The sequence below is a fragment of the Macrosteles quadrilineatus genome, unplaced genomic scaffold, assembly GCF_028750875.1.
Source record: "Macrosteles quadrilineatus isolate MER2022 unplaced genomic scaffold, UCM_ALF_1.0 Scaffold_4__1_contigs__length_99947679, whole genome shotgun sequence".
NCBI lineage: Eukaryota > Metazoa > Arthropoda > Insecta > Hemiptera > Cicadellidae > Macrosteles > Macrosteles quadrilineatus.
In genome coordinates, this window is record NW_026542597.1 from 14999661 (window position 1) to 15071749 (window position 72089).

A 72089-nucleotide genomic window follows, 5' to 3' on the forward strand; every position below is an offset into this window, starting at 1 on the left:
TGTGGTTTAAGACGTTTTTTAAATAACACTTTCTTCAATGCTTGTTTTGTAAATTAAAATCACTAGTGTTTCTAGAATGCTAGAGAACACCTCAGGTTTTCAGCCAAATTATTTAGTATCACAACCAACTATAGATACATTATATACCCAATTGTAGATAGATTTCCGTCATGTAGGATCATTGGACCAGTCACATTCTGCACTTCTTGTTGCTACTTCAAAATTTATAATACCTGAGACCAAGCGACAGAGAGTTGGGGTCAGGCATTATTCAGTAAGTAAATTGGCAATGTTTAACCTGTGAAGTTTTTCTGAATCAAAGATGGTTTTCTAGTGAACCTACATTGCAATAATGGTGTGTAACTTCAAAGGGACATTTTTTGTGGAATTAATTGTCACAGCTACTCATGGTTTCTCAAACAATTATTTTGGTTGCCTTTGAAGGTTTATATCTTTTCAATTATCTCTATTATTCCTGTCCTCGGCTATGCCTCGTACGTGAAATTTGGTTTTCCTGTATTAGGTTTTGCCTCATACATGAAACTTGAGCGGGCACGCTGGAAAATGCCGCTTTCGGTCCTAGTAATGAAATATTTTAGTTACCATTCGTAGGTGTGCTAGAACATAAATTTAAAATGACACATCAATCGTAAAAATCAGTTAAGTGGGGCGGGTGGAAAAGTGATGTAACAGGGAAAACCCCATGTTGATAGGTAAGGGAAGTAAATAAATATTTCTTCTCTCTTTCCCAACTCATTTGTTGGATTTATAAAACATTTTAAATCTTGCCTACTTTCTCATTACTGTTCAAACGATTAATTAAACATGACTGCACTTCAAAAACACTCTGCTTACAAATCCTAGTCTGAAAGGTCTATGAAAGAAAATAATTTTTACTTACACTTTGCTTCTATAATTTACTTGCTTTGAATCCAAATTTTGACAGGAGGTAAATCTGGAGAAAGAGGTAAATCAATCAATAGACGTGAGATGTTCAAGGGATATTTTATTTGTATCGTCTTTTATAACAAGAAATTTAGTTTGATTACGATTATTGAAGAGTTAACAAGTTAAACTCAATTCAAAATTCGTTATCGGTTAAAGTGCGGAAGTTGTTTTTGATGTAATATCACAAAAGGTTATTACAAACCACAATTAATTGACATATTCGTTGTACGGAAACTTAAATAAAAAAATACTTACCACAAACCTCATATGTTTGTTATGTCTTCCTTTAGACTTTGTTAGGATTTTTAAGATAGTATGTCATTGAAACTTTTCTCCTGACTACCGGCTTGTCTAGTTGACTGGCTTAACTAGTCTGTCCTTAGTAAGCTCAGTTAAGGTAATTCCTAAAACTCCTTAAATCCAGTTAGAGGAAAAGGAAAGTCGATGAAGAAGACACATGTTCATACACTGTTTGCTTATTTTGGCCCAAAAAATCACTTTGTAAATTATGTCCCCACCTTTTTTGAACACCCTGTATATGCTGTTTCATGTAATATATCACAGCCTGAGATGTAAATACACCCAATTGACACATTCCCAGATTATTCCATTTAATAAATTAATTAAATTCCATGTTTTAAATTATAGATAAATTAAGATGTAAGATTCCAGTAACACAAAAAATCCATCATTTAAATGGTATGACAGATCTGTTTATAGCACCGGCATGTTGTCTAGGGGTCATGGGTTCCAATCCAGCCAATCTTGCATAATAACAAGTTATAGGTCCTCCAGTAAAGTACAAATTGTCTATGTGTCGCATCCCCCTACATAAAAACTATAATATTTTAATCATACCTAACTTGGATGTTGACGCCAAAATTAAGATTTGTTCCATCACACAAAATTTCAAGATTTAGTTGTTATTGTATTTGCTGTGCAACATTATCCCGATTCTTAAGACTACATTTTATATTACCATTTATTATCTTAATAAAAATGAACAGATTGTAAATAAAATTGTGATAAAAAAATTTGAGATCTTTGTCATTAAGTAATACAAATTACAATTTGAACCTTTAAGAAATTTTCTTCAAGAAAACGAATAACTGGGAGGTTTATAATATCAATTTGGTTTGTGCAAGTAAACTAAATTCCAAACACTCATGACCGAAAACAAACGATGAATTGAGTTACTTTTAAATACGAGTTTGTATATAGAATAAGAAAATATCACAGATATTATAACAAATAAAATAATACAATCATAAAATACAAGAAAAGCACCATAAATTTAAACAGGCTGTTGAAGAAGACACCAAAATGATTCACTGTAGATTCTCCTAATAGGGTTATAAGTATAATCAAATGAAAGTACCATACCTCTTATTACAAAGCTTTCAAAATAAAACAACTCGGTATAAATTAAATTGCTTGAAAACCTTGCCAAATAGAGGATGAAATCATGGATAGGAATTCAATAGTTATTCATTATCACTTTCTTTGGGTGAATAAATTCAAGAAGTCATTTATATTGTATTATTCAAAAACAAAAAATAAAATAAAACTTAAATATCTTAAAAGTTGTTATGGGAGCATAAAGGACTACACACTCAAAATAAATAACATCAGGCCAATGCGTAACTAGGTTTGCTGCAAGGGGTACAAAATTTGATGGTCAAATACAAATGTGCCAGATTTGATCGTTTGCCATTCTCCTATTATTTTTTAGATCCCAATAACTAAAATCAAATATACAATTCCCTCTATCTTAATGAACACTCAATACGTACATTACTGTTTTATTCAAATCAAATATGTTTAAGAAATCTATTCACACATTTTGTAATGTCTTCTCCAAAAGCAAACATGATTACAGTTAAGAAAATACAGTATAATGAATCAGGTAAAACTGAAATAGTTCTTGTGCATTTTAAAAATCACCGAAACACACAACGATATTGCAGTGAAATAATTTACTCTACGATTAGTATTAATATCTGTAATGAATATCAAATAGTTGTGATGCATATGAATTACTGTTCAAACAAAATATGGACAGAATAAACGAGAATATCAGCAGGTATCAGATGCTGCTGTTTTAATTGAAAACTACTTTGGAAGATTTAGTCAAATAGTTATTCAAACAAAATATAGTTCCGGTTACAATGGGACGACCTACGAACATCTAACAGGAACAAATGACATTTTGAAAACGCAAGTCAAACAATTCTTTGATGGTCCCATTTATGAGAACATGTTTCAGAATTCAAAGTGCAGTTTAGTAAAATTACATTATAAAATTTATTCTTACATGGATTACATAATGATAAATTTAAAGACAAATGAAAAAATCCAAGTGGAAGCATTAGCTTGATAAATATAATAAAAAGTGTACTTTCATCTGGTACGGTAATGTGAATTGCAATAGTTTTGTTAGAGAGTTAAAGCACAAACATGAATGATTTTGTTAAGTTTGATCGATCAAGTCCTTTCTAGATACCATCGAATCCGAATCCAACCATTCAGTTCATAAATGTGGTACTGTATTCTCAGATTTCTTGCAAATGTGAAAGTGTCTTGTCCTAAACTAAAAGGGGACGGGACACACATTTGCAAGAAATCTGAGAATACAGTAACAAATATATCAATACCCAAACCCCCTAAAAAATCAACCCCAGCCCAATTATTGTCTCAAGAAGTTTAAAGCCCATTCAGTTGTTTAGGATAACTGATTGACAGCATTATTTTAATACTTTTTTGTTAAGTTTGAGGTAGTGCATTTTTTCAATTACTAGTATTTTATACTTTAGTAACACTAAATATGACACATATTCATTTTCAAAGTTCATACTATTATAAATATGTGGCCTGTCTTCATCATACAAAAATTACAGGATCAAATTAGCGAACATTTTTAACAATGATAGCAACTGTATGGATCAAAAATCAAAGCAACTCAATAAAACACAAAGATAGCTTATTAATTGATCCATTAATGTAAGGCAACAAAAAGAAATCCCGCCATACATTAAATTTGCTCTATTTACAATTTTGAATTTTATATGGTTAATTTATTCTATGCAGCTAAGTCAAAGTAAGTCAGAGATTAGTATGAGCTTCTATAGTCAATGTTAGGGCAATGTTCACACTGGTTAAAAATAAATCAAGGTCAACTTTGGTCACATTCGTATGAAAAAAAATATGCTAAGAAACATATCTGCACCACTACGATGATTCTTTAGGTTAAACTGAATGATTCCCATCATACCTTACCAGATGAAAGTGAACTCGGTTGTTAAATAACAGATTAATGCTAAATGATGTTACACTGACAGAAACATTAGGTAATAAGAATTGATAACAGCGCCTTAGGCAGAACAAGATTGTCATTACCCACACGCTAATGTAATACTAACAAGAATACTCGGTAATAAGCGTAACCAGCCAACAACAATGTGACAACATATCATATACTCGGTTACACTGACTCGGTTTTGTGTATATGACTCGGTTACATATACTCGGTTTTCGGATGGTTTGTATAGTAAAACCATAGATAAAACATACTCCCTTAGTGGATTTCTCACCCTTATGGAACAGCTGAAGCCAATTTTATTGTTAGTTCTGTCCAGTTCACTGTAGAGGCCATGTTTTGTTTACAATTCGTTTCTTGTTATTTCGGTAATTTAAAACCTCATTTAACCAAATAAAACAATCTAATCATCAACAATAACTTGTCCAGTTATGTAACCAAACAGTAAAGCAAAAATCATGAAATTTACTCTAAAATAATAGAAACAACATTTTGTTGACACTAGCGCCCAGTGTCACCGGACATGAACTAGACATGAAAAATGAGCTTCAAAATTTACAATGGGATGAGAAGTCTAGTTTTGTTGGTTAGTCTATGGTAAAACCCGATTATCTGGCATCCAATAGTCTCTCGCACATTTAAAAATGTTTTTTTTTTACTCAGAATAAATTTTTGAACAAATGGGCGGATTTGTGCAGAGTTTTGTGCAATTGGCAATGAGGTTGGGGGTATTTGAGGGAGATGTAATAGGCCGGAATTTGTTAACTCTTAACTCAACTGTTTACTCCGTTAACCTTTTGGCTCTCAGTTTTAGCAGTATCAACAGCTTTTAAGAATGAGGGAAACTGCCAAACTCGTGTCACTTAGTGGTCAACTTGTAACCCCTATTATAAAAAAAAGTTTTGCCATTTTCCCTAGGAATTTTGTCAGATTTGGTCCTTACACACCTCAATAAGTAATACAGCCAGAACATTTAGAATCATAGAATAAATAAAAAAAACATGCACTTTTATAAAGTCTCTAAAAAAATTACTTAAACCCCAAAGGTTTTTGAAATTTGGTAGCATCAGCATCCAATATCAAAGTTCTGTGTTTGATGTTTTTATGTTGTCACAAAACTCAAGCTGGCTGTCTTCCCTATCTACATATAGATTACGTCCCTAGTTATGTTATTGATAACTTACCTTACAGACTAGTTAACGTTAACAAGAAGTAGAAAAAGCAACCACCTCAGTAGGATATGAAAGTCGAGACAGAATAGGTGTTCTGTCGTTTTGATGAATCATATACACAGTAATGAAGACGTTACGAGAACTAGAAAATAAGCAGAGTAAAAGTTAATGAACGAAAGCATCTCTTATGCCTACCATTAAGGTTGAGAAAGATAGATAACCAAGTCTTAATGTAAAACTAGCTAAAGTAATGAAAACAATTGATGCACATGTTGAAGTACATACAAAACACTATCTAATCATTAAATTTAAGAAATAAAAAATAAAACAGAAGCCTAATATCCAAACAATGACTTACAGTAACAAAATTCACAAACATTTTGCTCCAGGCATTAAAAATGTACTTAATTTTAAAAGTTACAGTATTTTCTCTTACATAGTCAACTTTATACACTACGATAGTTTTACAATCTTTTCTCTGAAAAATATCTTAACTGTACACTCGATTAACACTCAAGTTGAAAAAACCACAAGACTAAATAAACAAAATCAAACTTGGGTGGATGCCACATGTAATATTTGTGTAGTAAAATATTTTATCCGAACAGAACCAATACTGATTTATTTTACATTTAAAACTATTTACCCTATTTACATTCAAGTTCCAGTGATTATTTTAAGCTAGTATTAGAATTGCAAAGAGTTCCAAAAAAGTGATCCCGTCATCAAAACCCTTGGCGCGACTAGCGCACCATTGCTTTCGGTTTAGAATATTAATCAACTCTTACAAGTACCAACCTTCCTTTCTTTGGTAGAAAACGCAAAAGTATTTGAATAGTTATTGTAGAGTAGTTCGATGAGAAATAATCAATGAGGAGCGATAAGAAGCAAACTATGCGGATTGTATCTAGCGAGTATTGAGAAGGCGATAACTACTAACAAGATTAGGTAAAAAATAGTTAACAGAGACAAAACTGAGCAAACGTGAATGCGTTGTTCAGTAGAAGAGGCCACAAGGTTACAGCACCATGGGAAAACAAACAATCCTATACAACTAGTAGTCAGTAAATGTTGTGTATAAAGCAAAACATTCGAAAGCCTGAGAAACCTACATCAGATCTTGATGAATATCATGATTGACAAATCGATTGAAGTGAACAAATAATGATACATCTAGTTCGATACAAATATATGTATAAAAAATGTAATTGAAATACGTTGAAACAGCTCGGACCTTTGATTTGGACCCGGGATAAACAAACAGTCAACAGTTCGATACATTTCATACAAAACTAAAATGGACACGAATACACTGAATGTAAAAATGAGATCAAAACAGTCTAGTTGCTAAGTTTAAATTGAAATAGTTGTTGAAGTTTGTACAATTCACAGTAATAACTAAAGAAGTAATGATAAAAAGAGATACTATTTTAACTGTTGTTTTTCAGCTCTTGATTTAATACAGTGTAATTAAAATGTGTAAGATTTACTAGCATTATTAGAAAAATAAAACCAATAGATAAGTTATGAGATCATAAAAAACAAATTACAATACACACAAACTATTACTTATTTTTTAAAACACTAGTTAAATAAAGTCTCACAAAATAAAGCAAATATTACTTCAAGTTAATTTGTAATACATTGTTTCTTTTAATACTTATTTGCTTTTGATGAGGATATAGTAAATTCTTAGGGGGTTGTCCCTATAAAAAAAAGACAAGAAATAGTGAACTAAATTTAAATTTCAGTTCTATTACTCTATGTAACCAAATTATAAAAACAATCTTTGTCTTTTTGTGTAGTTATACTATTGTGATACAGATGAAAGACTCATAATATGTGTCCATTTCCATTGTAAAGGCATAAATAAATTAACCTAAAAAATGAATATAAAAAAAACTAAACATTTTCTGTTGAATTTCATAGAAGCATAATTTAGCAATTTATTACATACATTACCAACTACAAGAGAATTTATATTTACACAAATATTGCTATACATTATTTTTTGAACTTTAACAAACCATGTGACTATCACCATTCCATGAACTTAAATACCTTTCCTTTTTGTCATACTGCAGCAAAATCAGGCGTTTTTAATGCATGCGTTGCAGGTCTAAAGTAGCATTTTTACTCTCATTTTTAGTCCCTAGTGAGTAAAAATCAGCTGTTGTAAACAGTTGTAAATTTCGATTGTGGAAATTGTATCCATCGAAATAATTTATCGATTGATTTATAAGGTAAGGTATAAAGCCTATTGTTGTCGATTGCTCGACTTAATAACAATCGTAACAGACGAAATAATTGAATCACTTACTAAACAGCTGCTTATTTGCATTAGCAGGATTGGAAGTAAGCAGGAAGTCGTTTTGAGAGGTAAATTATTTCATTTTCTAGCTTTATTTTTGGTAATTAATGATGCAATATAACAAAAAATATAGTCCACCACACGGGCAAAAAGTGATTTTTAACCCTCGCTCATTTTCCAACCTCGGCTTCGCATAGATTGTAAAACTTGACCTCCGGTCAAAAAGAGTCAATTTAGGCCCTAGTGATGAAATATACTATTCTTCAAACAGTAAACCATCTTCTGCATTTAAAATTATTAAAATGACTCCTTATCATCAACTAAATTTAAATATCCAAAGTATAGTCTATGTTGAAAATAATGAGGATATTTAAACAAGGATAATTCTTTTTTAAAGTTGCAAAAAGTTTTCACCTTAGATTCAAGTTTAGTTATTTATGCCTTTAAGGATAAATATTTCTATAGATAAAAAATATAAACTATAGTAATGTAAACAGACAATATTCTTGTAACACATAAAAAATGTATATAAAACGTAAAAACAAATTTAACATTGAAATTTAGCACCTCTTATTGCACAGGTTTAAAACATAAATTAACGTTGTTTGTTCACAAAACAAACAAATTATATACAGCAAACATAACTGAGGTTCTTAAGCGTACCTAAAATACAAACTAAACAGTCTAATAAAGTATTTTTCAAACAAATGTGATTTGTTTTAAACTAAGCCAACAAAATAGAGAGATTGTCGGTCGGTGTTAAGAATCTGCAAAGCAGGTCGTTGTCAACCTAGAACATAAATATTTATTTTGTTTCTAAATAATATAAATATATCATTAAGTGCTTGTATTGGTCCAAGTTTGTTTCAAATACACATTTTATACAATGGGGGTCTTGCACGAATCACCTTCTTGTGTTATGGCAACCCTCTATTTGTATTGATTGCTGTTTTCTTTAAGGATTTTAAAATCTACTACTCTACAGTTCTCTGTGTCGTTTTTCTATTGTGTTTTTCCTGCTTTGGCTGGGTTTATGTACTAATATTGTTAAATTTAGCTACTTTCTCTTCTATGAAAACAAGAGTCAGATTCCAAATCCCAGAAAAGTTGTGCTTGCTTGAAAAAAATCTCTATGGATAATGTTTGACTCTAATAATTCATGTACAGAGAATGACTACTATAATTGACTATTGGATACGGAAGTAGACATCCCATCTTTATGGATCAGCTGTTGCCAAGTTTTTATTAAAAAGATTGTAGATGTGTGAGCCTGTCACAGAATGCGCTAGTGTCTAAAATTCTATTTTATACCTTAATTTTTGTTGCGGACCAGGTTGATGGGTCATAACAGTTGCTATAGCTCACCATAAGTCTTTCCCTAAGTTTGACTTGGTTAAAAAGTTTGTGAATTTGACAGAATTTAGCAATTTAGATCAGCGCAATCGCAATTTAGATCAATCGCAATCTGTCGGTGGCTCACATCAACTACAATAATTTTGATAAAAAATCTGGATACAAAATTAACATGGGGGTGGAATGTCTTGTTTTATTAATACTAGTCAAAGCTACTATACAAGTTCTCAATGTGGGGGTTCCCTTTTGATTTTCTAGCTTTGGCTAATGTTTTTTTTTTTTTTTTATAGTAATCTTGATATTTTTCAAGTACTTTCAGATTTCAGATCCCAAAACGTTCTAATAATTATAGAAAATGTCTGTACAGTTGATCAAATAACAAAATATATTATTATTGATTTTTTTAAAGGGATGGAGTTCAGTTTGCTTATCACAGAAAATTAAGAGTCAATGGGACAATAGATAGACAATAAAAGTTCATAAAACATAGAACTTTTGTATGCTACCTCCTGGAGTCAATTTTTTTAGGTAAGCAAGCAAAACTATCTCTTTTCTTCACTTTTTGACCAAAATATTATTTTCGATTTTAGAAGAAAATGGGTTAGTTTTGTCTTCAGTTGTGATATATGCCTCACCTGCTTACACACTCCGAGATCACATGTTGAGCTCCTTGATGGCCTGTAGGATGCGCTTGACATGTCCGACCTTGGTGACGCCGAGGTCCTTGAGGTCGCGCCGTGTCAACGTCAAAAGCTCTCGGCCGCGTATGTCGTTTGCCTGGAACGTCTCTGCGTACTCGGACAGTTGTAGTGACTCAAGCCAAGTGCATACTTCCGCCACCCCCCACCCTGCCACCTGTCACAAACATTAGATCTGTTACGTACTTGGAAACTGCTTAACGGTTCCGTTACTAGTAATAGTAGGAACAATAATCTTACAAAGCCAAACTAACACATCAAAGTTGTAACAAAATATAATCAATTAAATACCAGAGCTCCGTCGAGATCAGCTACAGTCAATCGAGGTAGTTCAAATCTAGAACTAAAATTGTGTTCTTAACTTGGTCTACTACTATTCTAGCTACAGTTCCTACACTATGGACAATTAATCTCGTCATAGTAGCCAAAAAAGGGAAAGTTTTCTAGTATGAATCGTGTTCTGTGTATTACCTTCCACTGAGAAAGGTTGATAAGTGTTGCTAGTTGGCAGGTGTGTATGCAAAAAACATGTTTTGACTTTGACATAGGAAATGTGCAGTGAGTTAGGGAGTTTGCAGAAGACTGTAAACGTTTACAAAACGGGCCGGCAGCAAGTGTCCATTAGTTTCCATAGAGACAGTGATTGAATTTTAGGAAACTTTGCTTGCTGATCGGCGTGTCCAAGACTTGCAGAGCTTACAGTCCTTGATAGTCTACTAGACACAAGTCCTAGTCACCTAATATTTTCCATTCCACACTGCGATCCACATGCAAAAATTTCCTAACTTTGGTCACTGCTCCAATTACAACTAAGTGATGAACAACAGCTGTTGTACTACATACCATGTAGATGTTCACAATTTAACCTCCACTCTACCCTTTTCATACTTCTAAACACTTTTACTCCTTTTAAGTCCGTCAACTGGGATTGGACTTTTAATCATGATCGATGACTGAGACCTCACAAAGCAAATTGCAGAATGAAACGTAACTTGGCAGATACGGGAAGTAGTACTGAATGAGGGAATTCCGAGACACAGGCCGCAATTTGAACAAGAGAATGAAATAAATTTTAGGCTTACTCAGTATAGTGCTCGCCTAAAATTCTAAAGGTTGCCGAATTGATCCTGAGAAAAGTCAGTGGCTTTTTGACGGTTGAAAACTGAACCCAGATGTCCCTGATTTTTGGGCTTTAAATAAATGATCCTTACAAATGATAAAGCTGAGCAGGGACATTAATTTTCTTTACAACTTTTTCATATATACGACGAGACTAATCGCCCCACAGGGGTGTGAAAGGGAGTTTCAAAATAGGCTAGAATAGAACAGTAGCGTAAAGAATGTTAGGATATTATATTTGAGCTTGCTTGGCTGTGACTGGAGTTCGATGGAGAGCTTAATTTACGGACAGCCCTCTTGTAATAGCATGAGAAATTACAGTCAAAAGAAGGACACAGCCATCCTTTTCATTAAAGAAAAAAAGTTAAAAAAATCTGATTATAACTTACCTCACGACTGGCTCCACCCCTAGACTTCTCTCTTCTCAGCTTCCAAAACAATCCTTTCCCTCCAGCAGACCGTTTCTTCTCCTACAACCAGTAACACTGTGTTTAAAAAAATGTCTACAGCTCAAGTAACTAATTTTTATATTTGAGATAAGCCAATGATGCTTACTCAAAAGTCGTATAGGATAAAAAGAACCTTAATGGGCAATTAAGGATTTCTAGTATACACCAGAGGTTAAGTATATGCAAGAAGATGACTGCTCTGTAAAAAATTTGTCCTATGTAGATTTAAAAAAATTGAATTGAATTGAATTGAATTGAATTATGAATTTATTCCACCACATATATAAAAATTACACAACCAAATGTACAAAAGAAAAAAGTTCTTTATGCAAAACTAAACTAACTAACTATAACTAATTAACTATATACATGCGTAAAAGGTTGTTCCTATCTAATTAGTTCTGGAATTAGCAGACATAGGCTGTGCCTGTGCGTCTGCTAAGTTGCTATAAAGATTATGAAGTTAAAGTGGCGCAATTTAATTTTATTATTTTGTATGAGTGAAAAATAAAATTAAATGAAAAGTAAAATTAAATGAAAAATTAAATGAATTTCAGCAGTTAAGTAATACTGACTGAGTTATGTAATAAGTGACAGTACTCTACACGAAAAGAACATGCAATAGTAAAGAACATGCAATAAATATCAATATAAGCGTCGGAGAGAGAGCGGCTAGGGTGTGCTGTCAATGTCGAGGTCAAAGTCAAGTCAATGATCAAGTGAGTCAAGTCAATGGTCAAGTCAAAGGTCGCGGGCCGATCCCGTCGCGCCGGTAAGATGAAGTAATAATAAGATCAGCTTCGTCCGTATTTAAATTAAGTAGCCATTCTTTAACAAGACGTTTAAAAGAGACAATAGATGTGGCGTCAAATAAATTTAATTCAGAATAGTATTTACAAAAATTTCGAAACACTATGTGAGATATATAAAAAGAATTTGTTGTTGAAAAAGTGTTGTATACCTGAAGTGTAGTAATGTGGACTTGAGATGAGTATCTTGTGTTATGAGAATGTGAGGTTTCATTAAATATTCTAGTGCAATTCTTGAAAATGTTAATTAGTAAACATTTGATATATAGTTTGCGAACTGTAAGAATTGATGTTTCCTTAAATAGGGCGTCAGACGGAAATCGTTTAGATTTACCAAAACCAATCTTTAAAAGTGACCTATGAGCAATATTTAGAGGTTCCAGCAAACTTTTAAAACATCCTCCCCAGGCTATAATCCCAAATGAGAGCAAAGATTGGACGTAAGCAAAGTAGGCAATTTTAATTTCTTTTAAGGTTAGAATTCCATTCATTTGTCTAAAGGCAAACATGTATTTCCTGACCTTACTCCTTACACTTTGAATATGTTCAGCCCACTTCAGCCGACGGTCGAAAATTACTCCCAAGTATTTATATGAAGCTACCTCTTCAATAGCTTCGCAATTACAAGACAAGTTAAGGAAATCACTACAAGAATGAATTGTTAGGTTTTGTAAATTATAATCTGTGGTTTTACTAATAGAAATAGGCATAAATTTTGTTTTTGATATGTTTAGGGAAAGAATATTTTGGTCTAACCATTTTTTTATAACCATTAGATCATGTTGCGCTTTTTCTCGCACCTCGGGCCACGACTTCCCCTCCAGGAAAATTAGTGTATCGTCAGCAAACAAAAATAACTTTCCAAACATATTGATTCTCGATATATTATTAATATATATTAAGAAAAGAATAGGCCCTAAATTACTACCCTGGACCACCCCATAATCGACAGGCATAGGATCACTGTCTGTACCACAAATTGTAACAAATTGAGCTCTGTTTGAAAGATAACTCTTGAACCATTCCAAAGCACTGCCGCAAACTCCAATTGTTTTTAACTTGTTGAGAAGTTTTAAACGATCTACAGAATCAAATGCTTTTTTAAGGTCAAGAAATATTAATATAGAACGTTTTTTGTTGGAAATGGTATCGTACAACTCTTTGTTTACATCAAAAAGAATTTCTGAAATATTTTTGTCGTGACGGAAACCGTACTGATGCTCACTGAGAATGTTATTAGAATGAAGGTAAGCAACCAACTGATCTTTGACAGCCTTTTCAATTATCTTAGTAAAAATACTCAACAATGAGATTGGGCGAAAATTGTTTTTATTAGTGATTTCGTTGGATTTATATAATGGAAAGACTTTAGCCAATTTGTAACAATCAGGAAAAGTTCCTGAAGTTATGCTTAAATTAACAATGTGTAAAAGTGGAAAACAGAGGATATGAAAGTTTGCTTTAAGGACATCGGCCGATATCAAGTATACACATAGAAACAACTAAAAATGGTTTCTCTTGCACTTTGTAAGGGACCTTGCCTTTCCATGGCAGCCGAGGCGTCTTTTTTTGTGGAATGGAAAATACTAGATTTTATTAGTCTGGGAGATTGTTAATTTTTTTTTTCCATACAAACCCAGGAGGTTTTACCTAATGTCAATAAGCAACCCCTTTAGTACTCCTAACTTATTTACCATCCACTCTTCATTCCATAGGAAAACCATCAGTTTCCATCCTTCATTTGCGAATGAAAAACTTTAATAGTGGCAGTCCTATTCTTGAAAAGATCCCAAGGCCCTAAAACTCTAGAATTGTAGATTTTAACACACATGGCTAACAAAGAATTGTACCCCATGCAAGTTATGTAAAACAAATCACAGAGCCTTGGACAGCCCAAGCTCTTTAGGGCATGAAAATTCACAGTTATCAACGAATCAAACTGGAAATTGGAATTAAAATGAATTGGGACTTACAGACTCTTAAACAATATTTTACTTTCCAACCTGATCATCTGCTGTGGGTTGTTGGAAGCACACATACGAATGGCTCGAGTCTTGTGAAGTTGTCACTCTGCAGTGTTGAAACTCTGCTTCCATCCCCGTCAACATCAGATTCAGCTGATTGGCCAAATCCTCTCTCTGTAACAGTAAACAGCTGTTGGATCAAGGAATATTAGGATGGAACCTCTGAACTAGAATTTCAACTGAAGGCAGCACTGACACGACAATTGTGCTAGAAATTTGAGATGCTGTGATTTTGATAGGTTGGTACCAACTAGAAGAATCAGCTCGGCTCATGATTTTCTGTATGTACAATCCCCCAATCTCCAAGTTCAAATGTATTATGATTTTAAACTGAGATAGGGACGCCACCCATGTGCGTATTTCAACCCAAATATGAATGAAGGATGGAGTGAGATGATATGTGTAGCATTTTTACTGACTTAGATCAGCCTTTTTGTAAGGATAATTTATTTAAAGCCCAAAAATCAGGGACAGCTGGGTCCAGTTTTGAACCGTCAAAAAGCCACTGACTTTTCTCAGGATCGATTCGGCAACCTTTTGATTGGTAGGCGAGCACTATACTAAGTAGGCCCACAATGTACTTCATCCCCTTGTTCAAATTGCAGCCTGTGTCTAGCAATTCTCTCGTTCAGTACTACATCCAGTTGCATCTTTAGCTCAGTGAATGGAACAGAACAGTCAGCATTGATCCTGTTGAAATACTGACAGCAATAAACAAAGAAGGGGGAAACTTATTGACTTGCAAAAACACTTGACACTGTAAATATTCTATATGCATGTGTTTCTTGAGCCACGGTAGATTCTTTCTCATCCAATTCTCTGTTCTAATAAAAATTCTAAACCTAGGTCCTTATTCTCTATGTTATATGTTTTTGTAAAATAGGTTCAATTATTTACACTAATGTCCAAAAAATATATTCTTAAGGGCCTATGCCATTTTGTAAAAATCATTAAATGAAAGCAGTTTTCATCAACTTCTCAATTTTTTATGGTCATGCCAGTGAAACCAATACTCTATTACCGAAGTTCGTGGCACCAACCACTTGAACCAACCCATTTCCTTCATACTATATTTAATCTAATCTGGAAATTAATCATAATCATTGGTTTAATTTGGGCAACCTGGATCCTCGATTAGTCTAGATTAATGAGGGTTTACTATGGCTTACCAAGTCCTGACCCTTGTCTCGTAGCAAGATGCAAGTCTCTTCGTGGAGTTCACGGGCACTGGAGACCAGCTCCGTGACCAAAGGCCTCAACTCCACCTGACAACAGGGATATGCAGGAGTTGAAACACGACTTCCATCAAATACAGGGTGGGGCAATGAGAACGCCACAATTTGTTTTAGCTGTCACATGTTAATTGTTGCAACAACAAATGCTCAGCTGTGCTTAAAACATCAATTAAACTATGCCATTTTAGTAGATATTATGCCCGAGGCTATTAACACTGAGATTTTGATGTGCAAACCTATTTTTAAAATGGTGGTTCTTGTACAAAAACCCAGAGATTGTTTGGACCACATTCCATCCTTGGTCAACATGGCACTGTTCCAGATTGGAAAACAATGGTGAACTGGGTAAAATTATTTAGTAATAGGATAAACGCTTAAACCTTAAAAATAATCGGTGGGTGCCGCAAAACTCTTTGTACACCAGCAAATGTAGAAAGAGTGCGAGTCGCCATAACTCAAAGTCTAAAGAGATTTGCCAGGACGCTGTTGTTGTTAAAAGCTTTACGTTGGCTCCTTTTTTTGGAGGGGGGGGGGGTTTCTAATAAGCTACTTGAAGTTCGAGGTTTTTCAAAGTCACCCAACAGATTTTCTTGATCCGAAGCTAAGAATTGTCCAAAAACTAAAGTGAGTCCTGAAGAAATGCTGGAGGAGTATATGATGGAGTTTTCAAGTGCCTAATGTCAAGTAGGACAAGGACGTCACTTGCAGGATTTCGTTCTCAAGAAATGGAAAAATGACTTTATTAAGTTAAAATGGCAAAAGGTAAGCTGTGTTTTGATGTGCTATTTATATCCATAGGGTGAATATTATTGAGTTTGTACTGCTTATAAATTGGGGCGCTTTCATTGCCCCACCCTGTATGCAGTCAAGTCACTTTATACAATGGTATTACACTAGAATCCTGCTAATCCAATCTTTACCTGTTTGTCCTTCCCTCCCTACGAGCGCCAATAAATTATGTGCAATTTGTTGTGGGACAAAATTGTACATTGTGTTGTGAATAACTGAACCTTTTTAGTAAATAAGGCTTTAATAAACTAAAATTCTTACATAGTTGGAAAGGTAAACAAATCTCTAATATAAACAAGTAAATAAAAACATCAGCTGATAGCTATAAACAGTAATTCTTAACACATTGTAGCAGATCTGTACAGCTCTGTCAAAACAACCTCTTTTTGTCACTCCCAACTGTACTCGGAAGACAGCTTGCCTATACTTTCTGATTGTTTTAGGGTGCTGATGGTTATAGGGGGGGGGGGGGGTTAGGGTACTGCATACAAATCACAGTTCGTCCACTCCTCATACCTGCACACCTTTCAAGTCTTTTTTGTGGTGCAATTGGAAAACCTTTTGTAATATGAACCGGTTTTGCTTTATTGGGATATTTAACAGTTTCAGTAATGGTTTTTAACTATTTGCAACATTTTCTTTCACTAATGTTTAACACTTTTACACATTTTGATAAAGGTGTCAATGAGTAAAGGCTGACTATCACTAGCACCAGAATCTCATCTGACATTCACACCTTTTATTTACTTGAACGTTTAATTATTTTGTTTGAGTGAGAAGTTTAGACTAAACTAATTACCCTGTGAAAACCCCCTAATAAAGACAGTGTGAACAAGAACGAGTCCCACACAGGCAGTTGTGCTAGCTGTATCAATACAACCCCGTTCATACATTTATGTTTCTATACATCAGCTGGAAGTATGGCAGTTGTCTAGATAGACTATAGTTACCGTAGTTAAAGCTTTAGATTTTACAGTAAAATGACAAGTTTATGTGCTTTATCAAGTCAGTGATTATACTCACCCCATTGACCAGTTTGCCATCCTGGTAGACTTTCTCCAAGTTTTCGGAACATTTGACCAGAAGTTCTTCAATGTCGGGCTTGACTGATGGATAGCGAGTGATCAAACTCTTGATGAACCTGTCAAGAAAATCGAGTGAAACTTTAAATATTCAAAGTCTGCAAGCGATTGTAAGCTAAAATGTTCCTTCTTGTATGAACTCGGCATTCATAAAGCACCAGCAACATTTTGGTTACTTCAAGATTGTAAAATAATCTATTTTAGCCCTATTTTCTTCTTTTATGACTTCCCGTTCCAAGATGCTATATGCTACAGCCCAGAACCATTTTCACATTACTTCAGGCTAAGCCTAGAGGGTCAAAGAGTTGCAGCATTATCGCTTAGATCAAATCCATTGGTGATTGGTAGGATTTGAACTCATGACCTCTGGGACCAAAGACCTGATTTACCACTAGACCAGCTCGTTACCCTACTGATCCTTTAGTGCATTTGGACAATTTTCTCTTACCATTATTTCCTCTAGATGTGATTAGAAATTTCTCAGAAAAAAAAGAACCAAACAATGGTTAAAAATTAACATTTAGCATGATACAAAACTCATATTTTCAACAGTGAGTCCTGGTTCAAACTAAGGTAACTTAACTACAAATAACTCCATCATTGTATGACAAAATAGAATCACTTGCAACTTAATATTATACACATCCGACTTTCAAAAGAACTTGGAATTTGGAATTAATATTTTTTACATAGTTAAAAGCTACTAACTTGATGAGAGAGGACAACGCTTCCACAAAGGCCAGCAACAGATGACTCTCGTCGTCTGCAAAGCTCAGCTCCTTGATTGTATTACGCCTTGGTTGTAACTGTTGTTGCCGCTGCTTCTGCCACGTACGCAACGACTCTTCCAGCGACTGGAACACAATACTGTGAAAAACAGACTGTGTCTGGTTTAAGAAAAAAGTTAAGCTATCGCAAATTTTGTTTTTCAAAGAGTTCACTTTGATGGCGATAATCACTATAACCAATTATCATACAAAAACACTCCAAGATACTAAAGTATTTGTTTCTTAAGCTCTACAAAATGGTTTAGAGAGAAATTGTGAAATTCTATGTTTTGAAAGTCAAAAATATAAAAAATAAACATTTTTACCCCATAAAACCCCGTTCTTATAGTACGATCATGCTGATTCGCGAACTCGTTAGAATGAACATAGGTTTACTCGTTTGTAAGAATTTGAACAGATAGGTTTTTGGCCTCTGGAGGTATCAAAACAAAAAAGTAAATCGGTCGTGGGTCCAGGTCTTACCATGAGACCTACAGGAATACCGCAGCATATTCCCTTTATATGGGAGATTTGATAAAAGGAACTAGTTCTAACCCAAACAAAACTTTTAATCAACTCTCACAGATGAAACTGAGACCAAACTTTTAAAAATTGTATTTATAAATTGAACAGTCAACAAAAAGTTATTGATTTTATTTTTAATGCATTCTTCCAAAAAGTTAAACCAAACAATAAGGGAAAAGAGACAGATATCAATGACATAAAAGTGTTTACCCTATTTCTACAAAGCATCTTCATGCGGTTTTTATGAATGATTCTGATCATCCCAGGAGGCTGGATCCAAGCTTCGCCATCCACTTGTATGGGAACACCTTCATCACCTGGACAGATTTAAAATTTATTAACAAAACAGTTTTTGGAGCTTTAAACAGATGACATTATTAAAACAATCTTCCTGAGAACATCAGTACAATGAAAGAGTAGACAAGTTCAGAAACACAGGTATTAGACAACAATTCAAAAGCCAATGAACAATGCTCTAGCCTAAAATACAAGGTTAGCTCAGGATTAGCTTGTCAACAACCTTAATCTTGGGTAAGCAGTGGGAGTAACTATGGTATCTTATGGATAAAATGGAAAAATATTTCAGTAACTTTTACCGCATTTGGGGCAATACCATTCCATTTAGAGTTAAAAGTACCTTTGGAAAACCCACCAACAAAAAAGGAATTTAAAAAAATGAAAAGAAATTGTCTGGAGATATCATGGGATAGAAAAAGAACCCACCCGGTCAGCCACATACCGAATTTCTTCAATATTGGACCACAGCTGTAGCTCTGTACAACTCCACAAACACACCAACACACCTACTCTTCAAAACCACTTTTGTTCAGGGGGGCCCAAAACAAACATTTCCGCCCAAAACACAAACTCAAACATTTTGATGGAAAAAATACGTTCTCCTTATACTATGTATAGCGAACGGAAACTAAAAAAATCATAATGGGTTGTTACTAGGGTGTGTTAGTCACATAAATTGGGATGAAGGCATAATAAGTCAAATTTAGTACAGGAAGGTGATCAGTGGAAAGAGAAAGAGATAGTTTGGAAGAGAATCAAAGAAAAGGCAAGATAACCCTAGAGGAAAATACATACAACAATTAATTAGAAAAGGAGAAGTTTAATATAGGGGATAGACGAATAAACAAAACCTATCACACTTGAGAAACTTCAGTTACTGAATTGAGAAGAATGAACAAATCTGTAATGGCTTTCCCTAGTAATGGTTTTCAGATCGTTAGTATATTTTGCACATCTTATCAAATGACTGAACTTAATGAATCTTATAGAAAAAAATTTATGTCTTCCACAACGACAATAATATAAACAAGATACCATCCGAACCCGCAAAAGGCACATCTATAGGATAAGAGCTTTAAATTGATACCCAATATGCGTATGAAAATATATATTTAGGGCTTGATTTACAGCACACAAAAATCCAACGAATTCTTTTAATAATATAGATTAAGAAACTATAACGGTCAAAAACCATTCTTCATTTATGTTTGTGTTAACATGATTTGTCCCTAATGTCTTTTGTGTTAAACAAAACAAGATAATATTAACAACACAAATCTTTTTAACACCACAGCAATGAATATGTAGTCCATGAGAAACTAAGTATAATTCAGGGGAAAAATACAAAAAGTTACGCACATTTTTGTATGTAGAATTTTGTGGTTCAAAAACAAAATATATTTTGCATTAATCTCCTGTATTCTCCCTTGTCTTAGTAGCCTTATCAACTTCGGTCAGTTTTGATCGTTGCCATAGTCTTACCTAGTATGTTGATCTGTACAGTCTGGCACTGTGCGATGCGGTGATGTTGTAGATTGATCAGTCTAGACGCAGCCATCTGCACTGAGCCGAACACTGCCACCACCTCCAGTATCTTGTCATCTACTGACGGAGCCAGAAACACGTCGTCCTCCTTCGTACCACCCCAGAAGTTAGTGCCTCCCATGAAACTGTAATTAAAAATGTAATTAAATTAAATCAAACCGACAAATTCATCCTACTCCTAACATATACTTTTGCTGTGTTTAGATTGTAACATATTAGTGGCTTAGTATATAATGCAGGTCTAGACAAACCCTGAAGCTTTCAGGTAAAGTACGAGATGGAGTAATAATGATAAATGTTGGTATACACTTTGACTAGGCATGTGTATCAGGCAAAGTATAAAATAAAGATATTTGTTAGAAAAACTATTTACTTTACAATTTTCTAATAATTTGTGTCCTAAACTTTTACCATGTTACGATTGTAGGCCTAATTAATTTGACAGTCTTGCTGTTATGTCCTGGCCTTATGTCCTGTTTGCAAGGTGTTTACAGCACCTTCATACCAAAATTAAGGGTTTTTGGGGGAATTTTCTGTAACGTCGACATGCATTTGAGGGTTAGTTGGTGTATAAAATCCAAGTAGACTATGTAAAATTTATGCACCATGTCATGCTAAACTGGGAGTATGAAAATTAAAGGGGAGAAAATTTTCATTATCATTATATAAATATTTGAAAAAGTGTAAATTCATCAATTCAGTGAGTTTACCTTGGAATATTAAGTATGACAATTCCTTGCAGAGAGGGAAGGGGGATCCTTTGTCCATCACACTCCAGTTGTACTCTCTGCTCCAAATTCTTGTATGTTTTCTATAAACAATCAATCAGACAATGAACTAAGTCAATAGTAAAATGAGTAAATATTTAAGATACATTGACTTAGACAGACAGACCAATTTATGTGACTAACCCGCCCTAGTAAAAACCGAATATGTTTTTTTTAGCGAATTTCCCATATAGGGAATAAGCTATTACCGTAGTACTCATGGTAAGACCTGGACCCGGGACCGATTTTTTTTTTCGTTTTGAGGTCCCTAGAGGCCAAAAACACCCCAGGACGTGATTGAGCCATGCGAACGAGATAATCTTGAAAATTAAGAAGTTAAACGGGGCAAAGCCCGTGGGTTACAGCTAGTATATATATATATATGTGTCCGTTAGCGCGATAACTCGAGCAAAAATGATCCGATTTTGATGAAATTTGGGACAAACGTGTAAACCTACGTTTATTTGAACGAGTTCGCGAACCAGCATGATCGGACCATGGGAACGGGGGTTTATGGGGGCTTTTATGGGGTAAAAATGGGTTTTTCCCATTTTTGACCCAAAAAGCATAAAATTTTGCAATTTCTTTCTGAACTATTTTGTAGAGCTTAAAAAAACAAATAATTTAGTATACTGAAGCGTTATAATGCGCCTAATAGTTACGGAGAAAATTCCAAAAAATTGTAAATTTAAAATTTCTATGTTATTCTTATGGAGAATAAGTAAACTGTTGTAGTTTGCTTGTTTATTAACATATTTTGCCCAAATTTGGAAAATGTTTTTATTTCTTACCAACTATTAACATTTTACATAAAAAACACTTTTACCCTCCCTGTTGCAGCAAACCTAAGTATGTTTTAAACTGATTCTTTTTAAATAGGGAATAAATGTGATATTTTTAAGGAGACATTTTAGTGTAAATCCATTCAGGGAAATGGAAATTCGCTTAGTCTGCAGGTTTGCTGCGGCGGGGGTATTTTACTTTCTGTCACTATACATATTTTATGGAGAAAGTATTGTTTTAATTAAGACTATATTTGATTCATTTAGATGACTGCTGTGTAGCACTGTTTCCTATCTGATATACATCAAATTTTTAGACATGTAAAATTGAAAGGTAAACTTATTCCACTAGCATCTTTGATGTCCCCTTTAGCAATCAAAGTTAGGGTGGGGGGAATGTACAGTCCTGTCTAAGGAAAATGTCAGCCTTAGTCACTAACAAGACTACAAGATGGCGCCGCTCATCCTACACTCATCTCTCTTGGCTTGAAATAACTACCTTTGTAGGGTCACCATTTCAGTTAAAAGTATTAAAGTAATCAAAGTCAATGAGAGCAAGTTTCATACCTGTAGCCACTCCTTGCTGCCAAGTACTCCGTACCACATGTAATTGCGAGCTCTTGATCTGCATTTCTCCGGGTGTTCCTCTCGCTTGTGATGGAAGTCAAGAGAAATCTTAGCGTCGATACCGATACCAAAGTAGTTGTTCATCACACACCTCTCGAAAAACCCCTCCCTAGTTGAAATAACAAAAATACTCATTATAACAGAATATTTTGCCCTAGAGTATAAAAAAGTAAAAATGAATATCAAAAATATGTATGGTTCTCCATTGAAATGTATTTTTTTCGAAGGTTCTTGAAAAGTTTTTTGTTTATAGAAAAAAAATCAAATAAATTATAGGAGCCAACTCATAAGGCACGCTATTTAACATTTCTGTTACGTACACTAGTTAGTAGTTTGCTTAACAAATGGTGTAGAAGCATGAAATATATTTGATTCCTAGTACCACAGATAGATGTGTCACGGTTAAAACTTGAGTTTGCGTATTAATCTTGTCAGGCTTTAGGTACTTTTCAGAGAATGGTTCAGATCCCAAACAATTTCAAAAAATTTTGTTTGATAGTGATGCATTAGGACTACTGCGTCCGCAATAATCCTTCAAATAATGTTTTTGTAGTGTTGACTCACATGAGTGTCTCGTCAGGATCCATGAGCGGCACTGCTGCGGCACACAGAGCGTCTGCGTTGGCCAGCAACGCTTGACTGATGAGGCCAGCCCCACCCGACACATCTGAAACACACGAGTGGAGCTTACAGATAAACATAAGATATCAATGATTAATCAATAAACGAATAAGTGATTGATTGATTGGTTGATTTGATTGATATATGAGGTGAAGGTATCCGCCCTAAACCTTTGACTGTCAATAGCGATTCACTAAGTGTATTGGAGACATTTCAATGAAATCTTACCAACTACACCAACATTGCTGAAAATATTACATAAATGTAGTAGTCTCAATTATACAACATAAATCGTCTGCAGCAAACAGAATAATTGGAAAGGTTTGATAATAAAAGTAATAAAAGGAAATAATAAAACCATGCTTTAGGGCTTGCTCTACCTGTCCGCCGCGCGCTAATGCAAGGGTTTAGGATCTCTGTCATTGTGGGCTTGGTTCTTAACTGATTGAAAATATATTTATGTTAATTTATTCATTACTTATTTTTGTAGGCTTGTATCGTTTTATTTTTTTAGTAATAGTAGAATTTTAAATGGGAAGTGACTGGGAAATACATCAAAATAAGCTATTTCTATAGCATAAAACACATACAAATAAATTTTTAGAAGAAAATTAAAACAATAGAGTCATAAATTTGAATCTAAAGAATAAGGAAAATCCTTCAGATGAAAAAAATTGAATGTGAAATGAGTATTTTGAGAGAACTTAAACGTCAGCAAGCGCTTCTCGTGGCGCTGTTCAATGGCGCAACATAGCTACTGAAGCCCGAGCTGAGGTAGAGGGCACTCTTAACGCTTAAAGTCATGAAAAAAGTTATCAATTTTAATACCACTGCATTCAAACTTAAAAGTTTAATATGATGCTGAATCCACTAGATCAAAAAGGAAAACTCGTTTACAAGAGGTTTTAAACTGTATTTGCACAAACATAATCTAGAGACTAAATAATGTAATAAAGAGTATCAGCAAACCGACACATACTTTCTCATATTACCTTGTCAAAAACCTTCGGTAAAATTACAAAAATTACAATAATTTTTGAACCGTAAATTTTACAGCAATGGGGATGTCTACCATTCTGTTTAGAGCGCTTAGGTCCATAACATACTAAATTTTAATCCAAACTGTTTTAGGTGAAAATCTGACTTTTCTGTTTTTTATGCGTTTTTATAGGAAAATACCCATTAGAAATTCAAATTCCAAAAAGTTAAAGGATTACCTTGACATACCAGGTGTAGTCTGTAGCTCTACACATCCATAAAAAAAAACTTTTTAGGGTTTAGGGGGACCCAAAACAAATATTTCAACCCAAAACTTGAACTACAAATTTTTGACAAAAACAATAATTTCTCCATATACTAGGTGGGCTGTAGGGGGAGGTAAAAAAAAAATAGTCACGAAAGATAACCTACTAGGCCACATAGGTAGTCGAACTAGAGGGTTGATGATAGGCAACCTCTTCTCACGAGCCACAGGTTTGCTGGATTCAGACGAAGGTGTCGGTTGATCCGCGGAGTCTGAACGGAGCAACGAGGCGGAGGATATCCTACGAGAGGTCGCCGGTGAACACTGCAGCAATGAACACGACGGTGACGCTGCCGATACTGCAAACAGGAAATGAGTAGTGTCATGCAGAGCAAACATTATGATAATTTATATCAGAAAATCTATTGTATAGGGAGGAGCTGATACCATATAGTTAACAAAGTAGGGTAGGTCTGAGAATGTGAAAATTTATCAAGTTGATGCATTTTTTTGTCAAACTGCAGCAAAAACAGATGTTTTAAAACATAAGTTGCTGGTCTAAAATATTATGTCTATTTCTCCCTAGGACAAAAAATGATCTACAAATAAGGTGGAATAAGAATTAGCTGGAGTCAAGGAAATCAGCTGAAAATTCTGTCTAGTTGTAAACTATGATTGTAAGTAATGAAATAATCAAGAGCAGACTGATATCAAGTGTTTTCATTGATTTGATTAAAAAGCTGACAATAAACTATAGCATATACATTCCTGGAAGTGCAGGAGATAAACTTGACTACTTGTAAAAGTATTTTAAACAAAAAGATAAACTTGTATCATTCTTACATTTCCGACAAAACTCAAAACTGGGTCTCCTCATGTAGTCTCCCTCCTCCTCGGGCACCTCCAGTGTGATGGTGGGGGGAGAGGGGGGGTCAATGACCACCATTGGACCTTCTCCGAACTTGGGCAGACCTCCTTTGGCCATCTCATGGAATCCAGCCAGCTCTTCATCATCAGTCTCCGATGGAGCAAGACTCTTGCGATGTTCCACATCTAGATTGTCCCCTAGGTAAGTCACTGGTGAATCTGCATTCGAACAAAGGTTGCTGCTCGAGCCGTTGATTTGAACTTTAACAATGTCGGATATACTTCTTTGTACTTCATCAGGTTTTTCGTCATCAGGATTGTCGATTTGAATGATAGGTAAACCAGGAAACGTGCCGTCTGTAACTGGCTCTGATTCAGGGTCTAAATTTGCGTCAACATTTCGATGTCTGCATTTTATTGAGCGTCTACCGATGTCGAAGCCTTCGACGAAGTGAGCAATACTCGCCCTTTTAGTTTCTTTTGGTCTTATCCCTAATTCGTCGTTGAATCCGTCGTCATCTTCATCGTCTTCAGGTGAGGTTGATATTAAATTCGTTGCATCGTTCTCGACTAAGTCTTCTTCTCTCCTATCACAGACGGGTAAGCGTGTGTATCGTCTAGTTTTAGCAAAAGCTCGGTCTTCGGACAAGGACCTTTTCCTCTCTGTTTCTTTGTGAGTGGTCATTGGAACTTCTGGGCTGTCGTCGGAAGTTTCTGACGAGTCAATGTGGCCGATATTTGCTATATCTTCAGACATTTTAAAGCCCGATAATATTCCGTCTTTTAGTTTCTCCTCGTCATCCGCTTCAGTCACACACAACTCGATTGTTTCTCCTTCGTCGTTGTCCAAAGACATTTCTGGGGTTGTTATTCGTTTGAAACATTTTGTAGGGTCAGGTACATTGTCTTCAGCAGCCTCCACAGAGGTTCTAACATCTACGGCTAAATCTACTGAGATCTGTCTTGTTAGTGAATGTCTTCTTTCATCACCTTCTTGTGTCCTACAAAAAATTATCTTTTAGTTGTTTTATCTTTACTCGAGTAAACAATTAGTTTCTTTAAAATTACTATCCTATTGTGTTAGTAAATTTATTCATCTCTGATCATTTATAATATTTACAGGTAAAAAAAAAAAAACTGAAAATAAAAGAGATAATCTATAAGAAAAGATTTATTAATTGCAATGAACAATTTTATTTGAAGTATTGTTGTTCTCCCAAAATCAGTGTGTCCTAATTTGACAAAATTTGTAGAGCTATGACAGGATTACGTAAGTAGTTAGTCTTACATTATGTCCAACAGCTCAGGGGCTAAAATCATAAATTTTAATTAAAACACACAAAATAAAAAACACACCGTACCTATAGTGTTTTGTTTCTTCAAGGATTTGTAATACTTAATCCCTGTGGTTACATTACAAATACAAAATTGCTCAAGAAACAAATTAAATTAGTTTATCTGAAAAAATCATACAATTTTACAAAGCTACCTACCCTGACGAGCCATCAGTGCTAGAGTTGCGTCTGGTATCAGCAAACTCGGTAGGTACAGGTAGGGACACCAGGGTGAACTCATCACAGGCAGAGTCCCGGCGGAGGTCGGGCAGAGGTGACGGCAAACGAGAAAACCCCGGCATCTGGTCACCACTAGGAGATTCTAGCACCTGTAATGATCATGTGTGTTTTCACTACTGTAGAACCCCTCATTGCGTCTGTAGTTTGTTAGAATTATGGTCTATTCACAAGATTTAGGCGGTTTAAGGGGAAGGTTTCCTTGGTTCCCCCACCACTCATTTATCTTTAACTATCAATCAGCTGATCAGCTGTAGGCTGTTGTTTTAAAGTTAGGGTGAGGTGGAGGGGATTGAATAAATAATAGTCTAATTCAGTATTAATACATTGCTTGCTACAACAGTCCATAGTATAGCATGTGTGGTGTCAAAACCCATTTACACAAAATAGTTAATGCATAGACACAAACTACTAATGTTGCAATTTGCCATACGTTGTAGTAGTTACAGTTACAGTTATTTTAACTACAGTTCTCGTCCAATTTTCCCATGGTAACTTAGTTCATTTCCAAACTTGGCAAAAGTTAGATAATTCTATTGAAGTTTGAAAACGGACAAAGATCTAAAGCTGTAACTTAGAAAAAAAGTCTATAAATTCATACATAGCTATATGAATTTGAACAGATGGTGGTTTAGCCTCTGGAACGAAAAAGTAAAGCGTCCCTGGGTCTAAGTCTCACTATTAGACCTACAGTTATAGATTATATGGGAAATTCACTAATAAAAAATCTCACTATCGTTAGATAATATATATAAATCTTAAACTCAAGAGGCCATAAAAGTCTTAACACAGAGAAGTAAGGTACAGAGAAAACACGCTTGTGGGAAAATTGTGTGCTTTCAGCTCTGGTAAACTATACCATTTAAATATACTTGTGAAAAGCAAGGAAGAAAGTCAAGAGACAGAGCAGCGAGCACTGTGTGGAAATTTCCATCGCACAGGTCACAAGGTATTCCTTCACCGTGAGATGTACATGAGGAGTAATGTTGGAATTTGCCCTAGACACCAGCACTTGTGCTGGACACCACTTAAGTGTAACACTGAGTGTTTCCTATGTTACTTCTCTGTGGTCTTATTCATACAAACATAGGTCAATGCACTAAATCACCATTGCTTAAAATACCGCCCAGTCCTGTGGTCATATTTCTGAGTTGTTTACTTCAAAAAATAACATCTTGGGTTTGATTCCTTTTCCTTGCTCTCATTCTGGTTGGGAATCATCAAAATAGAAAAAAAGATCTAATTTGATATCAATCACCTTAAGAGTGTCCATTTTTGGTCCCGCGGCCTGATTCTGGTTCTGGTTTGGTTGCTTGTTTTGATCATCAACCATTTTTTCAGTGTGTTCAACCAACTGACGAACCGCTCGCTTTAAACTGTCCGCTCTTCGCACCAGCTGTTCTTTGCATTCCTAGAACATTGCAACACATTGTAAAATATTTTCAATTTATTTTTAGCACCAATGCCATTTTTGAATAATTGGGAGGAATATTGAAAAAAATAATAATGTTAATGTTAAATAGTTTTTCTTTAAGCGGGTACTTTAGTTGAATGGATTTATAAGATTCGTGGATTGATTTTATGTCTCAATTACAGGTTTAATATTTTAGAGGAAAAGTTGTATATATTGGAAAAGTTTTAAAAAATCAGAAAATCAGCTGAAATTTAAAAATATTTTATAAAACTTATTGACTTTATGATTGATATAATATAGGTGTAAAAAATCTTTTGCTTACAAGTAAAAGAAAATTAAATATCTCTATATATTCTACTTACAAAAACACTAGATGAAAAAGTTTAATGAAATTATATGGTAGGAGAATAATTTTTTTCTGTGATATTCAAACAATAATTGGACAGAGTCAGTTATTACAATAGTGTTAAAAGCGAATAAGGTGTGATAAGTTTTAAAAAAGCACAGTGAAAGGTGGAAGAGATATGTGAATTCTGAATTGTGAAGATGAAACGCTCCGAACTACCACTACTGATACTCTCACACTACAAACTAACCAGCTTAACTGGTATTTCATCTTCATCATCTTCTTTCTCTTCATTTTCTTCCGAATCTTTTTCCTCTTCCTATAAAATAACATTTTATTGACAACCACTTAAAGTCTTAAATAAAACATAATTGAATAAGCATAAACAAGTTGCACAAGTACTACAAGTTGTCATCCAGTATTAAAAAACAATTTGTTACGAGAAAATTTACTAAAAAATATCTAAGTTTTCCAAACTGATAAAATTACAATATTTACTTAGATGGACCTTCCAAACTTTTAACTGATAGGGAAAAATGGAAACTATACTTAAACTTAAAGTGAAATATGAATTTTTCTACTTTAAACGCAAACAGAATGTAGAATAATTAATATTCCTGGATGGTAAGCAATCATTGGCTGAAGGCTCAGTAAAAATTTTATTAATTTAGTAGTATTGTGTTTTTAGTTTGTATACAGAAGTTATTAAAATATTTATTTTAAATAATATCATACTTTGAAACCTGAATTCTTAAAGTTTATAGGTGATCTTTCTCATCATTTCTGTTAACATTATAAATATGTTGTATAGGGATTATTTTAATTATTTTCAGAAGAATAATATTTTATTAATTCTATTGTTTTATTTTGTTTCATTTTGTTTTTTTTTAGTTTCATTACACCTCTGGTATTTATTGACTTTGATTAAACAGACAGCAACAATACAACAACTGGAATGAGTCACCTGTTGCAACAAACAACTTCCATGGCAACAGTTTGATCAATAATAACCCCAACTTAGTTGGTTCAACACTGTTGTGTGAACCACTAACAAAATTTTCAGTGAATATCAAACTACCTTTATGACAATTTAAACATATTTAAGGAAGTGAGAGTGAGAGTGAGTAAGGAGGTGAGAGTTTAGAAATTTAATAATGGCTAAGAAAAAGTTGACGAAAAAGGAGAAACAAAGGCTTGCTGAAGCAGAAGCAAAACGGAAAGCGGCAGAGGAAGAGGCAGAACGTCTGAGATTACAGAAAGAGGAGAAAGAAAGGTTGAAAAGAGAAGCTAAAGAAGCCAAAGAGAGGGCCGAAAGAGAAGTTGCTGAACACCACATACGTTTTGAACACCTGGGAAATTCTTGTAGGCTGTTTGAGGAGTACCAACAGACCAAGCTTCTACAAGACATTGCACTTAGAGAGGCAGAGGAATGGAAGCTGTACCTAGAATGTAACGGATTACCCAATCCAGCCAACCTGGCTGAGATGAACACATATCTATTCTTATGGAAACTAGATAAAAAGACAAATTTCATTGATGACAATCTGCCGAAAACGCAAGAAGTTTTAAACTTACTCAGTGTGATTGACACATTGATCGATAACCCTCTTAACAACAAGCAAAAACAAGTTGAAAACTGGAAAGAAGTGCGGAACAACTTTCGAGAGGAGTTACAAGAGAGACTGGACAATTCATCTTTCCACATTCTGAGACAACTAGAGACAAATATGAATCCAGTTGATTTGGAGACAATGACATACCTGAAGGAATGCCCATTCTTGATCCTTTGTATGTGGACAGTGTTAAAAATTCCTCGTGCTTTCAATGATTCTCGACCACCACCTTTCATAGAGTTTCCCCAACTCGGTGTGACCATTCAACTACCACCCAAGTTTACCCATAGTTTCCCAGTGGTGCGAGCACTCTGGCTCAAACATGACCACTTCTCTGACTTGTGTCGTACATGGGAGGCCAAACCTCTTCCAGCGGAATATTCAAAAAACCTCAACGATCTGAAAAATGCAGAGTGGGAAGAAAAGCAACGGATACAAAACGAGCAGGACGCAGAGGAAGCAGCAAGATTGGAGAAGTTGAAGAAGAAAAGTAAGAAGAAACAATATCAACCACCGCCAGAAGTGACTGAAGCAGCTACACAAATAGATAACATGTCTCTTGGTGAGAACAAAATAGCTGAGACTGTTTCTTCAACAGACATGCTACAGGCAAACAGTTCAACTGGGATAGCACCAACCTCCAGTTCCACATCAGCTTCAGGAAAACTGGAAGAATCGGCTGAAATTCCTTTGGAAAAACTTCCTGAACCTCGCAAGAAACCTTCTGAGATAATGGAGGAAAAGGAATTAAGCAAGATCAGCGAACTGAGAAAGTATTTAGAGGTACAATTGGAGCCTGGGGAATTAAACATGCGAAGATACACTGTTTTGGGAGGAGTGTTTCATCTGGATCTCTTAGAGCAGCCTCCCCAGCCGAAAATACTACCTGATAGAACTTTGTTGACGATTTTAGAAGGTGAACACAAACTTCAACACATAGACTATTACGAGGAGTACCACGTCACGCTTCCAGACAAGGAGAACACAGGTGATGAAACCGACGCTGAAACCAAAGCTGCGTTGGAGAGTGCTCAACTGAAACTAGTCGCTATCAATATTTCCCTACCTGAATCTGTCTTGTGGTTTGAGCCGCCCACCGCTGTCCAGTGGAATCGGCACAAGAAGATTTGGTCCACCGCAAACATTCACGATCCCAAGTTTAACGAGGAAAAGCAAATTCTGACGATAAAAACAGGCCTGATGGCTCCGGTGGGACTTGCTACATTTCGTTTTGTAAATCTTCCCTACCAGACCTGGGAACTCCGTCCGGACTGGAAAGGTCCTCCAGGGGGAGTGTTTTTAAGTATCACTGCTGCGACTGTCATCGTAGAGTTCATCATCAGAGCAAACCAAGTGTGTATGAACCAGCTCCAGAACGCCACAAGTACTGCGCTGCAAGACATAGTGGGGATTTTCTACCCTCCTCATCAGCTGATAAGGAAGATGCGCCAGGGAGGGATCGACTTATTCCCTGAACATGACGCGTATTTGTATGTGGAAGGTGTTACTCAGAAACATTACACAGCGGAAAACCATCTCTATCACTGCATGGCTCTTTTCAGCACCACTTATAACTTCTCATGGTCAAGATGGAACCTGCTTGCTGGGCGGAACAATATGGTTATGCAGGCTAGTTTGAATATCACTAACTTTGTGTAGCATTGACTTTTCCAGTTTATATGCTTCAAATACAATAGAGATGATTAAATTGGTTTTTCAACTTATAAAATTTGAGAAAGCACAAAAACATCGGTAAATATTTAGACACTTCAAATGATGAAATTAAGAGCAAAAATATTTACTTATGAAATAGAAATAAACATAGAATATTTAATTTTACAAAAAACTATGTCAACATGTTTTTTTTTTTTCAGGTGCGAGAATTTATTGATCGAAAGCGGTTACCAAACTATCAGATGCTTCAAGTAACCCCACTTCGAGCCTGCATCGTAGACTGTACTGAGGTAATTTGCTTGAATTATTAGAGATTATATATATATGAAATATATACATTAGTCATTTGATTTTTGATTACAGTAAGTTAAAACATCCATCAGAAAAACATAAAAAAGGTCTCATTGTGAAAATAAAAAATGTTCACAGGGTAATGTGAATACTACGGTATTGATTTTCAATAAAATTACAACAGGTCTTGACATTGAACAGGGATTAGGTTGAATTTAATTCAATGGTGTTCAGTATATTCAAGCCTGATTTTTCAAAACAATACTTTCCATCTACTGAGGACAACAATAAATAATCCCTATTTCACTTTACAGATTATTTTTTAACTTGTTTGGTTTTTAGTATCACACACAAATCAGACTTTCAAATGATGTATATACGAGGAGGGTTTTTTAAGGGTCGTTTTCACAATATAGCTCCGTAGTTCCTTTGTACCCCCAACAAGGTGGCTAACCGCGTACTGGCGTCATTGGTAAACAGAATGGCGCTATTTGCAGATGCGTAGCTGTGTGTACGCTTTGCTGTGCGTTTATAAAATTGTTAATTATTTTTTAATCTTCCGCTTCATGCAAGGTTAGGTCAATGATACGTTTATTGACCACAAGAAACACATCTGATGCTGACATTCATCGCCAGATGACTACCGAACATGACTTGTAAAAATAACCGTGAAAACTTTTTTCCTTTTTGGTCTTCTTTGAGAAGTCTGGGTACACACCAAAAACGCAATTCCTTCTAAATTGGACATTTTTCATGGCCACTTTTAAGCTCCCTGAGCCATTTTTACTCTGTACCCTCTATAATTTCATCGGGGCTATAAACTTCAGTCATCTGACGATGAATGTCTGTAGCTTAATATGTTTCTTGCGGTAAAAGGAAAAAAACATATCACTAACCTTAACTTGTACGCAGTGGGAGATTTAATAACAACAAAGCGTAAACAGCTGCAGAGGTGCAAATAGCACGGTTCTGTTCACAAAAATGCCAGTAAGCAGCGAGGAGTCTCGTTGTGGCATACATGTGAATTAAGAAGCTACGCACAAACGTACTTAGAAAACAACCCTCGTAAACAATAAGTGTATAAAGTCGATTTCAGGCAATAATTACATATAACCTTGCAGACTATGAAAGTTTGAGCGTAAATTGTTTTCAGGTTAGTCAGGCGTTCTCCCAATTGGGAGTGGAAGGGATGAAGTTCTACCCTGACTTGTACATGCTGGTCAACGAACACGCGTCTTCAATCTCCCGGGAGAAGATAGATAACATCGACCTGGCATTGGTGGAAACTGTCTACCAAATACTATTCAGCTCAAGAGTACTTAGTTACTCCTAGAGTAATATCACTGGCCAACAAATAAGTTTTCAACAAGTATCCACTTTTGTATTCAACGTTACAACACAGATAAATGGAAATAAAAAATTGTTTTTTTGTTTTTTCCCTCCAGGATTAGTGCAACGACTATTATAAAATAGGTTACGTAGTTGGTAAACACAATAGTAAAATGCTGCATACTACGCATCTTATCATTCACTCCACTACATTTAAACTGTCGATGATTGCCAGAGCTTATGTATGATGTTATAGTAATGATGTGTTATAGTATGATGTATGATGTTATAGTAAAAATAGATGTTGGATACAATGTTAATTATTGTTTGGACTTGCCAGCAACTTTGCTAGTAAGGAAATCGCAACCCTGAATGGTCAATGGGTTGTTATTTATAAAAAATTATTTTCATTATATTATTAGTATTTAATATTTTATTTTGAAAGAGCTTCAACATACAACTACTGTCGGGGAAATAAATATGTGCACTCGAGTTTGAGCCTAAATATCTCTGAGATGAATTATCCGATTTTGTTGAAACAAAAATTAAATGTAAGCTTGTTTAAATACATTTTACGTGGTAACAATTTGAAAATTTTCCGTTTACCAGAAAAATTTATATAGTTGAAAGATCCTAAAAAGTACCGGTTTTTAAGGAACTCTGCACTAACTTTGAAGTTTAAAAATTAATTGTAAACAAACCACTGAGCCAATCTTTCTGAAATTTTTATGGCTTATTGGTAGGTTTATTGTTAACATTTCCATGCATTTTAAAATTTTTACTCACAATAGTTTTTATGCTGCTGTTAATTTTTAAAACCTATGCTAACATCGTTAATAAGACGCTAAAAATTTCGTTCAAAATATCATCGTGTTTGTCGTGACACAAGAAATAACACCAATATGATAGATTTATAATGCAAACAAAGGTGTTTTTTAAACAGATTTATATTTGTAGACAAAAATTTCTCCTGCGACTGGTAGCGGGCCGCCTGGTGTTTGTACGATATTTCCCAGCCGGGCGGGAGCGCGGCGCATCTGCGACGTTGCCGATGTGTATCTGGCCACCACACTGGCGAAAGAAACAAATCGCACTATCATCTGTATTTTACCATCAGAAAAATTCCAGCGAGGAGGCATTTTCGAATAGATGTTACCAGTGTGAAAATCTAAGACGAACTGGTTAGCTTGGTTAGTCATCTCTCATAGCGACCATAGTTCAAGAAAGCGGGGAGCTAATGTTTACATTCCATTACTCATCGGATATTCCAGCTTAACGCAACCCTTCCCGGAAAGGGTGATGACCGCTCCGATTTCTACTCTCAGTTGTATATTTAAAAGTGGCAAATTAAAGAAACCATAAAATAAATACTGGTGGAAAATATTTACTTGGCATTTAGCTGTTATAATTTGTTAACTAGCTCAATCAACACAAAAAAGTTGGCTTGTTGCTTGTAATACAAAATTAATTTTTCATACCACCATAGTTAACATATTATAATGTATTTGTTTCATGACTAGTTAATTAGAATATTTTGTTAGTAAATGTATGTAAATTTCAAACTAAATATTGATATACACAGTTGTTTGCCGTGAGTGAATACCGATGCAATGTCAGTGTGATGGCCAAGTACACATCGGCAACGTCGCAGATTCGCCGCGCTTCCGCCCGGCTGGGAAATATCGTACAAACACCAGGTGGCCCGCTACCAGTCGCGGGAGAAATTTTTGTCTACAAATATAAATCTGTTTAAAAAACACCTTTGTTCGCATTATAAATCTATCATATTGGTGTTATTTCTTGTGTCACGACAAACACGATGGTATTTTGAACAAAATTTTTAGCGTCTTATTAACGATGTTAGCATAGGTTTTAAAAATTAACAGCAGCATAAAAACTATTGTGAGTAAAAATTTTAAAATGCATGGAAATGTTAACAATAAACCTACCAATAAGCCATAAAAATTTCAGAAAGATTGGCTCAGTGGTTTGTTTACAATTAATTTTTAAACTTCAAAGTTAGTGCAGAGTTCCTTAAAAACCGGTACTTTTTAGGATCTTTCAACTATATAAATTTTTCTGGTAAACGGAAAATTTTCAAATTGTTACCACGTAAAATGTATTTAAACAAGCTTGCATTTAATTTTTGTTTCAACAAAATCGGATAATTCATCTCAGAGATATTTAGGCTCAAACTCGAGTGCACATATTTATTTCCCCGACAGTAGTAACGGTACAACAAAGAATTGTATTATTCTGAAAACCTTAACTAACCGAAGCTACTCATGTAGTTTATAATTGTTAATCCCATGCTAATGTTTAATACCTATACTAAAAGGACAATCATCACTTAAAAAGAAATACCGAAAAGCAAGACATTTTCATAGCTACTCACTTATTTCAAAGCTTAGGAAACTAACACTGTATAGAAAATTATACTGTTGGATAGAAGACAACTAAAGTTGATGCATTATCTAGCAAAGGGGTTTCTATAAAACCTAAGGTCTAATTTTAAAACAAGAAAAATAGGGGAATGCAGCCACTACTTAAACTGGTTCAGGCAGTTTTTAAGAACTGACCAACTTTACTGGTTTTTCCTCCTCATCTTGATTCACATCTTCTTTTTCTGGTGGTTCATTTTGGTTTTCCTACAAAATCAATTTGACCAGTTAACCAGTTCTTGAGTAAACTCAGAGAATTATTTTGTTACAATTGCCAATAAAAAACAATATATTTAGGATTTTACAAATATAAGCAAAACTTTAACAAACATCAAAACTCAAAACATCACTATTTTTCTTGAAAAAATAGTAATATTTTTCTTTGTTGAGGAACCTTACTGTATTCAAAAGTTTTAAAGTAATGAAAATTATAGATCCAATTCTATTCTTTATAAAATAAACAAACCAGTTACCAGAGGTAAAAGTATTATACCTTGGACATGGAGAACTTTGGCCAAACTTGGACTAAGAAGAGACTAACAATCCTTCAAACAAGTTGGCAACATCGCTTTTCAACTTCAAGTAAATATTAATTTTAAAGACATACAAATAGAGACTGATGCATTTATATACAACCACTTACTGGGGATTTGAGCGATTGCTCTTGATCGCGGAGCGACTCTAGCAGCAAGTCCAGCTTGTGCCGCAGTACTTGACATTTTTCACTGAACTCTCTGTCTCCCTGCCCCAGACTGAGGTCTGCAGCTCTCAGTGAGAAGTCCTTGACAGTCTCACACAACACCCTGATGACAACATACAAACCTCGTGTAGTCAAACTATCTGCAGAAAAAATAGTAAATACCCTAACTTTGGCCAGAGCCTCAAACAAGACTTATGAACATTGACTGGCTTACACTACACCAAACACTGATAAAATATTTTACCTACGAACGTTTTTTTAAGTAGCCTAGGTGTTTCAGTTCAGTTCATAGAATTGAAAAGTTTCATAAAACAAACAGCATTGTTTACTTTCATAACAGCATTGTTTTATTTAAAAACACGGGTAACGGACCAATGAGGTTCAAGGGTTGAGAGAGACGAAGTAAAATTGTAATGATTCAAACTTCAACTAATCAGCTGTTCAGCCCAATTTAATTGTTGAATGGTGCAATTAGTGGTTGGTACAATGTTTCATTGCATCACTGTCAGTGGCAATGAGATGTTATAAATGAAAACATAACCTCTCTTAGAAGTTATGAGTAGTAAACATGTAGAGTCTACATAACTCGCGTAAATAGACCAGCTTTGACCAGATTTGAGGCACTCACCAAGGCTTGTACCTTAAATTTTCTACCCCTGTTGTTAACACTTACAGGGTGGCTAGTGGAATCACATTGATAAATTCCCTGAAAATTCCATGATTTTTTAAAACTTTCCCTGATTGACAAATTCAAAATTACAATTTTAATACTACCTAACTAATTCTTCAAAAGGACTAATCTTTATCTGAAGAATATCTTATGTTTGTTCACATGAAAAACATGCATAAAATCTATAGATACAGGCTAGCTTATATTCAAACTTTGCAACTTACTTTAATAAAATTAAACTGAGTTAAGATGATACCCAGTTTATAATAAAATTTAATTTGTACAAAAACACAACATTTATTTGTAGTATTTCTTAGTTTTCACCCAAACGGCACACATACTCTCGACCTTTCCTAACAATTATTAAAATTATGTTAAACATTTTACAATTTTCCCTGACTTATGACAAAATTCCCTGACTTTTCCATGACTTTTCCAGATATTTAATATTCCCTGACATTTCCAGGTTTTCCAGGTCACTAGCCACCCTGACACTATCTCTATAAGACCTCTGAACTCCCTCCACATTTTACTTCATTCACATACGTCAACTCAAAATGGACTACAATACCAGTTAACTCTTGAGACCACAACATTTTGACAGAAGATTAGTTTTTTCTTCAGTTTTAGGGTACTTTAATGAAAACCAATCGTCACCTAGAGGTGAGAATTGGATAAAATGGCAATGGATTAAGTAAAGAATAAGGGTAATCTCAGATTTGAACTACTCGCTTGGTTGCGAGACAGGAGCTTGTTGCTACGAGACCTTGATTTACAAGCCTCGTATTCGACATACAAATTAGATCATTATTATCAAGCCATAACAATTGTTTCTATATAATTAAAATAGCATAAACATACCTTGCCATTGCCAGTAAACAAACTTAAGACATTTGTTTCAACAGTAATTTTCAATGCAGCATTTTTTTACTACAGTACAAACAACACTAAGAGACATGGTTCATGGGATAGCTGAAAGTGTAGAGTGTAGGAAAACATGCCCCAAAATTATTGCAATATGGCCACTACCACACTAGATCACAATTTCCGTTACTTTAAAGTTGTGAAAGTTATGAATAACGTCACCAATAGGTTTTCTCAACAATTGTTTATCAGTTAAGTTTTACAGTAACCATGTACGGTATTCAAAAGTTTAAAATAAAAAAAAACAATCGTTAACTTTACTACCTTACTAGAATATAATTTTTGGCCAGCGTTGTATACTAGATTAAAATTTTCAATGATAAACAAAAATCTGTGAAACGATAAATGAATGACTATTCAAAACTCACTTAGCTGAAGCTATAATATCGGAATGGTCGTCGGACTGAAGTATCTTAGCTAGATGCGCCACTACCGAGTCCTCGTACGCCGCCATGCTCGTGACTGTCTCCTCCGTCACTCCCCCGCTCAACGTCAACTTGGTGGATGATCCCATGGATATGCTGCGCTCAAACGTCATTATGCTCCACCTGAAACCCAGACACACAAGGTTACAATTGAATAATGTAGTAAAAATGTTTATAAACGCAAGACATAATACAGGTATAAGTATTTAAAATTATTGTAAAATAATAATAAAACAACTTTGGTCCAATATCTATGTGTCAACTGTTTCAGAATTGTATTTGTATAAAGTTCACCACTATTTGGAAAAAAACCTTGGTTTAAATCGGTTTGTTTTTGTCTACTGTCATACCCAAACCCCTTAAACATTGGGAACAAGCTGGTCTAATAGTAGAGAAAAGAGCTTCCATCCCAGAGGTCCTATATTTAAATATTACTGATTTTCAATGGCCTTGGCTATGTGATAGTAAAGTGACACTCTAGGAATAGCATTAAGTAATATTATAAACAAACTTCAAGAGATGGCCTCTGGTGAATTCTGTGAGGTGCTGGATAAATCGCATATATTCACACTTCTTTCTTCCGTCTGCACGCACTTGGTACATCTTTGAAGGACACTCGTTTTGGTAGTCACCATTTTCAACTACTCACTGACTGTGGGTTTGTGATGGAGTCTTTATCTAGGGAAGGCAAAAACTACAGAAGGTTCTACTGTTATTGATATCGGCGATTCTAGGTATGTGGTGTAATCGCCAAAATCGATAACAGTAGAACCTTCACCAATGTCATAATGAATGATGCTATCTGACAAAAAAGTCTAGGCCTACCTTAGATAGTAACAAGACCAGTAATTGTACTAGGAATGGATTTTAGGTACTTTTGGTTTGGGAAGGGACATAATTTATTTGCAGATGGCAATAATGACAATTCTTAGCAACTTGTGACGGTTAAAACAAATCCCAACCAGAGAATATTGTGAATTACATGTATTAACTTGAATTACCTGTCAAGTATTTTGGTGCTAGCTTTCTCATATCTGTCCAGTAGTTGGGGAATGTGTGTGTCGTCATCACAAGACGAGCCCCAACCCAGCACTCTGGCCAGGTCGTTGCCTGTCCCTAGCGGCAACACTCCTACTTGGCACTGCTTCTGTACAACAAACACAACACTAAGTTATGCAGGGTGAATAAAAAGTCAAGACCCCCCCTCTAATATTTTTCCAAGTAAATATACAGAGATATCCTTTTGGTGGTCATGCAATCTTAGCAGGAAGTTTCATTTTATGATTTTGAAATTTTTGAGTGTCCCCCCAAAAGGGGGGATTTGGGGGGCAACTCAAATATTTTAAATGTAAACCCCCATCAAGTGAAACCTTATTTTGAAGTATTTACAAAACTTAAAGATTGGTGAAAACCAGAGTTTGCTATCTCTTCTCTATCCAAAATGGTAGCCCGTCAAAATGTTGTGGAAAATCAATGGTAAAATTGGTTTGTAATGGTAATATTGGCTACCATTTTGGATAGAGAAGAGATAGCAAACTCTGGTTTTCACCAATCTTTAAGTTTTTGTTAACACTTCAAAATGAGGTGTCACTTGATGGGGGTTTACATTGAAAGATTTTTAGTTGCTCCCCAAATCCCCCTTTTTGGGCCCCCCCACTCTCGAAAATTTTAAATGATTATTTTACAGTTATGCTAAATCTTAGTATTACGCTTACAGTTACGCTAAATCTTAGTATTACCTGCATATTGAGCCGATCAATTTCTGAAAGCACCCATCCAACAGATCCGTCTCCGCTACACACCAATATCCGGAACGGGTCAAAGTGACGGAATAAGCGTAATCTGTAGACAAACAAGAATAGTAAACTACAGTAGGATTTCTTGATTTATTGGTTCAAGAATCGCATGTCACATGTAATTTGATTTATCTGTCTGAGAAAAATCTTGCAGCAAAGCACAGGTCACCTAGAATTTCCATTGTTTTCACACTTCCTCCAGTATTTTATCGTAATCTATCATTAACCATAAGCATAGCAATCTTAAACATCGATTACACATCCTTCATTAACAGCAACTTAAACCACAACGGCAACCTCAAGTAGGTTTAATCCACAAGGCTAATATCTCTTTGCTAAGGTATTGAATCAGAATCACTAACATTTGACTATGAATATAACTAGAAATTACATTCCTATGTTTTGACCAGTTTTAGTACCAAGCTATATAGTTGTATTTAACAACTGACCGAGTAAGCGGATGTACGTTACTGCTTTCTGTCAAACATGCTAACTGCTTTAAACCAAGCCAAACTCAAGGGGCAAGCATAGCATCTTTGATGACACGTCAACCATTTCAGTAACAAAATTAAAGGGAGAAAATATAATTTTTTATAGCTCCATACCCTACAGAATAGTTATTTGTGTAACTAGAGGGCGAAAGTGGATTTTTGCTGCACACGAGAGAAATGTTTACGCACAAGCCGTAGGCGAGTTTGGAAAGTTTCTCGAGTGCAGCAAAGGCAGTTTGCACTTGTGTTACACATTCTATTTTTCCTACAGTTACATAGTAGGCTACATATAAATAAAATAATTAGTCTTTCAAACACTGTACAACACGTTTTTAGGTTAGGTTTAATCTAAACATAAAAAAAAAATGGGAAACGCTGCACCAGCTGATCGTAGTCGTAATATCTTTAAGTGTTGCCAACTTATTTTAAAGGGTACACGGATTACGTTCATAATAAAAGCACACTGTTTTGTGTTGTTTGGTTGGAATACTGGTGAGCACCAAAGTAAAAACTGTGCACCAAAGTAAGGCTTTCTGTACTATAATCTGTGCAAGGAAGCCCACTTTGTTGGGTGACTGTAGGAAAAGTAAATATTTTGATGACAGCTGATATCAAAGAAAATTATTATTTCCCAAGCTCTAATTTTCAGCAAAGGAAAACTGATCAGCTGATTTTCCCTTTCTCTCACTAAGTTCTATATTGGCCCTCTCCACTCGCTAGTGTTTCTTTATCCTGTATTTTCATAATTTAAATCATCTATTTTCATTGCTAAACAATCTTACCGCAATCAGAAATAGGCATAATTACGAGATGCAAAGTAGGCTATCGTTCATAACTTGTACCAAAAGTGATTTTCCAGCAATTGCTCTAATTATTCCTATTCTTGGTTTTGCCTTGTACGTAAAGTTCACTCTGACATGCTTAACCTTGCACATGAAGTTTCGTGTTTCGATGTTCGGCTTTGCCTCACACATGTAACGTGAGTGCACACCAGACCTCTCACAGTATTAGTGATGAAACTTACTATTTGGCTGTAACACTCTTGGAATATACCTATTCAACAATCTATATCATTTAGACAAATTATTTTTTTGAACATAATCGGTACTGGTCCAAATAGCTAGGATGTATACTTCAGTATCTAAAAGCCTACACTTACCCAAGCCCTGGCCCGGTGGAGATAAGGTCGAAGACTTGCGCTGGGTTCAACAGCTGTTTGAACCTTCGGAGGAACTTAACACCCTGGTTGTCGCCAGATTTAGAGTTGACAAAGACGAGCAGAGGTGAACAGTCTTGCGGTCGTATAGCTTCCCACGCCTCGTCACTTCCTACAGTAAACAAAATGATTGGGGAGGGTTACATGTTGGATTGGTCATTCAAAACATTGAATGAATGATATTTATTGGCACAAAACTTACAGAGTATTACAGGATGTTTGTACAGGTGCTTCGTCATGAATAAAATTGTCTTTAAACAAGTCGTCTCTTTCTAGGTCAAACCTTTAACCTTTCCATCATCCCTCCCACACACCATCCTAATTGATGTAATCCTTCTTTACCTTCTCTTCTAAATAATGACTGTTATTCACTGCAAAGACCGTATGATTAGATTGGGCACCGCAACTGGAAAGTTTCTTGACTTTTTTTGTCACACACAAGACAAATCAAATTTTTGTACTTTACTGTCTGATGACATTCATTGTTGGATTACCAAGGATGTCAGACTATTAAGTGTCGGATCGGGAGTCGACTGTACTTTTTGTTTCACACAGTTGTGCAGCTGATTGATGTCGTAAGGATGTAGAATGATTATTTATTTCGACAGTTTTGTTTTATCAAGGAATGTTTCGTTTAAACATTATCAAGGAATAAAACGTAATTAAGGAATAGAGATTCTGATGTAGTCAATACATATAAAAAACTCATCGTAAATTCCACAAAAGTTTACCTATACTGTGCAATGCTGTTGGTGGAACCACGCTGACCCGTGATGGGCCGAGAGGACAGACTTCCAACATACCAGGTCTACATGCGGTGTGTACTGTAGCTTTGCACCATAGACATCGCCAGTCTTGTAATCTAGAATAGATACAAACTTTGTTATTAATTCTTTTCCTTTTTAAAACCCTGCCTTCCAATCTGAAGGTCGCTAGTTCAATTCTAAGCAAGATCGTTACCAGACCCAGATCCAATTTGTCATTGGGCTTTCATTTAATGATGCTTTCTAAAAACACAACAGGAAAAATATATTTGGTGTGTCTCTTTAAACCTCTGCTGAAACCCATCCACATTGGCATCAGGTAGTGTGTGTAACAGATCAAGCAAAGCAAGAGGTGAGATGATATGTTAAACAACGAACAGTAGCCTACTGGCAAATTTTTATAGGTGGAATCAGGACACAAAGCCAAGACAATTCACTAATAGGTTTTACAGTCCGTAGCACAATTAAGTACCAATTTGTCATCGATTACACTCTTTTGCTACACTCCTTTCACAAAATTTAGGCGGTTTTTGGGGTAGAAATCTATCCCCTCCACTTGATCCTACCTTTAAAGTAGAACAAAAGCAGACGTTTGCCAAAACGTCAATCAGCTACAACATATACATTAAGCAAAACGGTAATGGGGGGAATATCGATTAAGCCAACTAAATTTGTCGAACAGACTAAGAAATGTTTGGACATGTTTAGATTGTTTAGAGTAATTTGTCGAATAAAACTTATATGTATGGAAAGCATTTGTAACTCTTAAAATAGTTAAGTGATTGGGTTGCGAAACTACATTTTATTTCAAGCTGAGTTCATAGTTCTATGCTTTCAATGGAAAAAGTAATTGATGCTGCTGATTAATTAACAATGCTTTAAAACTATGAAAAAAATCATTCAAAGAAATAAACAGAAACCTTAAGAAATTGTTGATGAATAGTGGCAGTCCCAGGATTTCATTCTTTCCGGGGTGGGTGTGGGGGGGTTGATGACTACCGGGGGTGGGGGTATTAAATATTCCCCAGAAAAAAGGGGAGTCCAAGGGTTCCTCCCGGCAAAAATGTGGAATTCAAAGCCTAATTACGTATTTTTATATCACGTTATTTGAGCTCTAAAACATGCTCCAGCTAATAGTATTCATGTTAGCTAATAAAATATAAAATACTTCGGGGGGGGGGGGATATGATATATCCCTCCCATCCCCCCCTGGGACCGCCACTGTTGATGAAACTCTAAGCAAATGTTTCTAGGGATAAAAACTTTGCTAAAGAATTTCTGTTGGTATTTTTACACTGGATTTGAACCATCCAATCTCAGCAAATAGCTTCTCTCAAACATCAATGAACTGAAACGGGGAACATAAAACTTGATAGCTCTTGTGTTTTATGAGTCAGACATTTGGGCAAGATGATGTGCAGAATGTCTATCACAGGACTGCAGTACTTGTGATTTTATCCATGCTCATCAAATAAAACACAACAGGTTTTTTTTCCTAGGACGCTAGCTTTGACTATTAATCCAATAGTTAATGACACTAGGCACAAGCCCGGGATTGTTTTTCACATTACTTCAGGCTAGACGGCTAGACCTAAGGATTGCGGCATTATCACTTAGATAAAATCCATTGGTGATTTGGCGGGATTTGAACCTGGGACCCCAGGGACTGAAGACCCACGCTCTAACCACTACACCAGCTTGCTCCCCCATAACACACAATAGTAAAAACCGTTTAGTTGATAAAAATGTAAACTTTATTTTAGCCCATCAGTATTTTGAAACGATTCCATAAGACATTTTATACATTAACAGCAAAATTTGATGGTTTATTATAAATAAATAAAACCTTACAGTTGTTTTTTCTCCGAAATAAGCATTTATATTTTTTCCCCTCACTACATTTAATTGGATTCAATCAATATAATGTGTGAGAAGACAACAACTTTATTATCTACAGTCTTAGAGTGTTTGGTTGACATAGTTAATGGTTTTAAAGGGTTTTCTAAAATTTCAAAACTATTGACCTTAAATTAGCTGACCCACTGCTTAAGATACCGGTACCGTACTTTTATTTCTGAATAATTTGGCCAATAAAAACACCGACGGTAATCTTCTGAGATCAGACAATCCCTTGTAAAATAACTGTCTGCTCTGACCACTGAAGTTAATTTAAAAAATCCATTTAATGAGTCAAACAGCACAATTGGTACAGAGTATTCGACACTTAATTGTAAGTCCAAACGTACACTCACCTCAGAACGGAACCGCACGTTTTTTCACACACAGCACACTTTGCCGAGACGGGCAGGTTCCCCTCCATCCATTGATGTGGCATTGATATGTTCTAGAGCAATTTAAGATTATTAGGCCAATATTTTTTTTATATTGATCTAAAACTGATTATCAATTATCAATTAGAAGATTTTAATCTGGACAAACAAAAGATAATGCACTAAAGAATTAGTTAACTCATGCCTTACCATAGTTCCATGCTATTTTGTAACACTTGTTAGTAAATGTTTTAATAGGAACAACTGAATAAAAGATTGATTTAAATGAGTATCAGTTGTTGACAATGAAAGGAGGCAAGGACAAAAGCATAACTACCAATTTAAACATAAGTGCTAACAGTTTTTTGTAACTAAAGAAAAAGATATCACTATCGGCATAACATGATAAAAGGACATGGCAAAAATGCACAAAGAGTGAAAACAAAGACAGTACGGTACCCTAATTATACTAATAAGCTAAAATGTTATCATCTATTCAAGGTTAAATCAGCTTGTTAGGCTTAAAACTTGCAAACGCAAACTAACAAAATAACAACTTAAATAGCATGATATCTGTTCCGTAAGGTTGAGCATTTAGGCAATATTTAACAGATTATACTTAGCCTATCAGCTTTTGGAAATTTGACTTAACAATTTGAATAAGTGAATATGTAGATTTTTTAATGGTCTTTAAGCCTCAGATGCAAGGCTCGTAGTTTGGACGTGACACACAATAGGCCTGAGGGATATTTGAGATATATTTCCTCTTCCCCCCCCTTCATTGCCAGGAATTTTTCCCATACCGCCCTTAAACACACCTAAAACCTCTTCCGCTCCTGGGCCGAGGCTCATTTACTGAAGCGACCTTGTCAGTAAATGGACGAGCCTATCTTGATTATTAACATTTACCAAACATGTAATTGTGTTGACAGAATCAATAATTTCCTTTAATAAAAAATAGTCATACTGAAATTTCAAAAAAAAAAGACAAAAAAAACACTCTTAATAGAGTCCAAAACAAGATACTTTTTTCAAAGACAAAACACCCCAAAGAAGTTTACCAATATACTGGTACAAGAGACGATTCAAAAATATTAATACAACCTGGGTGAGGCAGACATTAAAACAAATTGAACAATAAATTATTTAATTCTATGTAATCCTTACCCCATCTTTGTCTTCTATGATGTCTTTTCCGATGCTTGCCAATGTGGTCCATTTGCAGTTGCTGATGGCTTTTGTAGAGCATCGTTTGTGTACTTTGCATTTGCAGACTACACAGCTGTACCCATGTGATGTGACTCCTATCAGAACCAATAAAACGTTAACGTGAAGACTAGAGAAAATTAAGATAAGACATTTAATTAGGTATAGGGTAGAGTGATAAGTCAATAAGTCATTTAATTAAGCTAGCGTAACAACCCTGAATGATATTTACTAATAAACCTAAGCTAGACATTCAACACTGGTCCTTTTTGTTAATGTCTTTGTAGGGTAAGGATAAACAGGCTTCAGAAAATCTAGGCCTACAGCATAGTGCGTTGGAAGCATTGCTGACATTAGTTATCAAAAGATAGGCTATATGTAGTTGTATGGTTTGCTACCTACCAGAAAGCGCTTCTCGGCAGACGTTGCAGTACGTGGGGCGAGCATGGGAGGTGGCCACCCAGCTGTGTTTGCCCGACAACAGGTCATGGGCATCCGACGCAATTTGCTGAAACATCCAAGAAACTCATTACTGCTATGAGAAGGGTTGTGTTTATCCATCTACCAGACTTCAAACCTTCCATATTTTTACAGTAGCCTATACTGAACTAAAAATAAATGTCCAAGTATGTCAATTACTAGCAAAGGAATAATACCTCCTTCGCTATTTTCAAATCATTCTTTACAAATTTCATTTTTGGGGAGTGTATTTTACTAATTATAAGAATGCCTAACTGGAATTATATGTCTAAATTTAAAATGTACAGATTACCATCATAAATATGTACGGTACATACTTTGTAGTTTAACATAATATAAGACTACCGGTAAGTGATATGAATGACATTTTGATGTGAATTAGACTAGGAAACTAATCAATCAATCAAACTAGGGCTCTTTTTTAAAGTGTATATCAATACTAGCTGTGTGCCCGTTCTACGCACGGGGATCTTATAGTAGGCCCTAGTCAGTTGAAACCTTCTTATATTAAGAACAGCAGTTAGTTGGTTTGCATATTTGCGGATATGCTGGCAAAACTATTATATATAAACCTTCGCAAATACAGTATATCAAGCCAAAACAAATGCTTCCAATTAAATGTCACCTGGATCGTATTGGTCCATATGTTAAATCCAAAGATTAAACTAACAAAATCATTTATAGATCTGCTTTAATGATATGAGGCATGGCCCTAAGGTAGGCCTATAATTGAAAGTTGCTTTCCAAAATGGTTAAAAGTATTAAAGTACTACCTCAACCTCACCATTTAACACTTTATTCGGGTTGACATTTTCATTATCAAAGGTGCTCTTGTCCTTTCAGTGAAACACTGAGAAATAAGGACATTAATGCTTTACCAACAAACATAAAAACAAAAATACAGAACTTAATCAGGGGGTTTGCCACGTTTTAAGCATAACAAATTACATATAAAATTAGTATTTACAATCTTTGTAAAGCCCAAACTAACTTTGTAAGCTTTTGTTTGTCATCAAATGTCATCAAGCCCGGAGATGACCCGAAAAGCTGTTGAAATGACGGCTCACTATATATAATGAAGTACTATAGAGGATTTAGATTGGTAATTTATAATACATACCCAAGAGATGGGCTATGGACCTATTGGCTGTATGGTCCAGCGATTGCATCACACGATGAGTGACAGAAAGTGACACATTGGAAAAGCGAGTTTAGCATCATCCATAAGCCTCTGTTACAATCATCCACTGCAGTTGTGATTTTTTACTTTACACTTTACACAACCGCCATTGAAGCGCCGCCAATGAGTGGAAACCTTGTTTGTAAGCTATTGGCGACGATCATTAATAAATTTAAGTTTCCCAGCCCTATCAACAATGATTCAAGGTCTTCTTTCTGGTTATCAAAACTCAAGAACAATTTTATAGACAAAGAATCTCTGGTTCCTGACCTGGATGATGCCTAGTTATTTAGATTCATTTACGGTTACACTATATTATTGTACTTGCGATTAATTAAATCCGTTATGTAAGAAAAACGTTTTTAATCTCACTTGGTTGGGATTTGCTTTCAAAACGTGATCGGAAATAGTTGTGGTATTTGTAAACAACATTTTTGTAAACATATCAGTGACAGCTAGAAAAAACAATCTTGATCCGAACAGCTGTTCGTTATTTCATAGATGTTTAAATGTGATAAAAATTGGACGATCTCTTGACAAAAATCGCACAAAACTGCATTTTTTAACGTCCGTAATTTTATTTACAAAGTAGTGAGCCCATATTTTAATGGCTAAAGACACTCTCGCCAATTCAGTGAATTCATTAAAATGACTTGGATCTTGATAGGTACTCTCGTTTTCCTGGAGATGATTGCGTAAAATGCCATCTTGAGTGTTACAGGCAGGCAGAAAGACAGACAGTAATTTAGATGAGACTTGTTTCGGCTTCTTTAATGTATAAAACGTAAAAATAACCTGAAAATTTATGATTCTAAGCAATGTACAGACAAAACTCTAATTTTATTTATATAGATAGGATAAACATAAAAAATGTAAACAGATGCTATGCATGGCTTGTATAAGGTTGGATTGGCAACAGCTGGTATTTTACTCGTAAACATAACCTAACTTACTTGGTAATACTCCCTGGTGGCCGCCGCACTTTTGAGGGCAGCGAGATAATCCTCCATGGACTGGGCCAACTGTTTGTCTGAAAAATAAATACACAATTAAAACTTGTTTTAATGAAATAAACTGCTTGTCATTAAGTAGTATCATCCAGATGGGCCAGGTATGTTTTCTTTGTTGGCAGAACAATTCATATCAAGCAAGAATGTTTATTTATTTTTTATTTATTTATTTAACATCATTACACTACATCAATTCTCTTGACAGGTGATATGTCAAAATTAAGTCTAATAAAATTATACATTGAAAACTCTACATTATAAAAATCTACATTATAAAATACAAAACAAATAAAGCAATCAATACAAACCTATGGGAGAAGTAATACCTTTCAAATTGTAATCACATCTCCAAGACATTCTTCTAGTGAGTAAAATGCCCTCTCCAAAAGGAAACTTTTTAAAGATGATTTAAATTTAGAAACTGAGGCAATGTTTTTTTTTTATCCCAGAGGTAGTTTATTGTAAACTTTTGGCCCTATATACTGAGGAGATAAATGAAATATTTTAAGCCTATGTTGAATTGGTTTTATAATATTTTTGAATCTTGTGTTATGTGTATGAGATGGTTGACAGTCCATGAAAGTATCGAAATCACTTTTAACCAGTAATGCCAATTCGTATATATAAGAGCTAAAAAAGGTCAACATTTTAAACTGAATAAATAAATCTTTACAATGTGTTCTATTGGGAACTCTGGCCATTATTCTTACTGCTCTTTTTTGAAGAACAAATATTTTTTTGCCTGACTTGATGAGCCCCATACAGTAATTCCATAATTCATAATCGATGAAAAATATGCATGATATACTGCTATTTGTGTTTTTAAATTAGTAGTATCCCTGATTATCGTAAGAACAAATATTGCTGAACGTAGTCTTTTTGATAGGTTTTTAATGTGATTTTGTCAATTTAATTGTGAATCAATATCAATTCCCAGATAATTTATTGATTTTTGTGAGTGAATTGAATTAAAGTTTGTATTTAAACAGATTTCTTGGTTAATATTGGACGCAGAAAACTAATTAGTTGGGTTTTTGCCACATTCATGGACAGACCATTTACTGCAAACCAGTCCCCGTGAAGTTGAAATTCCTGAGTTATCGAGGCTTGTATGATGTCATTGTTTTGTCCTGTACAAATTAGAGCGGTATCATCTGCATATTGAAAGGTAGACATCTTAGTAGCTTTAAGTTACATAGATCATTAACATATATAATAAATAAACAAGGGCCAAGAATGGAGCCCTGAGGAACTCCACAGGGGTTTATGTTCCACTCTGATTTATAATTTCTCTGCATTTTTTGTACAATAAGTCTTTGTTTTCGGTTTTTTTAAATAGGATCCAAACCACTTTAATTCAGTGTCTTTTATTCCACGCTTACTTAGTTTTTCTAAATATCATGATCCACACAGTCAAAAGCCTTGGATAAGTCACACAGCACACCCACAGTCTTTGCGAACCATCCAAGGCTTCCGCAAAGCAATGTTTATCAAAGATGACAAAATTTTAACAAAAGAGTTTGTACAGTACATAAATTTTTGATTTTTCGGATATAAGTTACCTATTAGGCTTACGTTCTTTGGGCTGTGTGACAGAAATTTGATACAGAATTGCACCGCATAAATGGATTGCTGAAGTCAATTTTCCGTATCAATCAGTATTCAGACTTGACAATATTAACAAGCTATCGGTTGGACCTGATTCTACCTAGAATTTACTCTGTGAGACACATGCTATAGGCCTAATTGGTGAATACCTTTTACCCAATAATGATTACTGACCATCCATTATTTCATGGCACACAAGCTACAATTAAATTGTAAGTGGCCTTCTCCTCCGAGGGCTTAAATCCCATTTATCAGCAGGGCTGTTCATGGGGAGCATCAGAGCACACCCTTTTCCTCATGATTTTGTATCCTGATATAGTAGGCCTACCTATTTCTATTTTTCTGTCTGTAACTCTATAACTATTTTAGATCTAGGATCTCGGCCTACTGTAGGAATGATTTTCAAATCATTATAGGCTTTTAAAATGATCCTGGCTTTAAAATTGGCTACTTTAAAACCCTCCCAACACAATCCCTGTGGCCTCTTCATTGGTAACAATGCCTTTTACCTTACTTACAAGTAAGTAAGTACCTCAATGAGTTAAATTTTACGATCTTTGGGGGTTTTGTGAGTGAAGGTTTTGTTGTGTTAATAGGGAAAGGGTAATGTGAGGGTTGAAGTGTGGTTATCCATAAACTACTGGCATATAACTTGGTAAATTATATAACATAGCCAAAAAATACTAATCGGTAGGCTACATAAATGATTGGTATCTACATCACCATTTATGCTTAACTTACTGCATATAAGTTAATCCTACGTTGCTTGGTTTTGTATCATCTCTCTCGACCAATAAGCCTACTTTAAATCTGGTGTTACACACATCAAGTATAGCCTAAGGAAACTAAGTTTTGTTTTTACTAAAAACAATATTATAATGTAGCATTGATTAGACTAAGTTTCTTCAATCAACTCCCCTCCTAGCTGCCAAAAAGACCCTGGACAGCAGAAAGTTTAAAAACATCACAGGAAATTTCTTTTGTAAAACACCTTACCGTTCAATAAAAGAATTCCTGGAAGGCAGTTTGGATGGGCTCAGTATTAGTAAGTTAATATTATATCAACCGCCATAAGTACCTAAAGTACCGTACCTTTTCTTCAAACATTCTAAAATTTGTGAGTTTTTTAAAATGTGCGGGAAATAAAATTAGTTTGTATTGACGCTGACACAGCCTATTCCTGTCATACGATGGGTCAATGGTCAAGAAGATGGTAATGATAATGATAATAATAAGTTTAGGCTAGGGTAGTAATTATTATCTTGCTCAGGCCCACCCAAAAAAATCTGTACCGTAACCTTAACATTCACCTATACAGCTATCAAGTGCAACGAGTTAAAAGTAAGCGAACTATAGTTATATAAGTAGTACAGTAACAGTAGCCTATTTAGTCAATGAAATCATTCCATCCTAACCTAACGTCCGATCTTAAAATCTGAGCGCAAATATCAAAAAGAACCTAGACCTGTTAAAAAGCAAAGTCAGATTTTCACTGATAAACTAAATTATGGTGACAGTGTGAATCTTGTTAGCATGCAATTGAAGATCAATAACCATAAACAAAAAAGCTATTCGAATTAATTATTTGTAATTGATAGTCTATGGTTACGCCCAGTTTATTGAGCATTAATCATACCTGGATAAGGCCTCTTTTTCTGCTGTTTCATTGTAAATATCGTTGATAGATTTGTAGCACTTATTTATATTATAATCGAGTTTCTAAATAAATGTTTTCGGGAGAGATGTTCAATAGGCATTGCTTATCTGGGTCATGATGACAGTATACTTTTTTGTTTGGAAGAACCCGTAATAATTTTCTACCATCTATTAGGATAGCAAAGGAAACACTAATTATGCACATGTGACAGTAAGCTATAACGTTTATTTAACACTAATCTTTTAAAATGAGCTAAAACTACAGGAACACAAATTATCGACACGCTCCCGCATGTCATGTTTGTTTTGGTACTGAAACTGAAGAAGAAGAAACATGCGCACTAGCAGACGACGACACACCTCCAATCACTGGGCAGTGAATAGTCTGCCGTCTGCTAGGATAGTCGTGTGGGGTAGAGTGCAGACAATCAAAGCAGCTTTTGATCTCGTAAATTATTGAATTGTTGTCACATACTACATGCAATGAATTATTGTTCACCTAAATTAAATGGTTAGTTAGAAATGCATACCACTACATATTCTATTGTGTTTTGTCAATTAAATAACAACGCACTGTTTGAGATCAATAGCTTACGTTATTTAAAGTAGTTTTGCAATTAAGTAAGGGGAAAAATGAACTAATACTAAGAATAAGAAATTGATGTTTTAGTCCAGAAAGACAAATACTAGCGTATAAGCACACATGTAAAATGTAGATCACATGGTGGAAAACAAGTTATTAATAGGTTATATAACTACATAATTCATTAAATTCATAGGGTTAAAATTAATAAGAGTTAAAAACCCTCACTTTTGCCAGGTACATAATGAATGAATTCCCATGATCTCTAGAGAATCTATTCCGCTGTGGTAGTACATATTATTTAGTTTTAATTGTGTTGTAATAAAAATTAAAAAATAATTCTTATGCAGTTTATTTGTATAACTATTCAATAAATTATATATAACTATGAGAAATACCTGAATTTGAGCGTGTGTTCAGTTCAATATAAACAAGTATATTACTGTGAATTTAATAGAGCGAAACATTAGAATAAATGTACTAACATGCTGCATCTACTGATGCTGCTTATGATATATTTTAATTTTGTTTGAAGAACAAACTCAAGTAACCTAAAAACAGTTTTAATTCTATGTGGTAAAGTTTAATCCCGGATGTCTGTGAGGTACGTCCTATTGCATAGTTAACTTGTTTGCCTTTGTCTGGTGGTATGCGGGCGCGGGATTCTGTTCCTTTGAACCCCAAGACATTGCTTTGGTTTGTACCTTGCATTTGCATAGCCACTTAGTTTAGAATAGATTAAACAACACTTTGTGCTGTATACTAATTTTTAATTGTTAGGTGATACAGTTTTGGTGTGCGTATTTTAAAATTGTATAATTTGTTACGGGTTATTTTGAAGATGTATTTGATCGAAGTAGTTATCAAGCAATATTGATTTTTCCAACGAAATAAATTATATTATCACGCAAAACGTTACTTAATGGATTAATTTGAAAAAGAAGTATCAAATTACTGCCTGACCAAATTAGAGTTCAGTTGTCGCTGACATACTTAACGAGTTTTCGTTCGAACACATTTGGATTTCAGTTTAATTGCCAATTGACTAAAAAGAGTTTCAGTGAGCCAAATGTTAACTGGTAAATTCACTTTAAACTTTCGCAATCAGTTAGGTGACGTTTATGGATTGATCTAAGTACTAGCTTCCTAATGGGAAAATGAATTCAATTTTCGAATGGGATAACTTTTGACATGTGATGAATTACTAACAAAGCCGCATCATGCATTAGAACTTTTCACATCGTTTTACCTCTGGTGGTAAAGCTGTTGTTAAAACATGATTCCAATAGAAGTTTGCATGCCTTACTGTTGTTGAGATTACCAAACAGGGAGAATCTACAAGCAAAATAATTAATTCGTAGTTTTTGTTTGTAAAAAATGGGCATTACAAAGAAAATCTAAGTTAACCAGGGTCATGGACAAACATTCATTTTTTGAATGACACATTCGCCTCCGGAATGGTACCAGAACTTAAAGATACTCTTAAAAATAAACGTTTAAATATTATATTCTTAATAACACAAAAACCCGTAAAATCTAAACTGTGAACTCTGCAAGAAAACTTAGGTCTTTTCAGCGGCACGTACCAACTTAGATTTTTTATTTTTGTTGGGGAACGGTCCAAACCCAGAACTTGTTGTTACTATGTAATCTTCAGGTAAACTTTTTGATCAATATCAACAAAGTGGCTTTGCTTTGCTTGTTATTTTGTAGGCCTTTTTGGCTAAACAGGAGGTCAACATCAGACCCCTCATTGTGGCTGTGTTAGTTTTTTCATATACTTTGTTAAATGGTATTAAATTTAGACAATTAAAAGCCAAATGTCAGGTTTTCAATTAGAGAAACAATTCACGAAGATAAATTTGGTAAACGAATAGGGGGACTTAATATGCACAGGGTGATACTTTTACATTTCATTTTGCTGTCGAATAACTAACCGGATTGAGCAGTCGAGCAGTTTGTTTTAATAGGGTACAGATAAATGCAGGTTAACTGTTTCAAATGTGTTACAGAGTGTAATCTTAATCTTGTTCTTCAGGCGAGAACAACCAAGAATGACAAAGAGATATTTACAAGACTTGGAGACCGGAGATTGTGCCAATTTGGCACCGAGAATCTTGCAGCGTCGTCACGTCGTGCGTCTTACATCACTATAATGTCACGAATCCAAATCAGATCTTGGTAAAGATTAATTTTTTTAAATTTAATATGTTAAATAACTTCTCAATTTGAATGGGAGTTTTATCGTTTTTAGACAATTTAAGAAAGTACGTCTAGTAACACTTAAAACCCGTATTATATTTCACTACAATACAGTAATCGCCTTAGCCATTGGCAGTAGCCCATAGCTTATTACTAGACTTCCCATGTAATGTAAAATTTGAAGCCACGAAAATATGTTAAGTTCAGGACCATCTCAACAGGGGTCGGGTGCTAATTTAGCGGTTTTGACCATGAACTAAGCTTATCTCGGCACACCTTTTTGCCCTTTAATTTTTGACGAAGACAATTTCCAATATTTCAATCAGGGAAGTTTTTTTTCATCCCTAACCAAAAGACCAAAGCTACCTTAGTAAACCAATATTTATTCACAAAAATATGTTTAGCAAAGTTAAACCTCTGGAGTAGTTCAAATTATTTATTGAAAATAACATCAACAAAAGCAAACAAAGATAAACAACAAACAGTTTTTTTACACAAAAGATAATATGTATTGGGATATCTATCCTGACACTTAGATAATTTGATTCTGAGTTTGTTTGAATATTAATATACAGTAATTTGTTTTAGATTTGAGCTTTTTAGGGACTTATGTCCCTACAAGCCACTAGTTTTATTTTAAACTCTTAAGTACATAAGTTAATTTGTAATGTAATACTAAATGTATAATATTTTTTGCCAATATATAATAATTTGTTAATATATCTGTATTGGCCTTTTTGAACTTTTAAATTTAGTATTGCATTACAATAAATTGTCAATATCTGCAAAATTAATTAATTTGTTTTAATAAATTGTACAGGAAATGTTTTTTTAGGGCGAAGTCAATAATAAAATAACAAATACGCCCGCCTATTATTTTCTAAAAATAAATTTTCGAATATTGGAACTGTTGACAAGACAACAAGGAATTCTACAGCCACCGGCGTGCGCTGAGGCGGAAAATTTCTTTGACCTAGAAACTGGCGTTTTAATTACGAGAAAGAAACAAGTTTCCTTGAAATAAGAATAATAATCACACATTTTACTCCCAATCCATCCTTAAACACACATTACCTTTAAATTATGATAACACCTACATTTTACATATTTTACTCTACGGATAAATGAATCTGAACATGCTAAATGTTGAAATAGGGTTATCAATTAACAACTAATTGAGATAGGGACGCTATGTTGTGTGTGTTGAGGGGGGGCTATGTGCGTATTTTAGCCGAAATATGAGTGAAGGCTGAGTACAATGATGTGAGATGATCTGTGTAGTTTTTTAATGACTAAGATCAGCTGTTTAATTGGCATGGACAATTTATTTAAAGCCCAATGATCAAGGAGAGCTGGGTCCAGTTTCGAACCATCATAAAAAGCTAATGACTTCAGGATCGATCCTGCAACATTTTTATTGCTAGGCAAGCACTATATACTCCAGTGAATGGTCACCCCCCAGTGAATGGCCACCCCCCATTGAATGGTCACCCCCTATTCAATGGTCACCCCCCATTGAATGGTCACTCCCCATTCAATGGTCACCCACCAGTGAATGTTCACCCCCCAGTGAATAGTCGCCCCCAGTGAATGTTCACCCCCCAGTGAATAGTCACCCCCAGTGAATGGCCACCCCCAGCGAATGATAGTTTTGAATGGACAGCACATTAAGCTTTTTTTTACTTAGTCTATCACAAACTTGCTGTTATTATACTGCCACGAGTTTTATGACCGTCCAAAGACACCTAAACCGCCACCATCGTTGGAGGGGATTATAAGGGTCAGTTTTGCCATTGAATATATAGGGTTTTAAAACACCTAAATCGCCACTCGGGTTCCACCAGGTGGCGAGGAATGTTCTGAAAATATTTATCCCTCTAGTTAAAAACGTGAAAAGAGGATTATGGTTTCACTGTAAAATGAAATGAAGAGTCTACTTTTACTATTCAAGTTAACGTTATAGTTACGTTGCTTTCACGTGTAAAGTAGTGTAAAGATCAGGTCACTGGCTTGCAGGTGTTTGCCAAATCGATTTGTTAATGTTAACGCCTGCCTGACATATATTAAACCTAGCGAGCCGGGAAATGTCAATATCATATTAGATTAATACAGGATCAATACCCAACATTCTCACAAACATACACTTAAGAAGTGATAACTATTGAAAAACTGTTATTTCACACCTCATTGATAAAATGTATCCATAGGAGGACAAGACTTTGATATCGATACGCAAATATAACTATGAAACATTAAACACTTCTTTTGTAATGCTAATGTATTCGAATCTTGAAGTGTAATTTTGTATACATCTCACGCGTATTTAATGCCACGCCCACTTGAAGGATTGGGTATAAAAGTGAGACGGGTGTTAATTGATATAAATGTTCATGGTTTATTCATGGTATAAGATGCAAGTGGATTAGATCCACGCTGCGCAGAGTGATTACATACTATATACTGTTGGAACGCGGTTGGTGCAGCGATTGGAGCACATATTTCTCGAGTGCACGGGTTCGACTCCCGAAAATCACCGGTGGCTTTTAGCGTAATCATTTATGAACTTGAAAAAAAGCTACACACAAAAGATCTTACGGAAGTTTAAGTAAACCCATGTAAATTTATCAATAGTGCGATGATTTGATGACAGGTGTAGTTACAATGTATTCATGACCTGTATTCAAGTCCAGAGATATACGGGTGATTGTGGACTAGGATCATTGCGGACGCATCATTAACACGGAAAATTGTGGACGCTACGGATTGCTGCCACTTGACAAGGGTCTACAGAATATTTCACCGGAACATTACGGACATATGTATCTACGACGGGAAAAAGGGGACGGGTGACGGGAGGCCACAGATATTTTTCAGTTTGAAATTAATACTCTGTCATAGAACTCAACTCCAGATGTTTAAGTGGTCCTTGCACATGATAGAGATGGATGCCTATGTATGCGTTGATAGTATAAATGAAACAATAGAAGTGTAGGGCCTATGCAGGGTCGAAAAATATACTCTGCACTTTTTACAGACATTCCCACAAAAGATATTAAAGACAATGAAGTAAATATCTAAACTAAAAACATTTGCTCAAAGCATACACTGCCGAAAAACATGTAGCCTATAACGAATACAAATATAATATTGTAATAAGATATAAACTTTAAAAATACACCATACAACCGAATTTGAATAATAATGATATCCTTATAATAAATATCTTAAACGTACATTGTATATACAAATAAATATCATGAATTGTGTATCTTTTAATAAGAAGTTGAGCCGGAGGAAAATGAAAGAACACGGAACAAAAATGAGAGGGAGAAAACCAACAATGGCAACAATAGAACTAATCTGGCGTGTCCTTTGATCTATTGTTCCATTTTCCTATTGGCCTATTGTTCCATTGTTGTGCTAAGGTGTAAACAATGAAGCATACAATGAACAGCACCTGATTATATGCCGTATCGACTGGAATGCTTTGTTTGGTAAACAATCTAATAAACCTCTATAAGACAAACGAGCCGAAGCTGAAAAAGGAAATTTAAAAAATACCCCCGTCACAGCAAACCTGCAGACTAAGCGAATTCCATTTGCCTGATTTTGCTATCACTTAAATCTATTTAATAGCATTAGGTTTAACGAGTACCTAGGTTTGCTGTTACAGGGGGGGGGGGGGTAATAAAGTGCGTTTTTAGTAAAATATGAGTAGCTTAGTATAAAATAAAGAAATTGGCCAGGTTTGATCAACAAACATCCGGAAATTAACAAACTAAAAAAGTTTACTTATCCTCCATAACTATGATGTGAGAATTTTAAATAAAAATTTTTATGAATTGTCTACGTAACCAATAATTACACATAACAATGACCAGTTTTATTAACTGAATTTAAAAAGTGAAGAGTTTGGAAAAATCTATTATTGATTGTATAATTTGATCGTTTTAACCTAGTAGTATTTTTTCTAGGGCCATATGTTATAGGCCTATGCTCAGGCTGAAATGTGTTTTACCATAAAGAAAGGGTTTTACTCCAATATTTCTGGGTCAAAGCCAAATGGAACAATCTTGACCATCTTTTTAGCAAACAATAAAAAAAATAGTTGATTGCACTACCCAAAAAGTACGCTGCAGTCTAAAGTTGTATTTTACAAACATCCTTGTTTGGACAATGTATATTACAAAACAAAATTCAATTACAAGTGTAATAAAACCAAATAAAGACATTAAAATCCGAAACTTACTCGGAAAAGATATAAACGAACCACATCAAAAAGGGTATATAACACTACCTGCAGATTATTTCCGTAATTTCATAGTAGCGAAAATAGATTTTCGCCGATGAGTTGATTACATAATGCCATGATATATCGACTGATATAATTAATATAATATACTACAATAATTAATTATAGTATGTTAAAGCGTATTCAAATATTGGCTGTTATAAACCAAACCCCTTTTCTTAACAGCTGATTATATAGTGTGCATGATGCGCTAGGTTGGGTTTATTATTTGATAATTTTTGTTGAACGGTTCCGATGTATATTCATGTTACTACGAGTGTTCGTCGGTGTCCATTTAATATAATTAGTGTTAGTACTGTATCTATATCGTGTAGTGTTTGTGGCTGTGTTTTAGTATACATTTACTTAAATTGTAGTGTCAAGTGACTTATTCGGTGATATTATTGGTTGATATTCCTGTGACGACATGTATTTTTGATCTTATGATTCACTGCAGTATACTGGTAGGTTAGTATTTTTTCTACTACCTATGGCTGCACTTTACTTTAGGTCCTACACTCGTTCGAATGAAAATATCGATTGCTCGATTGTTTCATTCGATATATCGTTTGGTTGGTTAGGTTAGGTTAACTTTACCTAACTAACCAAACGATATATCGAATGAAACAATCGATTAGGTAATCGATATATCGAATGAAACAATCGATTAATCGATATATCGATCGATATTTCCAATCGAATGAGTTTAGGACCTAAAGTAAAGTGCAGCCATTTTTCTCCACCAATAGAACATTAAACACATATTTTGTATGTCACTCTTTCCGACAGATTTGGTAAACAAATATTTTAAAGGACATCACCAATTTTATTTATCTGGTTTGTTTAAAAAATCAAGTAATTATTTTCGCCTATAATGAATGATCGCCCAAGGACGTAAAGTGGAACGTGATATTCCAAGTTCCGATTGAAGCGTGACGCTAGATATTGCGTCGTGCATTCCAGAGCTCAATTCATCGTCACAATAGACAATTCCATCATATTATGGAATGGCTGATCGAAGACTTATTAAAAACTAATAGCTTTGCCCGTGCCCTAAAATGGAGTACCATAGAGAAAGGTTTATTCCTAAGAGCCGTTAGAAAGAATTGTAATAATAGGAAGAAGAGATAATTATAGGAACAGAAAGAAAGTACGGTAACATGCTACTATATTTGACACACAGTTATGAGGAATATGCGTGGGAAATAAGTTCTGTTACTAAAAGCGTTGTTAAGGAAGTGCAATGTAACCCAAAGGGTTAGCGGCAAACTTAGCTGGTGATGGTGTTTTGTAGATTCCTTCCAGAACTTGTATCATTTACAACTTCTTACATGAAAATTGGAGAAGTTTTCTGAATATAAAGAGCATCTTAAGTGAGTTTATACGGAAATGACTTAGATTATGTAATTTTTTTATTTATTTTGCAGATAGACATAGGTATCAAAAAATTGTTTTAGAAGATTTCACTACAGAAAATGAGGTATTACTGTAGGCTAACCTTTTCATTTTGGTGTCCCCTGAGGCCATAAAGACTAGGCTATTAGTTTAAATTGTGTATGTGTTTTACAATTGTAACATGTGTGTGTGTGTGAGCATATATTAGCAGAGCTGGATAAACTTGATTGAGTTGTCGAATCAGCAAGATCAGGTGATTAGGGTGCTTTGGTGGTTTAAAAGTTATCAAAAACAGTTTTTTCCAAGTTTTTACCTTTTAAACATAATAATGCCCAATTATCATTGCCATCATCATGTAGAGCTTAAAAAACAAACAATTTAGTATACTAAAGTACTGTTGTACAATTAAAAGCTACGGAGAACATTTCAAAAGAATGTACACTTAAATTTCTTATCTTATTCTTATCGAGAAAAAGAGAACTGCTATAATTTGCTCGCTTATGGATATATTATGACCGAATTTGACAAATTTGTTGATTTAATCATGAACTATTACATTTGGTAAAAAACATGTTTCCCTTCCACGTAGCAGCAAAACTACTCGTTTACCTAAATTACTTATCCCAAACAATAAAGGTAGTTGTTGAAAGTACCTCTGTCACATTTGACAGATCAAGATAGGACAATAACGTGTTGACTGACAAGATATCTTACAACGACAACACTGTTGGTAACAATGTCCTATCTAACTCCATTGTTGGTGACGTCTTCCGTCAAATGAACAATGCAACACCTGAAAGGACAGCTTTGGTGATGTCAGACATTGTTCTTAGTTGTAAATTAGGTTCTAACTGAACAATGATCGTCAAATGGCAGAACACTTGGTTAATTCAATCACTTATATTATAATCTATCTATTATATTATTAAAGTGATACAATCAAATTTTATGTAAACGGCTAAGGCCATTTACCAGATAAAAATATAGGCATATGACATATCAAAATGAAGCTTAGAGTGTGTAGATTTGCCGAAAAGTATTGATATGGACGAACTCCATTAGGGCTGTGCCACGCAGGGTGATTTCCAAAGGGCTACGCCTTGCATGTTGTGGAAGTAAAGTAATTCGATTAATTTAGTGAACAACAGCTGGCCAATGCAATTGACAATATAGTTTGTTTATTTACATTTTTGTTTACTTATTTTATTATTTACTTTTATGTTCTTAACCCTCCCAGTGTTACTTGACGAAAATTCGACAAGCAGCACACTTTGTGTAGTGTTACTTGTCGATTTTTCGACAAGCAGACATCGTTTACGGCGAAGGCTCTATGACTGACTGAATCGGATTGAACTGGATCGAGTTAGGTATCGTTCTTTCCGTAATATTCTAAGCTTTCTCCAGAGGTCTGTCTCAGCGCTTTTTTTTCTCTGAGCCGATCGTAATTAATTGTAGCAGACAGCTGACGTGCGTGTGCGTGTATTTGTAAACAGCTAGGTTACCCTCGGACCGATGACTGATGTGTTTTATTACGTTTATCATTGTTTTAGTATTAAAAATCAAAAGTAGTGATATACGTGTTGCATTATAAGAAGATTTAAGTGGTTTTGAAGTGCTGGTTGATGATCCTGAAGAAGTAGGTAGTGATATTGATGTAAATTATCAGCCAGATTCCTAGCTATGGTTAGGCTATGCATTCTTAGCTAAACGCTATGTACTGAAATCTGTTTTTTGCCCATAACTTATTTATTTGCAAATCTACTTCCTTATATTATTATATATTTGTAATCCTCATAAAATTTAGAACAAAGTGGCTGTTTTCAAATATTTGTAGGCCTATAATTTATAAAATTTCATTGAGCGCGAACTTATTTTTTTTTTTGAAAATTTTTGAAATTGTATTTTTTTACCTAAAAATTTTTTTTTTGAAAAAATGTTCCTTATGTTTTATATATAATATTGAAGCCCATGATTTTCCAAACAAAATGGTATATAGAACATTAGAATTAACATTGTTTTAAGCTTCTCAGATCCGTTTTAATAAAACCTTGCAAATGCGCCAAAAATAGGTGGACATTAAGGCCTAAACTATGGACACTTGGAGGGTTAAAAGAAGTGCGGTGAATTGACAGTGAAGCTATTTCTAGCTGTTTGATGCAAGTGAGTGATTAAAGGTGTCCGATACACGATGAATATGAGATCAACAAACCATGTATGTTCTTCGTTTCAAGAGGTTATCACCGATCTTCAACAGGTCGCCATTTCATTGAAAGTAAAGTATTATAGACGTCGTGAAAGAGAGAAGCGAGTTCAGGTACAACCATACCCACCTCGGCCACCTCAGGACGTAAGGTATTGTTGCGGGCTTAACAGGTTCTTTACAAATAAAACTTGGCGATTTTATAGTAACTATTTATTTACACTAATTATTCTATATTTACAGATATTAGAATTACCTAACACCTAACTAACCCTATCTAAACCTAGCTAAAGCCTATTCTAATTTACAATGTTTCTACTTACAGCTAGCCTCTACAGGATTTATCACTTCTGTTACAACACTGTCACTACACTGTCACTAGAGACACTACACTGTTACTGTTACTCTCACTGTCACTAAACTGTCACTGCCACTAGCACTAGCACTGGTCACTAACACCGACGGGCACTTGCTGCGACGATTCCCGGAAGGCTCAACTCAACTCAACTCCGTGTGCCGGAAGACGGTCCCTTATATAACCTTGCCGTAGAACAATCTAGAGTGGAGAGTTCGAGCATCCGTTGTTTACAAACCGGCGTAGAAGTAGAAGGTTCTAGGGCCCCTATTGAGGTAGTCCGTTGACATAGGTCTATTGTCTATCAGTGGTGCGTTCTAAGAAACCCGTGTAAACAAACAACCCTTATGTGACGGCGCCTGGCTATTGTTGCGCAGGGCTCCTGACTTGTAACACTACCCCCTCCTTAAGACTGTTCTGCCCCAGAACAGATTTCTCTCGAAGCTTGAGATCTTCTGGACCAATGTCTCCGGTCCCCCACGGGTTGAATACGCAGACCACAATGTCGATGCCAGTGTCCTCGAAAAGTTCCTGCACCATATTTCTTACAGTCTTCCATTCCAGTCCGTCGTAACCACATCCCAGCCTTGGAATAGCAAGCTTTTTGATTCCAATCTGAAGAAGTTTGTCTCGCAGGTCTTGCAGGCTTTTCTTCAACGATTCATAGGAGGGCTTCTGGCTTGACGCTTCCTTCGTAACGAGGTAAAACAAATGCTGCCCATTGCGCTTCAGGTAAAGGGTGGTGCCAATGGCGGGTCTCTGACGCTCAAGGGCTTCAGTCCCTCCAAACTTTTTCCTGAAGACTGTGGCTATACCTCGCGACGCTCTCAGGTCTTCTGCTACGCAGTGGGCCAAGGCATAATCCACTGGCAAGGTGAAGAGGTCCTTATATAACAGTTTCAGTTCCGCCTTTCCACATTTCTCGGGCACGAAGTCTCTTGGTTCGGTTGAGATGTTGCGAACTTGTTCATCTTGTTGGCCGTGATCTCCTTTGTAGGGTGCAAGCCTGTTGAAATGGACTATTTTGGGTTTGCCATTTGGTTGCTTCTTAATCCGGTAGATGACATCATTTAGACGGGAAATTACTTCATAGGGTCCTTCCCATGAGTTCTGGAGTTTAGGTGAATATCCACGACGCCTTCGGGGATTATGTAGCCACACGAGGTCTCCAGGTGTGAACCCTCCTTTCTCGGCCTTCACGTCGTACCTCTCCTTCATCCTGTCACTTGCTCCAGATATGTTGTGACGGACTTTCTCATGTATCTCGTCCATCCTCTTCCGCAGATGAGATACGTAGTCCTCGCCAACCACACATTCATCTGGTTTCAAGCCATACTGTAGGTCGCATGGAAGACGGAGCTCTCGGCCGAAAACTACGTTGGCTGGAGTCTGACCGGTGGTTTCGTTGACAGAACTCCTATACGCAAGTAGGAACAGGTGCAGGTATTGGTCCCAGTCCCGCTGATGTTCGGAGACAACTTTTGACAGATATCTTCCCATCGTCCTGTTCATGCGTTCTACCATGCCATCTGACTGTGGGTGCAGAGGTGTTGTTCGAGTCTTCCGGATACCAAGAACTTCACACATTCTGGAGAATACTGCTGACTCAAAATTTCTTCCTTGGTCAGAATGAAGTTCGAGCGGGACGCCAAATCTGCTCACCATTTCCTTGATTAATATATCTGCAACTGTTACCGCTTCCTGGTTAGGCAATGCATAGGCCTCTACCCATTTGCTGAAGTAATCCATTGCTACCAAAATAAATCTATTTCCAGAATCAGACATGGGGAACGGTCCTGCTACGTCAATGGCGATGCGCTCAAACGGGGCACCTACGTTGTATTTCCTCATTGGGGCTTTTCGTTTGTTGACAGGGCCATTTGATGCTGCGCAGGTCGCACACCTTCTGCACCAGTCTATGACGTCGTCTTTCTGATTAGCCCAGTAGAAGCGCTCCCTTACTTTCACCAGTGTACGATGTACCCCTAGATGGCCTCCAGAAATTCCATCGTGCACTTCCCTTAGCACTTCAGGAACCCTCTTCCTTGGAATTATTAGTTGGAGTTTTCGGTGCTCCCCTTCCTCCGATTCGACGACTCGCTTCAAAACTCCTTCTTCCATTAAAATCGAGTTCCACTGCGCCCAGTAGGTCTTGACGTTCTTAGACAATGGAGCAATATCTTGCCACGACGGTCTTCCTTTATTGTCTATCTTCCACTGCATGACGTGTCTTAGGTCTGGGTCTTCCTTCTGGTCCTCTGACAGTTTATTACTGTCCCATTCGTCGTCCACGGCGGTCACGCGATGAACTGATGCACTTTTGTCTTCCTTGCGTGTGCAGTGCGCGCAGCTGTCCCCACATGGTCTTCTAGATAGTGCATCTGCATTCCTGTGGCTTGGCCCCGCACGATGGATTGATTCGAAGTCATACTCCTGTAATCTTTCTAACCATCTCGCAACCTGTCCTTCAGGAGACTTGAATCTTAGCAACCACATCAGTGCGGCATGGTCGGTTCTCAGGAGAAACCTTCTTCCATACAGGTACTTATGAAAGTGTTCTATAGACTTTACCACTGCGAGAAGCTCCCTCCTGGTGACACAGTAATTACGCTCAGGCGCTGACAGGACCTTACTGAAGTATCCGATCACATGTTCTTCTCCATCTTGAAGCTGGGAAAGGACTCCTCCAATGGCTGTATTGCTGGCGTCCGTGTCTAGTATGAACTTTCCGTCTGGTCGTGGGTAGCTCAATATGGGTGCGCTGCATAATTTGGCCTTCAGCTCTTCAAAAGATTTCTCGCAGTCGTTGTCCCAAACAAAGGTTCTCTTGTCTTCCGTCAATTTAGTTAGTGGTTTGGCAATATTAGCAAATCCTTTTACAAATCTTCTGTAGTAAGCGCACAGCCCAAGGAAGCTCCTAACTTGGTGTTTATCCTGAGGTATTGGCCAATCAGTGATAGCTCTGATCTTCTCCGGATCCACAGATACTCCTTTGTCTGATACAACATGGCCGAGGTAATTAACCTGTTTGCGGAACAAGTTGCACTTCTTGGGGTTCAACTTGAGATTAGCCATCCGCAGTCGCATAAAGACATTCTCCAGGTTCTTCAGGTGGTCTTCGAAGGATTTGCCTAGGACGATAATGTCATCCAAGTATACCAGGCATGTTTCCCATGACAATCCCCTGAGGACGTTCTCCATGAGCCTTTCAAAAGTAGCAGGGGCATTGCAAAGTCCAAAAGGAAGCACAGTGAATTGGTAAAGTCCTGTCCCAATAGAGAACGCTGTCTTCTCCTTGTCCTCAGGAGCGAGCCCGACCTGCCAGTAGCCACTTCTCAGATCCAAAGTTGAGAATATTTGACATCCTCCCAGAGTGTCGAGTGTATCATCAATCCTGGGGAGAGGGTAGCTGTCTTTCTTGGTGACATTGTTGAGAAGGCGGTAGTCTACGCAAAATCTTGTTGAGCCGTCTTTCTTTTTCACTAGTACCACAGGTGACACCCAAGGGCTGCTAGAAGGCTCGATGACACCATCCGCTTCCATCTCCTTTATGATTCTCTCAGCTTCGTCACGTTTTGCCAGTGGGAGTCGTCTAGGGGCCTGACGTATGGGTTTTGCATCTCCGGTGTCTATCTTGTGTTGTACTATATTCGTCCTTCCTCTAGGGCCACTTCCGTACTCAAAGACATCTTGCCATCTAGTAATAAAGTCCTTTATTTTTGCACTTTGTTGATGCGTCAGCTCCTGACAGGTGCTCTCCACGAAATCTTCTAGCTCCTTTGGTAATCCATTTGGAGATGGCGGGCATGATTTTAGTTGACGTACCACCGAATTAACAGCCACGCACGTTCCGATCGTTACTCCTCTTTTTATCGTAACAGGAAAACCATTCAAGTTCATCAGTTGCACCGGATTTTCATGTCCTAAGTTAAATAAGGATCTGGCGACAAAGACACCACGTCCAAGCTGGGATTCACTGTCACTTCCTGGCTCCAGAAGAACACTTTGCCCACTAGTCCAATCTCCTTCGACAATAGTTCGGGCGATGACTTGGCTGCGTGCTGGTAGCGTTGTGTCTTCCAGAAGAAGGACGCGTGCAGAGATATCTTTTCCGTGTCGTAGTATGACATCTTCATCTCCGAGAGTCACTAGTCCTCTTGACATGTCCAACTTCAGTCCGTACTTCACCATTATATCGGTTCCCAAAATCACGTCCTCGTCTATGTCGGCAACAAGTGCGCAGTGTTGAAACACGCAGCCACCGATGTGGAAGGTAGCAACCGTCTGCCCATAGACCTGAGCCAGCTGACCTGTAGCTGTACGTAGAGACCACGATGTTGGTGAAATATCTTCCGTCGACACAGTGTTTGGATTCAGGATGGTCATAGTCGCCCCGGTGTCCAGAAGACAGCTTTGGAGACGCCCGTTCACCTTTCCGTCGACGTAGAAACTGCTCGACTGACTTCCCAGTGAAGCAACTTTACCACTTTTCCTCGGGGCTTTCCAATCGCGGGCTGACGGTTGCCCCTTTCCATCAACCCTCCTTAGTTTTCCTGCTTCGGTTCTGATGTGGTCGAAGGACATTTACTCCGGGGATGTCCCATCTGTCCGCAGCTCCAACAGCGTATCTGCCGGCGACGAGTTTTTAGAGCCTCCAGCACTCTCTTTACTAGCTCCTCGATGTCCAGTGGAGTTGTAGGTTCTGCGTCTGCCACGCGGACTCGAGCCTGGCCCCTCACCGACTGTCGCACAGCCTCGAACTCCAGTGCCTGTGTCAGTGCGTCACTCAGGGTCTTTGGTCTGGCGAGCTTCACTGCCTGTTGAGTCTCAGGTTCACGTAGACCGTCTAGGAATTTATCCACCGCCAAACTCTCGTAGACATCATCCGTGACCGATGGATAGGCGTTTCTCACCAGGCGAGCAATGTCGGCTTCAAACTCCTGGAGTGACTCATTGGACTTCTGGCTCCGGTTCCGCAGCTGTGATCGGTAGAGCTGGTCCATGTGTCGATGCCCAAAGCGCATGTCCAATCTCCTCACTAGTTCTGGGAAATTCTTCCGCTCCGCCATTGGCATAGCATGCAGAACAGCTAGTGCATCGCCCCGTAGCGCAAGGCACAGTGCTGAAGCCTTTGTCTCCTCGGTCCACCCATGGACCATAGCCGCTGTCTCGAAGAGAAGCATGTAGTCCTCCCAGGGAGTTTTGCCATCGAAGTGAGGAACGATGTTCTGAGGGGCAACGGCAGCAATGGTGGGCGCTGGCTTGGAGATCGTTTCTAGGACGTTATCCTGCTGAAGTTCGCCAGTGCTAGCCGATGACGCAGGTGTGAAGCTCCCCGATGCAGCCATTTCCTGCCTAAGCTTAACTAACCTATCTTCTAGATTTTTTTCTATACAATTAAATTTCTCATCCATTTCATTAATCCTACTTTCTAAATCATCAACTTTGCTAGAATACTCATCTAACTTGTTCAGCATTTTTGATTCTACATTCGACATTTTTGACTCTAATGCTTTACTGTTTTCTAATATTTTTGACTCAATATTTGCTTCTAGGTTTGACATTTTTGAATCTAATGCCTTGCTATTTTCTGACATTGACTCTAATGTTTTGCTATTTTCTGACATTTTTGACTCTAACGCTTTGCTGTTTTCTAACATTTTTGACTCAATATTTGCTTCTAAGTTTTTAAGCATTTTATTAAAATCAGATGTTTCAAATAAAACGTTATCTAGGTCTTCACCTGCATCAATTAAAGCTTGTTTAAGGCGTGCCTGAAGGGCTGATTTAGTTCCACTAGTATCTAGATCTCGTTCTTCTAATTCTCTCCTAAGATCAACTACTTTTAACTCATTAAGTTTCACACCTTTGAATGCCATTTTTATGCCAAACAATAAAACTAATTTTACAATAAATGATTTTTTCCTTTGTAAACAAATTTACGACACAAATTACTAATATGTAACAAAGACCCTGATTCTTACTAATATCTAATACAACTAAAATTAAACTCAATATTTTACAATTATAATCGCCAAAATAATGCCGCTTTCTGACACCAATTGTTGCGGGCTTAACAGGTTCTTTACAAATAAAACTTGGCGATTTTATAGTAACTATTTATTTACACTAATTATTCTATATTTACAGATATTAGAATTACCTAACACCTAACTAACCCTATCTAAACCTAGCTAAAGCCTATTCTAATTTACAATGTTTCTACTTACAGCTAGCCTCTACAGGATTTATCACTTCTGTTACAACACTGTCACTACACTGTCACTAGAGACACTACACTGTTACTGTTACTCTCACTGTCACTAAACTGTCACTGCCACTAGCACTAGCACTGGTCACTAACACCGACGGGCACTTGCTGCGACGATTCCCGGAAGGCTCAACTCAACTCAACTCCGTGTGCCGGAAGACGGTCCCTTATATAACCTTGCCGTAGAACAATCTAGAGTGGAGAGTTCGAGCATCCGTTGTTTACAAACCGGCGTAGAAGTAGAAGGTTCTAGGGCCCCTATTGAGGTAGTCCGTTGACATAGGTCTATTGTCTATCAGTGGTGCGTTCTAAGAAACCCGTGTAAACAAACAACCCTTATGTGACGGCGCCTGGCTATTGTTGCGCAGGGCTCCTGACTTGTAACAGTATTAAGGTTCCACTGCTTTTAACATCCTTTCAAATGAAATTTTTTCGAACTTGGGCCCTTTACATGAAATATAAAGTCAAAGTTGATTATATTAATTTAATAGTGGCTTCTGTACACCCGTGAATTTGCGGGTAGAACCTCTTGTTACACGATTAAAATGATAATAGTGGAGTAGCAGTGATGGAAGCATAGTTTATTTAAAAAAATTCGTTATACTGCAGCAAAAACAGAAAACCCATGAGTTTCGGTGCTGAATTAGTCTCTAGGGGGAAAATAATCAGTCCTGTGAGGAGCTGTGCTTTTCTCAATCTTTGAAATTCGTCCGCAATTTTTTCTAAAGTAAATACATTAAAGATGACACTGTGACGCAGGCTAGAAACACTCACAAATTTTTCATTCGGGGTTACAATGTATACAACAACATAGAGTAATTGAAACCCCCCCTCTTCACAAAACTTGCTGGTTTCTTAAATCAAACGTCTACTATCCAATAAACAAAGATAACTTTCCACTTAAACTAAGTAAACGGCAAATATTAGACTAGTACAGCCAACTCAGGGCTCTTGTCCAACTTTGTTTGAATTGCTCCGTTAAACCATCGTAGAGTTTACGTGATTGTAAGGATCCATCCAACTTGGTTCTTTAAAATCTTAAAACTTTTGTTAAGTTGGTACTTTGTTTTTTATAACATCTGACAAACTAGTTCAAGTGACGTGAAAGACATCGCTTGGAAATATCGCGATAGGATTATTATTCTAAGAAATATACGTTGCTTTTAAAGTTCTCTTATAGAAAAGGAGTTTTTGAATACAGAGAAAGCTCTCACATACAAAGGAAGCTCTCCAATATAGAGGAAGTCCTCTAATTCGGAGTTAGTCCTCTAATACGGATGAAGTCCTCTAATATGAAGGAAGTCCTCTAATACAGAGGAAGTTGTCATCGTCTTGGTGATATCTCCTTTAATATTTGATATTGGTGGTCAATTTTTTATATGAAAAATATCATGTCATGGCATTGATTCATAAGCTTTGCCTGCGAAATAATTCTCATTGGTGATTGAGAGGTTTTTGACTCAGGTGTTCAGTACATACGTTTTACGGCCTGACCAATAAACCAACAGCCCCGTTTTGCTAATCAGCAAATATGGTACTTTGTTTTAAGTGCGAGTTCGTTGAAAATTCATGTATAGGAAATGGACTTTGTGTACTTTTGTAAGAATAGTTTTTGTGTAAAAATATTTGTGTAAAATGAGTGTATCAGTAAAAATAAAACTTGTGCAGTTTAAATTACCCAATTTAAACCGCACAAGTTTTCCACCCGGATACGATAGTTTTCAGAAATGCTTCTTGTTTTAAGCTTATTCGTGGGATTAATTTTAAATGGAATAAAATATCTTCAATACAGTTTGCTACACCAAGTAATATTTTTTATAATAAAATGTTAATTAGTGACCATCTAAAAATGTTGACATGGAGTAATTTAATTTAATAATAGAATTTGGAAAAACTTCATAAATTAGATTGTACGTTTAAATAGTATATGCGTCGTTAATATATTATACTAATAGTAGTTAGTAAACTTATACACAGTTAGTTATACATAGTTGGTTTGACTTGACTATATAGGTTTAGTATATAGCTACATATAGGTTAGTATATATACTTACGTGTCCAGGTCGGGAAATCTTTAAATCTGAAACAAAATAGAGTATTATTAACTATATATTTTAAAAAATGTTATCATATTTACAAGCATTAAAAAACAACCCTAAAGTTTTATTCTAACATAAATGCATGGAGAATTTTAAAATAACCGTGCCATATAAATTTTAGATTTAAATAGATAAATAGTTGGTAAAAGAGAGTTTTTTTTGTGATGACCTTAATGTATGGATATAGCTTTTAACATTGCAACAGAATACCTTATTATGGGCTGTAGAAATGCAAACAAAATACATCTCTATATATTAATAGGCAAGCATGT

At 35.9% G+C, this 72089-nt stretch overlaps 1 protein-coding gene across 1 annotated transcript; it reads right to left on the reverse strand.

Annotated features, from left to right (window-relative positions):
* Positions 1–8387: 8387 nt before the first annotated feature.
* LOC128992764 (diacylglycerol kinase eta-like) lies at positions 8388–52503 on the reverse strand. Its single transcript, XM_054416504.1, has 29 exons — positions 52402–52503; positions 49101–49177; positions 46890–46995; positions 46449–46585; positions 45264–45355; positions 42979–43109; positions 42191–42359; positions 40484–40586; positions 39746–39891; positions 38688–38867; positions 36669–36828; positions 36164–36232; positions 28928–28996; positions 28176–28328; positions 26840–27009; positions 25323–26347; positions 24647–24838; positions 23180–23282; positions 22556–22724; positions 21150–21250; positions 20377–20564; positions 18808–18914; positions 18014–18159; positions 17247–17364; positions 15369–15464; positions 14179–14313; positions 11307–11387; positions 9736–9955; positions 8388–8537 (listed from the first exon to the last, which is right to left on the reverse strand). Exons 1-28 carry the CDS (start codon positions 52430–52432, stop codon positions 9755–9757), a joined length of 4455 nt encoding a protein of 1484 aa, XP_054272479.1. The 5' UTR covers positions 52433–52503; the 3' UTR covers positions 8388–8537; positions 9736–9754.
* Positions 52504–72089: the final 19586 nt, after the last annotated feature.

What these genes read in the sequence shown, in the direction of transcription:
- LOC128992764 (XM_054416504.1), bottom strand. Translation starts at nt 52,432, where the DNA reads ATGAAACAGCAGAAAAAGAGGCCTTATCCAG. An exon ending in CCACCAGGGAGTATTACCAA is followed by an intron (nt 46,996 to 49,100) that starts GTAAGTTAGGTT and finishes TGGATGTTTCAG; the next exon opens with CAAATTGCGTCGGATGCCCA. An exon ending in AGCACCAAAATACTTGACAG is followed by an intron (nt 38,868 to 39,745) that starts GTAATTCAAGTT and finishes TCTGGGTTTCAG; the next exon opens with GTGGAGCATAATGACGTTTG.